At 33.3% G+C, this 72,089-nt stretch overlaps 5 protein-coding genes and 1 non-coding gene across 8 annotated transcripts in view; 2 read left to right on the forward strand and 4 right to left on the reverse strand.

The window, feature by feature from the left end:
- LOC147406970 (P-loop containing nucleoside triphosphate hydrolases superfamily protein) overlaps window positions 1-585 on the reverse strand; it is a 15,090-nt gene extending 14,505 nt beyond the window's left edge. The window contains exons 1-3 of the mRNA XM_086435337.1: window positions 433-585; window positions 113-289; window positions 1-18 (exon numbers count right to left, since the gene is read on the reverse strand). The exon at window positions 1-18 is cut by the window's left edge and continues 141 nt beyond it. Coding sequence (XP_086291463.1) covers window positions 1-18; window positions 113-289; window positions 433-555 — 318 coding nt within the window. The 5' untranslated portion in view covers window positions 556-585. The remainder of the gene's footprint in view (window positions 19-112; window positions 290-432) is intronic.
- Window positions 586-9,150: 8,565 nt separating this feature from the next.
- Window positions 9,151-12,659, forward strand: LOC147406971 (putative xyloglucan glycosyltransferase 12). The gene is made up of 5 exons (XM_086435338.1): window positions 9,151-10,427; window positions 10,557-10,865; window positions 10,966-11,256; window positions 11,352-11,465; window positions 11,571-12,659. Exons 1-5 carry the CDS (start codon window positions 9,666-9,668, stop codon window positions 12,180-12,182), a joined length of 2,088 nt encoding a protein of 695 aa, XP_086291464.1. The 5' UTR covers window positions 9,151-9,665; the 3' UTR covers window positions 12,183-12,659.
- A 335-nt stretch (window positions 12,660-12,994) lies between these two features.
- On the reverse strand, window positions 12,995-23,886 carry PIP (proline iminopeptidase). The gene is given in 12 exon segments (XM_086435339.1): window positions 12,995-13,381; window positions 14,121-14,195; window positions 16,690-16,803; window positions 18,207-18,308; window positions 20,081-20,178; window positions 21,071-21,088; window positions 21,091-21,163; window positions 21,862-21,924; window positions 22,004-22,114; window positions 22,209-22,307; window positions 23,185-23,381; window positions 23,723-23,886. Coding segments are annotated over 12 exon segments (1,182 nt in total). The 5' UTR covers window positions 23,850-23,886; the 3' UTR covers window positions 12,995-13,276.
- An 8,159-nt stretch (window positions 23,887-32,045) lies between these two features.
- Window positions 32,046-33,807, reverse strand: RLP44 (receptor like protein 44). Its single transcript, XM_086435340.1, has one exon. The coding sequence runs from the start codon at window positions 33,629-33,631 to the stop codon at window positions 32,816-32,818; it is 816 nt and encodes a 271-aa protein (XP_086291466.1). The 5' UTR covers window positions 33,632-33,807; the 3' UTR covers window positions 32,046-32,815.
- Window positions 33,808-37,815: 4,008 nt separating this feature from the next.
- LOC147406974 (small nucleolar RNA snoR99) lies at window positions 37,816-37,912 on the forward strand. Its single transcript, XR_015177130.1, has one exon. It is a non-coding gene; the product is annotated as a small nucleolar RNA snoR99 (small nucleolar RNA).
- A 6,597-nt stretch (window positions 37,913-44,509) lies between these two features.
- Window positions 44,510-49,082, reverse strand: LOC147406975 (transcription factor bHLH74-like). 3 transcript variants are annotated; one of them, XM_086435343.1, is made up of 7 exons: window positions 47,351-49,082; window positions 47,025-47,222; window positions 46,878-46,943; window positions 46,716-46,784; window positions 45,344-45,421; window positions 45,019-45,250; window positions 44,510-44,938 (listed from the first exon to the last, which is right to left on the reverse strand). In XM_086435343.1, the coding sequence occupies exons 1-7, from the start codon at window positions 47,831-47,833 to the stop codon at window positions 44,916-44,918; spliced, it is 1,149 nt and encodes a 382-aa protein (XP_086291469.1). In that variant the 5' UTR covers window positions 47,834-49,082; the 3' UTR covers window positions 44,510-44,915. The 3 variants fall into 3 exon arrangements, with proteins under 3 accessions (XP_086291469.1, XP_086291467.1, XP_086291468.1); XM_086435341.1 differs by having other exon boundaries at window positions 47,025-47,258; window positions 47,351-49,065; XM_086435342.1 differs by having other exon boundaries at window positions 45,350-45,421; window positions 47,025-47,258; window positions 47,351-49,054.
- Window positions 49,083-72,089: the final 23,007 nt, after the last annotated feature.

Raw genomic sequence — 72,089 nt, forward strand, 5'->3', positions numbered from 1 at the left:
GACAACGTCCTTCCCTTCCTATATAGAGGTGAATGAAGTTATAAAATCAAAATTATGCAACTTTTCCACACACACAAAAAAAAAAAAAAACAAAACATTTTAAATAGCTAACCAGAATCAATGGGATCGCGACTCGTTGAATTGGTGTTGGTTTAGAGACATCCTTCTTAGTGAGAGCGCGAATCAGGCGAGGATCTAACCCAAGTTCTTCGAAGGTCTGCTCCTCTTCCTCCTCTTCTTCTTCTTGCTTCACGTTCGATGAGTTTTCTGTGGAATTATCCATGGAGCCCTAGATTTCACAGAACCAGGTTTTTAAATGTAATTAGAAGTAAACATCTAGAGATTTACAGATTGGAGTTTCTATGAACCGAGAATTGTCAAAACTTGGATTAAACGAACAAGTTGGAGTAGAGAAATTAGGGTTTTAATTACCGGTTGACGAACAGTTTTCTTTGTTCCTGCGTAGAGAGATATAGAACCAGAGAAGTGAGGAGGCGCGAAAAAATACAGTCGAATTAGGTATTTTTTGGGGTTAGATGCCTCTCGTGTGCCCATCCAACGGCCGAGACGGACATAGAAATACAGGTTTCCTAGAGATCAGATACGAAGTTTAAGAGAGATCTTCCCATCTCAGCCGTTGGGTGTCAATAGAGCCCATTTCCAGCTAACCAGGGCGGTCCAAAAAGACCTCTATTGAGTCAGAGCATGCAAAGGTTTTTAGTTTCGGATTAAGAAAATTTTCAATCCGTTAAATATGGGCCGTCATAAGGCCTAACAATGTTCAACCCAGCCCATTAGTAGATTTTATATGTTTATAAGAGAACTTCTATTGCCACACCAACTTTGCTAACGTCACACCAAGATGTGTGCAGATTCTTTGGTGACTGATATATGAATTGGGGTGATGTTCAAAAAAGTTTGTGTGGCAATAGAATCTAACTTATGGGTCAGGTTCAAGGCCATATGAGAAAACATATGTAAAAACTTTCGTTTTTAATAAAATTTTAAAATATGGGTTAGAAATTTTGGATTGAGCTGATTTTTTGTGAGGATGATCTCTATGATGGGAAGATCATCCAAAAAAAAAAAAAATCAGCCCAATCTGAAACTTCTAACCCCATTAAAAGTGATTTAGAATGTGGACCGTCGATTTTTTACCAAATTTTATCACTAATTTGTAAATCACTTTTGATGGATTTAGAAGTTTCTGATTGAGCTGATTTTTTGTGAGGATGATCTTTTCATCATAGTGACCATTCTTGCAAAAAATCAGCTCAATCCAAAACCTCTAACTCTTATTTTGAAAGACGAAAGTTTTTTCATATGTTTTCTCATATGGCCCTTGAACCGCCCCCCTAACTTATATATTATAGATAGATATGCTTGAGAGATGGGGAGTGAGCAGACCATATTCTTCTTTGTTGTAGTTTCACTTCGGAGATTTGGTCTCATTATTTTAGATTGTTCAGTGTCTCAACATGCATGCCAGGAACGGTTAGAGATCTTTTTGCTTCTTGGCTTTTCTTTCTTAGGTGTGAAACGGCTGTTGTGGAGCATCATCCTGTTTGCTATTTGTTGGAGTGTTAGGAAATAGTCGAATAATCGCACTTTCAATGGAATAGGGAAAGACTAAAGATATTATCTTGAACATTTTGGGTCTTGTTTTCTTTTGGTCCAAGGTCTTGAAGGAGTTTCGAGGAGTTTTCTTGAAGACTTCATAGAAATTGGGAAAAGGGTGTGTGGTATAGTCATTAAGTAGACTTCTTTGTATTGGTCCTCGCTTGGTTGGTCATTTGGGTTGTCCTTGTTTCTTATTAATGAAATTTCTACTTATCCAAAAAAAAAAAATATTTAATGTTTACTTTCATCTCAATTCATTTTTTTTTTTTCTTCAATTAGGATAGAAATAGGAAACTGAATATTTACGATGAAAACAACATTACCAAATGGTTAAAAAATGCATGATTTTAACTTTAATTAAACCCATAAATCAAAATTTAGGCTGGGGTTAATATATAAGTAATTTAGGCCCGATAGAAGTATAGAGCTTGTCAATGTATAGCTCAATTCTTGGGGGGCAGGTTAGGGCTTAACAGTCCAAGTTACACCTTCTTTATATGACACCAAGAGATCCAAAATTGGCAGATTACACATTATTTTGAACCCACTTACTTGATCAGGGATTTACACATGAGAAGTATTGGTTCGATGATAAGTTATAGCCGTTGGATTAAGAAATTCCTTAAGATATTTACACACATGATCCATGTCAATGTTTAGGGTGTAGGATAGGATGAGTTTAGCATATGGATATGCAATTTGATCTTGACGCCAAGTGATCTTCTTTTAGAATAGTAGGCTAATATTCTTGATCTTTATAGCCTTGGATTGTTGTGTTTTTTAAGAGGCCAATATGGTAGATTATATCGGTTCGTCTAGATCAAATTCCTTTTAATGGTAAATATTCCTTTCATTTAGTCCTTATTGTTCTAATTTCATGCTTTGGTCCGAGATAACTTTATTTAATCATTCTTAATATAGGTGAGCCCACATCACTTGTTAGTAATTATGGTCTAAATGGTGGGGAGGAGGATGATAAAATGGATTGCAATCACAAAGGATATCTAAATTATTTATGTTATGCACACGGATGTATATTTTGATAATCACATCAAACTCGAGTTATCCTAATGGAAATGAATGCAATGAATGGCTAGGTAGGTGTCAATGGGTCGGTTCTAGTTCAGGTCCTAAGGCACTTAGAATCACAACCATTATATTTTTTCGGTTTTGATTCTTGTTAGTTCTGATTAAAAAATAATTGGAATTAGACCATAATCACCCAAAAATGTGTCTATCGGTTCCGATTCTCAAGAATCGAATAAGAAAAAAAGTATTTTAATAAAATTTTATATTCTTTACAAGTAACAAATTTTTAAAAGAGATGTTCATTTTAAGCTCCAATCCATAGTTCATATGAAAAATTGAAAATATTATTAACATGCATTAATTTTGAAATAAAAAAGAATACCTTAAATCATCTATAGCATAAAAAAAATGATAAAATAAAGCGATTCAGAGTACCCGTCGGATAGGTTCTAGGTCCCATCGGTTTGACTCTAATCGATTTCAATAAAAAAGATATCAAATCGAGGTTTTTTATTTTGATTTCGATTTCATTTATATAGGTACCCATTGACACCCCTAGCTAGGCTAGCTAGTACGTGTTTACTAGACTTCGAAGTGCCATCTCATTTTGTTGATAGGGTGGAACTACCATGCGTGTTTGTTTAAACATGATCACTCGAGCAAATTTGTCAGTTTATCAATTATATACTACATTAGATGGTCCACTAACAGTGTCATCTCCTGCATTGTACGATTGGCCTTTAAATCCTTGAATCTGACTTACCTTAAGAAATGAGTGATTCCTATTAATTTTACAAGAATAACATTGAAGTGGGCTCAAGATTAGACCTCACATCGCACAACTTACATGAAAGTATATGGGAACCATAGATATTTCATCGAGATACAAGTGAACAAAAACATCTATAGTTCTTATCCACTTTCACGTCAAGATGTACGATATGAGATTCAATCTTGTGGTCACTCCAGCACGACTCAGTTTACAAACATATATTGTCCAAAGTGCTGGCATATGGTACATGACCGGTGTTCATTTGGCATCATCCTAGCATACAAACGATAAATGTACCTATGAGACCTAATGCTTAACATATATGAACACTTGTATGGATTGCAACAGTGAAATACATGGTAAATTGGCAATTGTCATCTAAATACAAATTACATGTTGTATTATGCATATAGAGCTTTGTTACAATTGGTTTGAGTAGTTTTGGTTGGAAAAACACCAATTTACAATCTTAGATTTACGAAATTAATTGAAAATACTGACAAGAAATCAATCACAACATGGATTTATGTGAAATATCCTAAATTAGAAAAGTCATTGTACCACACGAATTTCACCATGCTCAATTGGCCAAAAAAGAGTTACAAATTTTTTCCTAAAATGTAATAATTGTAAAAATCCTTCATGAATTAAATTTAGCATCCCAACAACACAAAATCTAGTTTCCCTTTGAGAAGTACAGCTCAACTAGCATAAGTCGTGGTTTGATTAACAGTACCTCTTTGTATATTAGTGCTAGTAGTTTTCATAAAATATATGTCTTATACATGGAACAAACTAAACTTATTAAAGAGTCATATTAAAATGTCTCAAAAAATGGACATTTCTGACACAAAATGTGCATAAAACTATCTATAATTTTCTCGAAATATACAAGGAAAATATATGGTTTTGTGCAAATTCAACGTTATTTGAGTGTTTTTTTTGGTGAATTTAATATTATTACTTATTAAATTATCCTCCGTTAAATTGCAAACCTACCTTAAAAAAAAATGTAATACTTGTTATATACTTTAGAAATTCTACATTCATCTACAACAATTTATGAACAAGGGTGTCACGCATGTTTCAATTTTGGGTACTCATCAAGATTTAGTTAAGATGATAAGAATGACTGAGTCTATCCCCTAGATTATATCTTTAAATCTCTATATGTCCCTTCACATAAAAGCGATTACTTACATGTTGTCACGTGATAAGGTGGGATGGTGTTTATGGCCCACCAAGCAACAAAAAAAAAATTATTTTAATTTTGGACAAGATATGGTGCTTTAAGAACCAATTGCCTCATATTTATTAGTCTGAACCTCATCACGAAATGTATATCAAATCTATAGTTGTAAGTTTATGATTCAAAGTTTAAATATAAATCAGAAGAACGTAACACTTGATGCAAAATTAAACACAATCCGAATGCATGTTTAATGTGCCAATAATTTGCATGTTTTCGACACACGTCCAAGTAAAAAGCTTAATATAAGTAGTTTCCTAAGAGTGACGTAGGTGTTAGTAACGGTAGAACGGTTGAATCCATCAATTATCAGGGCTATATTCGTAAAATTATCGAAGTAAAAAAAAAAAGAGTAAAGAACACAGCCGTTCGGTCGCCACACACTCAAGCGAATAAAGATAAAATCCGAAGTTTAAAAGCGTACTTGGCTCCTTAGTTCACGCTGTTCAAGAAATCCACGAAAAAGAAACAAATATAAAGTGGAAATCTGGTCAAATACAACGAATACAGTTGCGTTTGTGCCATACAGGCTGGGAGCTATCAGACCTCCATTAAAGATAGATATGAGTCCAAGAATTGCGTGGATTACGGAAATTAACATCTCTGTGGCTACCTATATCACATGTTACGAGCCACCATTATTGATGTCAACGCCATCTTAAATTTAATTTAAAGTTTTTGAATTAAATTTTTTTTTTTTCTCGTGAGTCCTTATTGGGATGAACTTAAAAGGTGCACCTTTTCTTAGTTTCACTCTTATGGATTTATAGTTATAAAAACTGTGATTTTTATTTTTTTTTTTAATTGCAATTATATCACTATTTTAAATATGGACGATTAAATCATGATTTTTTCAAAAAATCATAAAAAATTTAAAAGAAATTTTGATTTTTCAAAAAATTACGATTTTTGTTTTTTAATCAATGATTTAAAAACAAACGAACAACATATTAGTTTTGGATTTTATAATTAAAAAAATTTATTATTAAATGTATTCCATGTTTTTCTGACTTTATCAACCGTCTCTTTTCAAAGTTTTCTATTGCCAATTTATTCTTGTACTCCAACTTTGTCACTATGATGAGATACAAAGGCTTAGGTCCCACTTAGGTTTGTTAAAAAGAAAAAATATTTTTGAGTTCAATGGTTACTAATAATCAATTGAGTAAACTTATTCAACTTCATTGGTGGTGGATTAGTTTTTTTTTTTTTTCACTCTCGAAAGTTGCGAGAGATGCTAATTAAAGATTAAAACACACGAATGTTACAAAAATTTGATTCAAATTATTATCTCGACATTAAAAAGTATTATAACACAATCAAATAACTTTAGCAGTTGTTTGCCATTATGTTCATATAAATTCCTAAATCATACAAATTGAAAATATAAACCAAAACAGAAAATTAGAAAAAAGCGAGATGGAGTTTCTATTAGCACCTCAACTTTTACTTATTCTAAACTATCGACTTAATATTTTTATTTTAAGTTAGGGTGCCAATGGCAACTCTCTTATCATTTCTAGATAGATAATGGTGTCATGACGACACAATAATGTAGTAAGACAACGAAAATTTATGGATTGCCCTCATCATTTTGAAAGTACATTAGAGGCAACATTATCCCCCAAAGTATGGGAAACCACTATTTTGGCTTTACAAAGGTTAAAATGATTTTCTTAATCGAATTAGGATCGGGTAAAACGTCCTAATCCTATTGGGCGTCGACGTGATATGTTTTGGTTGGAAGTTACGAAGGTTCTTAGCCAGGTCTTTTTCTACACTGCAAAAATTGTAAAGCATTTGCTCTCTAACCACAATGTGCCGTGTAGACACTATACTTATAAAATAGGAACGAGACACCATTCTAGATTGTGACTCCTCTTAATTTCGAAAAATATATGTGAAGCTCAAGATAGATTGTTTATAATGCAATATAAAATACATTTGAGTTTATTTTTATCTTGTACACTTCCTTTACTCTTTAGGTGTTTGCAAATAAAAATACTCTGATACTAATTCACTCAACACAATGTTAGGTGCCATTGGTTCATGAGTGTCAAGTATAGCATATTCTTGTCACAATCTTTGGAGTTGGGTTGTGTATGTCTTATCGCATGTTCGACTTAGAGCAACTCTAACCAGTCTTCATATCTCTAAACATGGAGATAAAGACTTTTAAATCAAATTTCAATTACTCTCCATGTTTTAAGATACCCCCATTATTTCATTATCCACGTCTAACATAGAGGGTGGAGAGAAATTTTGTCAGGGTCTCTAAATCATTATTCACCATTTCAAATATCTATTATGTCCACTTCTAGACAATAAAACATCTCCATAAACCTACTTTTTTAACGGACAAACTTTCATCCAATTAAGACCAACATCACATCCAATTATAATTTTAGTAAGGTTCACTTTATTGTTTTCTCTCTTTTCTTTTTCTATTTTTACTATATTTTATTTTTTATTCCTTTAACTTATTATATTATTTTTATTTTTTACCTCTTATTCTTATATTTTTAATAGTACCCCCTCACTTTATTTTTATCCTGCTTTTACTCTCTTAATCCAAAGAAATACTATGTCATTGGCACGGGTGAACTCTAGTTTTTTGTGAATATTATTTTTTTTCTCAAATAATTTAATTTTTTTAAGAGAATGAATAGTGATTAAAAAAAAAAACTAGTTGGAGTCTCAAGAGGATTGGAGGGGATTCCATCTTTAAATTTGAAGAAGATGTCAATTTGAAAGAAATATTTGGAGTATAGTTGAGTTGCTCTCAAGAGGCTTCAATACTAGAATACTAAGTAGCCTCGAGATCCCATCTACTTGTCTCGTATTCAAAGATTAACATGTCACATCTTTTTGGAGGTGAATCCTAATTCATAGAAAATGCTTTATACTTATTGGACAAGTAATTTTTCATTATTAATAAATTTATAGATAATTTACCAAATTAATTAAATAAATTTAATGTCCAGCTTGAAAGCACACTTCTTATCCAGCTTGAAAGCGTACTTTCTAGACGATTCTTTATTATTAAATGGACCAAATGAAAGCATCCAAGCTGTTTATCCCGATTCTCTACTTATTAAGATCTTGAAAATATGTTCTACCCAACTTACTTGGACACACTTTTAGATGAACCCTAGTTTCAAAATTTCTAAATTGGACGATGGATCGACTAAAAGGTGCAAAAGCTCCAAAAGTTATTATCATTTGAAAACTTTTTAACTTTAATTCTTATTTTCTATAAATTTATCACAAATGTTAAAAGCAGAAAATTAGTTTAGATAATTCCTTGCTTCTCAATCTATATATATATCCTCACCTTCGGTGAGACTAGTGTACTTGGGGTGGACGTTCCAACCAAACCCGTCACATGTTATAATAAGTATATTGAGACTAGAAGGCACATGTCTTTGAAGGGGTATATTGAGACTCGACGGCACAACCAGAGAGCACACTTAATCGCGTCTTATCATCTTAGTGAACCTCTAATTGAGACTGATGTATTATTATTATTTTGAGATTTGACCAATACTTTTTTGAACATCAAAACACTACTAATCATTTCAAAATGTCACGTAAAAAATTTGGTTGATGACATTTTAATGTCATATATTGTGACACTCTTGGATTAACGATCCCATCCAAAATAACATTGACCTTATCAATTAATTAAATTTTTTTTTTTTTTTTTTTTTGGTGTATTTATATATTAGAGATTATTTTTATAAGTGATTTTTATAATTAAGATTCAGATCATCTTTTTTTTTTAGAGCTCCTATTGGTACAATAACTTTCACTAACGGCACCCAAAGATATGGTGATTTACACATGAATTGGAGTGGCATTAGCAAAATTTGTGTGGCAATAAAATCTCTCCATATTTTTTTAAAATAAACTACATCCAACCATTGAAAAGTTGTTTGAAAAAAAAATGCTTAAATCTATGGTTAGAAATTACCAATCAGACTGATTTACTTTTGGGTAGGCCCATCTAGTGTACTCCCAAAATTCACGTAGACTGGAAAGAAAATCCGTACAGGACATTAGTAATAATAATAAGTGGACGTCATACCTGTCCAAAATAATAAAATACCTAAAATACCATCTTGACTTTTCACTAATGTCAAACATTATAGTTATAAATCAAAACATTTGCAAGGTCAATTTGGACAATATAATCCAAAAGGATTACAGACTTGGTCTTCTCTTTCCCATAGAAATGCTACGGCCATGGATTCTTGTTGAAGCTTTCTCTCTTTCCTTTCAACAAAAAAACAAAATGAAGAAAAATGTGATTTTACGCGCAAAGAGAAATCTTAACGATCCTTAATTTAACAAACAAGATAAAAAATCAAATCTTTTTTTACCTTAAAAAAAAAAAAAAAACTTTGCGGGAAAAAAAGGATCTTTGTCGGCATCGCGTGATTTTTGCTGGATTTCTTTCTAATTTAATGAAGTTTGATGAAATAGATAGATTGTTAATGAAATTTATGTGTTTGGTTTTGGTATCAATTTTGATTCGTTTGGGTAAAAAAGATCGTTTTCAGAAAATTTACTGACTTAGGGATCTTCAACTGTTTTTAAATCCAAATCGAAGGCGTGTTGAGCTGTTAATATCTTTGTCTCTCTCTCTCTCATTAAGTTGAGATTGCAAGCTGTAATCGAATGAGATCGGGTTTTGGACTCTTCCCCAGCCCCCACCTCCCTCCCTCTCTCTCTTATAAACGCATGTCGCCATGAATGAGAGACGCCTAGCTTAGATTCTTCTTCCACGCGTCCCATTTTCTCTGTTCATTTCATCTTTCATTTGTTCTTCTCTGAAAATGAGGTCAAGCATCTTCTAAATTATTACATTACGTAGGTTCTGAAAATTTCAACCATATTTTTTTTTTTTGGGGAAGGTAAAATTTCAACCATTTGAACCATAAAATCGACTAAAAATTCGATTTTGCTTCGCAAATCTTCTCTAATTCGAACAAAATGGCACCGTCGTTCCAATGGTGGGCGAAGGAGAACCACAGAGGAACGCCGGTTGTTGTCAAAATGGAAAACCCGAATTGGTCCATGCTTGAATTAGAGAGCCCAACTGAAGAAGATTTCCTTCCCAAAGGAGGAATTCGAACAAAAGGTAGAGAGAGAGGGAAGAACGCGAAGCAACTCACATGGGTTCTTCTTCTCAAAGCTCACAAAGCTGCTGGATTCTTCACCTCAATCGGTTCAACAATGTTGAACCTTGCATCTGCTGTTCGTCGAAGGTTGGCTTCTGGAAGAACAGATTCAGAGAGCGGAAATGAGATTGAGATCGAGAATCCAACCATAAAGAGCAGATTCTACTCTTGCATCAAGGTTTTCTTATGGTTGTCGGTGTTGTTGTTAGGGTTTGAGATTGCTGCCTACTTCAAAGGGTGGCATTATGGGGCTCCTCACTTGCAATTGCAGTATCTCTTGACTACCCAATTTGGGGTTCGTGGTATCTTTGATTCTCTGTATTCTGGTTGGGTTCTGATAAGGGTAGAATACCTCGCTCCACCTCTCGAATTCCTCGCAAATGTATGTATTGTTCTGTTCATGATTCAGAGCATCGACAGGTTAATTTTGTGCTTGGGTTGTTTCTGGATTCGAATGAAGAAGATCAAACCAGTCCCGAAACAAGCTGTTCGAGATATCGAATCCGGAGAAGGAAATGCAGACAATTATTTCCCTATGGTTCTTGTTCAGATCCCCATGTGCAATGAAAAGGAGGTAACTTCGAATCCCAATTTCATTTTTTTTTAGTCAAAATTGGATTTTTCGGTAATTTTTCGTAGATAGTCTCAGCATTTTAGTTCTTCAATTAGAGATTTTAGTCTAATTATACAACCCACAAATCAGGTTTATCAGCAATCCATTGCTGCTGTCTGTAAATTAGACTGGCCGAAATCTAACATGCTCATTCAAGTCCTTGATGATTCGGATGATCCAACAACCCAATTGTTAATCAAAGAAGAGGTTCATAAATGGCAACAAGAGGGTGCCAACATTGTTTACAGGCATCGAGTTATCAGAGACGGGTATAAAGCGGGCAATCTCAAGTCTGCGATGAATTGCAGTTATGTTAAGGAGTATGAATTTGTTGCCATCTTTGATGCCGATTTCCAACCCACAGAGGATTTTCTAAAAAGAACAGTTCCTCATTTCAAGGTATTACTTTGATCTTTTCTTGTTCACAAGGAATTGCAAGTTTCTTCGCTTTGATTGTTTTTATCCTAATTATACTAATACCCACTTTGTTGCATTATAGGATAACGAGGAATTAGCGTTGGTTCAAGCGAGGTGGTCATTTGTGAATAAAGATGAAAACTTGCTGACTAGATTGCAAAATGTGAACTTGTCATTCCATTTCGAGGTGGAGCAACAAGTGAATGGGATATTCATCAATTTCTTTGGGTTCAATGGAACAGCCGGTGTTTGGAGAATAAAGGCTTTGGAGGATTCTGGTGGATGGATGGAGAGGACAACCGTCGAGGACATGGACATAGCTGTCCGTGCTCATCTCCACGGTTGGAAGTTTGTCTTCCTTAATGATGTCGAGGTATAATTAATGGCGCATTACTACACTTCGCATAGCACCTTAATTCAGTGATTCTTGTGGGTTTCGTCTTAAATAGTGTTTTATTCCCTTTTCAGTGTCAATGTGAACTACCCGAATCCTATGAAGCTTATAGAAAACAGCAACATCGGTGGCATTCTGGTCCCATGCAATTGTTTCGCCTATGTTTGCCTGACATCATCCGTTCCAAGGTAACCCAGTTGTTATAATCATAATTAGATCAACCTTGTATGGTTTTGGAGGATTTTTTATTATTATAGTAAATGCTAATGGTTTCCATTTGGGCTGTGATGCAGATAAGTGTGTGGAAGAAAGCCAATCTGATATTCCTTTTCTTTCTCCTTAGAAAACTTATACTTCCCTTCTATTCATTCACACTCTTCTGCATAATTCTCCCCATGACAATGTTTGTCCCGGAGGCTGAGCTACCAATTTGGGTCGTTTGCTACATTCCAGTCACCATGTCGTTCCTCAACGTTCTCCCATCACCAAGATCATTCCCCTTTATCGTCCCCTACCTCCTCTTTGAGAACACTATGTCGGTGACAAAGTTCAATGCCATGATCTCAGGTCTCTTCCAGCTTGGGAGTGCCTACGAGTGGGTAGTCACCAAGAAGTCTGGTCGCTCCTCTGAGGGTGATCTTGTCAAACTAGTCGAGAAAGATCCAAAGCAGCAACGGGGCACATCGGTGCCCAATCTCGATGCCATGCAGGTTGAGGAATCTCGAAAGGATCGGAAGAAGCACAATAGAATGTATACAAAGGAGCTGGCACTTGCCTTCCTTCTATTGACAGCCTCAGCCAGGAGTTTGTTGTCTGCACAGGGTGTACATTTCTACTTCCTCCTCTTTCAGGGGATTTCGTTCTTGTTGGTGGGTCTTGACCTGATTGGCGAACAGGTTGAGTGAGTGAAACAGATTAAATATAGGAGAAATGGAAAGGTGATATATATATCAGTCAGATAAAAAGCCGAGCACAGCTAGTCAAAGAGAACAGCTTGGTGTATAGAATAGATGGTGAGGGTGGTGTCCTTCACCCTTCAACCTTGTCCATAGAGGGGAAGAGACTGTCAAAAAGAATAAAAAAGTATACTCTTTGTAGAGAGGGTGTAGATAATGGTGCTGCACTTGGATATGTAAGTTGGTTTGTTATTCTTTTGTTTTTGGATTCCAATTCTTCATGTATGAAAGTTTTGTTATTTTAAACACGTATATTAGTTACAGCACTAGAGTGGGAGAAGCTTGAGCTACAAAGCTTGTATTTTTTTATTTTTCTTTTAAACTTTTTTTCCCAATGTTAAGAAGATCTAGTGTCATATGGATGACAACAGCTTCTTGTATCCATTCCTTCAAATAATCGATATATTCAGCACAGTTTTATTTTTCTTTCGTTGATCTCCCTTTCTTATTTAGAACCCACTTGCATGGCTTGAATGATTTTTACAGGCAAACTTTGTCTGATAGAAAGAGCTACTGCAAATGTCCCCATCAAATTCGGTGATCTGTCTATAAAATTGATGCAATAATTGGCCTGGCCTACCTTAGTTACCCACCAAACCATCCAAAACCATATAATATATAAAAACTTCTCTAGGGATGACAGTTGGGGACAGTCCCGTTCACACAAAAGTTCAGAGATTGTTCGGTTTGACCTGAAGTCAATATTTATCTGTGGTCCATCAATTGTTGGAATATATAATGGTCCATTTCTGCATTGTACCTTGGACGCCAGTAACTAACAGCTATAAATTTAGATGGCAACTTGTCAAAGGAAAATGCAAAATTACAATAAAGAACCACACACAGCACGCCATTTCTCTATTATTGGCAAACATTCTATGAAGAAAAAGATGAGCTTATCTTAAGATGAATTACTAGAAATGTTCCATGAAAAAGCTCGTTTTAGATTTTATTATTTTTCCTGGGTTCTTGTGGATGGAATTGTTGCAGAGGTATTGTGAATTGCCTCTCGCATGAAACACCATACTAGTTTTCTTTTTTTTCTAAGCCCCGTTTGACTTCAGAATGTTCTTCAGCTTTTCATTTGCAACCACAAGTTCAGCAGCTATTCCTGGTTCATTGGCAGAATGTCCTGCATCTGGGACAACCTGCAACACAATAGAAAATTCCATCAATCATCAATACATTAGATCCTCACCTTTGACAAATACTTGAGATAGTTGAGCACCTCTTTTAAGACTATTATAGTCAATTTCTTTTCCCTTCGTAAAGCTAGTGGTGGATCTGTCCAACACCACTTATTATTCATTCATCAGTGCTTTCTTGTCTCATTTTTTTTAAAAACTTCCTTGGCCTTAATTGGGTTCCTTCCCAACTCTGTGCTTTCCCTTTTCCGAAGTTGGCTTTCCATGACATGTAAAGTGAAAAAGAGAATATGTGGGGTTTGTTGGAGGCCTTTGGCAGAAAAGAAACATGAGGATATCTCAGGGTATAGAGTTGTCAGATCTTGATAGATAACACCATCATATTTTAGACACCCCCCCACCCTTTTTTCTTTAGTGTAACTCGTCAAAAAATTTCAGGCCTTAAATTTTGAAGACTGCTTGTTGATGAATTATGTATATGAGGAAGATGATTATCTTAGTTGTTTCTCCTTTTTTTTTCCTTTTGTAGAAGTTAGGTCAGGTCTTCTCGACCTCCTTTCCATGTTCTCTTGTTGTATTTCAATCTCAAGGAAAGCTCAAGTCAAACTAATTTGATTAACAGCAGTGGATATTCAACTTGTACCGAACCTAGAAATTGGTAACAGTAAGCTAATAGAGACTAGGCAGCTTGTATTTCAACTAGCAGTGTAATGGAATTAATATGATACATCATTTGTCTCACCTTAAATTCGGCTTCCGGCCATGCTCTATGAAGATCCCATGCTGACATCATCGGGCAGCAAACATCATATCTTCCCTGCGAAATTATTCAAGATATCAAACAAGCTGCAATAAAAAATTATACTTAAATTTCTTCAGCATGTCATAAAATGCTACAGGCAGGTATATTATAAATGTGAACTTCCTACTTAACCACAATGGATGAAAAAAGAGAGATTTCTTATACGACAGTAGCGTGCAACTTGATAGATGACGAATGTAAATTAACAAAATCACTAATCACACAGTAAAAAAGTTATACAACAGGAACCAAAATGTAAAATTTCGATGGAATGATTGAAGATAAAATCACTGGAGACAGATATAAACAATGAATTCATGCAGGGAATAAAGCAACCCTAAATTTTTGGGACAAGGTTTTCATGACAATGATGAAGATGATTCATGCAGGGTGTCACAATAGAATGTGTTGCAAACCACTTCACACGTTTGCCTAATCAATCTTAGCATTTAAAGAGCTTCATCCCAATTCTGAACTATTAAGGGTTGGTTGCATGAATCTTCTTCCACATTCCATTATCTAAAGCCATATCAACGGTCAAAGTATATGCTTCTTCCAACATTTTTTCACTATCTTCACCCATGTCCTTTTTGGCTTTCCTACCATCTTTCTAGAGCCTTCAAAAATGAATGACCACGCCTAAATGTTTCTCATCAATGCTGCTGAAGGTCTTCATTGAACATGACCTCACCATCTAATAGGTTCTCTCTTATTGAAGGTACTCCTAATTACCCTTGGAATTGCCTATTTCTAGTTTGTTCTTCCTCCCATTGCCACTCATCCATCTCAACACAAGGTTGTAAATCTTGTCTGAGACCGAGATGATTGTTTATTGTAATTTGAAATTTACTACTACGTTTTCATGCTTGCATTGTTGTTTTCTATAAAGTACCAATATTTTTTTTCATAATTTTTACAATATTTCCGTCATTACCAAAAAAGGAATTATTTCCACACTGATTCTCAAACCTTCCCACCCCTGCATTGTTGTTTTCTATAAAGTACCAATATTTTTTTTTCATAATTTTTACAATATTTCCGTCATTACCAAAAAAGGAATTATTTCCACACTGATTCTCAAACCTTCCCACCCCAAAAGGTTGAAATATACCTAGGCATCAAAATTTAATACATTGCCTAGTGCTAAAATTTCCCACATAAACTTCAACTGAAAAAATTCTGAATTAATCCAACTTTCCTTAATTTCATCGTGCATTACGAACACTCTAACTGATGCATTTGATGCATCTAACATCATCTGTCTTTATTTATCATATTCCTCATTCTTGCAAGGCTATAGATCTCTTAACACCCTTTTCAGCCCACCTTTTCTGTACAAGTCACCATATACATTTCAAAGTTTCCCTTATTGGTAATCTCATGTCAAACAAGACCTTTTACAAATGGGTTTTTGAGTTCAACATTTCACTACTGAAAAAATTTCCATGCAAGGGATTCTTTTTCCCCTTAAGACATCCCTAATAAACGTTTTTGCTATTCTTTTGATGAAATTGACCATCTGATTTCACATCAAATTAGTTTTGAATTCTAAATTCCATTTCCTTTCTCTGCCAAATTTATCTATAAAAGTCAATACTTTTCCCCTTTAGACTCCACCTTATTCTTGGGCATTTTGTATTTCTCTTTCATTCCACCCCTTAATGCAAACATCCAAGACTATAGATATGACAGACCTAGTGTTTGTATATTGGTTGTGCTTCTCTTCAAAAATCATATAGCGAAAATAACCACTACATAATTCACTCTTAGAAGTCACCAAGTGCCAGAGTTCTTGAAGTAACTTTCTGATATTAAAATATCATAGGCTTCAGAAATTAAACGATTGAATTCCCTATTTCATTTCCTTCTCAAAACTAATGTCTTCTTGTACTCCACAAACCTCATATCTTCCAATGTGTCCTCCCCTATGTTAAAATTTAAATCCCTCGTAAGAATATCATATGCCTATCTAGATTTTTGTGTGTTAATCCATACATATCTTTGAGAAACTGCCTCTTATCACTTTCCTCCCATCCAACTTGTGCGATCTAGTTGGGGTAATGTAGTTAAAATTTTCAAATGAGAAATTTAATCTTGATCATTAAATTGGCCAGACATAACCAAGCACAAGCATCCACCATGATTAAATATAACAGGTTCCATAAATTGAGACTAGTAAAAAATACAACGGGATGATGCTTAAGCATATGAGACCATAAATATGGTGAAATTATGGGATAATAAGAATAAATGAACATTTAAATAATCACATAACTCTCCAAAATAACAGCACTATAAAACTAGTCATTCCTGCCAGTGTGTCAGGTATGATAAAAGCAACAGGCATCCACCATAGTTTAGTGCTTGAAGAACACAATATCCATGATATATTCATGTGTAGGTACAATACAAGCATATATCTAGACAACGAGATATATGTAAATTACATGCTACCGAGATAAATTGCATGCTTGTCCATAGGATCCAGGTGAATATATAACCAACTTACCTGTACAATTGTAGTTTTAATATGCCTTATCTTTTCAATATTATCCAACAGGAATGAATCTGAAGAGAAAAAGCCCTTGTTCACAAAGTAATGATTTTCTATCCTTGCGAATGCCTGCATGTTGTAGAAGAGACATAAAAGTTCTTATACGTTTAATTCAAGGCTAGATCACCACATAGATGAATCAAACCAAATGCCATGAAATGCCCAAAACAAATGATGCATGCCTCTAAAGTAAAGTTATAAATATCCAAATAATTAGGCATCTAATCAGAATCTTTGAACATCTACAAGTGAAGATTGTCTCTACTTTATGGAGCAGAAAAACCACAGAAGTAGACCTGATAGATAATAAAATAAGACACTTAACTGAGGTGATATGGTCATTCACTACAAAGACCGATGGCAGAACCAATGAGAAGGAACATTTATGTGGAAAGTTCTAAAAGGGAGATAGGAAAAATGAAAAAGGTGTGGGCTGTAGTAGCAAATAGTGCTTGAAGACACTTTCACCAATGAAAGACATGGTTTCTTATTACTGAACCTATATAGTTGGGAAGGGCTTATGATGATAATAACGAAATCTTAGGACATCTCTGATTCTGTATGTAAGTCTTGATAATTTGTCTTACTCCTGCATCCATTGGTACGAGCGTGATGGGAAGACTAAAATGGATATGGACTGCGGAAATGACTGGAGATTAGAAGACGCATGCCCCAATGAAAGCTAAAGCTTTTGATTGTTGATCCAACATAGCTGGGATAAGACTTATGATGATAATGATTAGTCTTTGGACATCTGCATCACATCAATGGATAATGGTCTTTGAAAATCAAACATAAAATAAAGATATCAGTGAAAGCAAAAAAATTCTCAGTACAATGGGTGATGTATAAAGATCCTAACTTTACTGAAAATAGCATACAGAATTAAATTCTCTATGCAGGAACAATTAAACCCCAACTTCCTTTTTATGGGCTTTTATTATAAACATTAAATTCATATTAGTAAATAAAATATGCATAGATTTTAAAATAGAGGTTGGGCTCAGGTTGGACTGCGCTGCCTGATGCCTCAACCAAGCCCAAGCCGTCTCTGGTCAGGTCTAGAAATTTAATCCATGCCCGACCTGAGATCAAAGAAAGCAAATCCAAGCCTGGCCCAAGGTTGGGCCACCAAGTTGCATCAATAGCCTTCACATGATCTTAGAATTAATGAAACTTGTACCATCTTGCACTCTATAAGATGGTTTCCAACATGCACTCTATAATCATTGGAAAGAGTAAATAAAAAACTACGAGTTCAAAAATAATGAATGATCAAACAAAGTTTAGGTAACACTGTATGTCTGCATTCTATAAGAATCCGGCAACGAATGGCAATTGGTATGATAACAGTTACATAATATAGTATATATGAGTCACTGTCAACCGAGCATGTTTCAGAATGCATTATTGTTATTTTCCAAACAAGAGTTTAAGGAATATCTGAAAATTCAGCACGAAGAACAGCTTACCAATGAAAATTTATCATCATCCCCTTTCTTGATGTTCTCCTCATTTGGAAGAAGATGGGCAGTCATCATCTCCCATTTGGTCCATGCCCTAGCAGCCTCATACTAGCAAACAAAACAGTCAAGCAAAACAAAAACTACTTAAATGTTAAATTCTACATAACGGGAAAATGGGAGCACCTTCTTTTTCACTATTAGACATAGAATGCTCCACAGCACTAGTAAAGGATGCAATGGATGCAGAGGTAAGACAAAGGGAAGACCTTCTATTGGTAACTGGGGATGGAGATAATTGTTCTCTTATTGATTCACATAATGAAAACCTACAATTATGTCAAAATAGTTTGGACACTTCCAGGAAATCCTTTCTATAAAACGATTAGGTGATAACCACGTCTGCCCTGATCAAAGGATGAGAATATTAATATTTCATAAATACGTCTTTGTTTCTTAAAACTGACAACTATTTAATAAGGGTTTAGGATTCAAAAAAAAAGAAAAAAAGAAATTAATAATGTTCCTCTAGATATGTTTGTAAGTTCAAAACATGGTTGAGTTTTCATCCTCACAAAAAGTTATCCCTTGAGCCATCTCCATGCAGGCCCTATGAGCCAAAAATAGCCTCTCCTCAGCCCCATGGACCCATGAATTTTTGTCCCACCCTTGGTGGACTCCACACTGAAAAATAGACTGATTGATGATTTCTTGTTGTTTGTCTGAGCATTTTTCATTGTAGACCAGAACCATGGGTAGACCATGTGGGTTTCAAGCCTTTGACGAAAAATGCTCAAATCCAATCGCTATGTATCTGTGTAAAATAAAGGGAAGTCAATCGAATTATTTGATTCGTCTATAACAAAGATCAATGATTGATTTAGTTATAAGAAGAACTTTTGGGGCACTTTGAGGGATCTAAACAGCAAGAGGATAGCTGAAATGCATGTGGAAGAAATAAGCCTTAGCCCTTAGTAAAGATAGAATTAAATGGTGGAAAAATTGTTCAAGATAGATAGCCAGGAAATTTGATTTCTGCCATCGCAATCACTTTCCTCATCCAATCTTGAACAGTCCTCACATTCCACTTTCAGTCTAAGGCTTATCACAACCTGAAATGAATTTGTTGAAATCTAGTAATTGATCATTTTTATTTCCAATGCAAGGAAAACATATCTTCCGATTGTAGATTGCAACCATTCATTAATTTCATAACCCTTTCTAGAGGTTATGCTAGAGGTTATGAATTAATAAATAGAAAAGGGCTTCTAGGAATCTTAATATGTCTCATTAGTCAAAGCCATAGCATACTTGTGTCAAGAGGGCACTCTTAAGTTATCATTGAATGGGAGTGAAAAATAGGTCTCAAACTACTGTTTTCCAACAGTTTGTTTGAGGCCTCTTATAGAACTTTGGGATTGGAGAAGCTACATGCATGCATAGAGAGCTAGTCTCTATGCACACTAATATACGGTATTGTTTTTCATGACCTAATATACTTTTGCATAGTAGTAAATGAGGAGACTGTAACCTAATATACTTTTTGCACAGTAGTAAATGAAACTGTAATAAACATTTTGCAAAGAATATAGCGTAGCCAGCAGTCCCCTTAAGCATGAGAGAGACTGTAACTCTCTTTTTTTAAGTTTTTCTTTACTACCCTCATTTCCTTAAAAGTTGAATTACAAAATTAGAAAAACACATACATTGATTCTGTTGGAACTTATAAGATTTTCTTGATAAATAACTTTTACAAATTATAGTCAAGAATAAACATATTCCCACCTGAAATAAACTGTCAATGATGGATACAGTTTGTTCACTGTAAGCAGTTTTGGCACATAAGAACTTCAGCAAAACCCAAAGCCACATGGAAATCTTACTTGTGTTTCAAGATCCTTGGAGTTCAGCCTCTTGCCGTAGGCACTAATAAAACAATTCCTCTCATTTTCAGGGATCAAGTCTCTAAAGGGCTCCCAAGCTGAAAATTGAGACAATAAAAAAAAATACAAAATGAGACACATATCGAGCAAATCAAAACCAAAAAAGAAAAAGAAAAAAAAACTCAATTAACCCAATCAACACAAGAAGCACATTAGCAAATGATTACAAGAGAATAAGCATAATCAGCTAAGGGTTAAAGGCTACCTATCCTCGAGCTATCATGTAATCATTCAGATTTCCATTTTGATGTTCTCCCATATGTTTTTTGATGGGTCACATTAAAGTTTTCTCCCATATTTATTTAATCTGTTCATACAGTAACAGATTTCATGCTGCACTGAATACATGGCACACTATAGAGTGAAGAAGAATGCTTAGTTACAACTGCAGGTATAAACATCTCTGCAAGCCACCCTCCCCATCATCGCCAAATAAAATAAGATAGTAAAACATTTCTATGCAGTTTCAGATATGTTAGTGGGAAACTCCCAACTTTTACTCTGGTGTAAGCTAAAGATCCTTTTCTGCAAATTTTCTGAACCAGGTTCACAGTGACCAGTTTTACTACATCTAGCAAATGAGCTTGTAAGATGATGTGTAATTGTAAAATTAGAGAAGTCACTGTATATAAATATTGACTAATCTACAACTCCAAAAAATTAATCCACATTCCAAATGATCCAAGACAACTGAACTTGTGATATCCTATACAAGATGTTTGTTGCATATAACTTGCATAATTTTGATGTCTTGTGTCAGTATAATTAGTTCACTGTAAAATTATTGTAATGATGCACAATGTGAAGAGAAGTTCATTGATAAACTTAAAACATTTTCAAACACAAGATTAGAAGCTTGATCGCTGTGATCTACTCCCTATAACCTACACTTTTCATTTTAATCATTAAAAAAAAATGTAGGAAACATACCATCAGGAAATATGGCGCAGCACCACCTTCATAAAACCAATCAAGCTCCTTCTTCCTTAACAGAAAAATGCCTCTGAGGACCATGCCAGTAACCTTATGATAAAATTGAAGGAAAAAACGTCAAGGGTCCAATGGACTAACCTATATGTGAGAGGGATTTCTCAAAGGCACGAATGATAGGATTTTGCCTCTTCAGCAAAAAATGTATTTAAAAGAAACAAATATAATAGAGTCATGATATTACTACACCATAACATATGAATAATTCCCATAGTTTTATTTCTTTTGCTCATCGTGGGTATCTCCATACTAATCTCATGGTCACACGCACTGCCCCCTCAGAAAGTCCTACATGCAACGGACTAGAGGGTGGCCCCAAGGAATTCATTGTTTTGTGGGGTTTTGAACACATGACCCACCCTTCCTGAGGAGCTTATCAAGGTTCATGATAAAATCATACCATAAGTGAATGGATGTCACAAAATCCCATTCACTTATGGTGTGATTTCATAAATAAATAAAAAACCACTTACGGAGTTGAATATTACTTTTATATGCAGTAATATCACAACCCTAATAATCTACCACCCAAACCCTCACCTGACATACCCACACGCCTTTTGCTTGACACAGATACACACCCACAGCACACACGCCGAGAAACACCCCCCAACCCCAACACACACAGCATGTGCACCTTGGGGGTTGGATGATATGCTTTAAACCCTCTAACAGAAAGGCATCTAAAAGAAACAAACAATAATGTACCACATACAAATAAAAATGCACACCTTTTCAGGATGTGATTGGCTATATGCAAGGGCCAGTGTGCTTCCCCATGACCCACCAAACACCTACATGATTTGTCTGAAGAGAGAGTGAGAATATTATCATCTAAGAATCTCTTTTGAAGCAATGCACAAAAATTTTAACCTGCCATTCTGGGATTCCGAAGAGTTCTCTTAGCTGTTCAATGTCATTAATAAGGTCCCATGTTGTGTTTTCTTCCAAGCAAGCATGGGGAGTACTTTTACCTGCACCTCGCTGGAAAAAGACCCTCTTATAATAATCTGTTTTAAGGATAACTAAGCACATAGTGAACAGTTTATCAGTTATCATGTATGGTCTAAATAAAAACCTGATCAAACAGAATAATGCGGTAGAATTCAGGGTCAAAGAATCTTCTGTTACTGGGTGATGTTCCTCCTCCTGGACCCCCATGGATAAACAAGACTGGCTGCCAAAACACCAAATTAAGAAGTTAACTTCTTGTAGCAATGTAAAATATGTCATCTACACAAGTGAATGTTTCACAATTCATATGAGAAAATACAACACTTTAGAGCATATTCAGGGATGCCTGTATAAAACAATATATCTAGCTATACATTAACCCCTACAGGTGCTAAACAGTTTCTGCCAAGGTTAAAAATAACGGAAATATCAGGTCAAATTATGGTAGACAGTTGTAATTCACTGTTGTAAAGATAGTTTCTTTTTCCAACTTTTTACCACACCATTCAATACTTCATTACTAAATCTGATGTACTTAATTTTACTTCTAATCCAATATTTAAAATAATATTGAAAAATATTATTAACACCCCAAATTAATGAGGTAATAGCCATAGCACACACAGACTTCAACATCTCAAGGTGCATATGATGCTTTTTGATTCCATGAAGTGAGATGTAAGCCTTTATTTATTTATTTTATTTTTTCTTTTTAAAAAGATCATTCAATATATGGAACAACTACATAATTAAAGATAGAAATGAGAAAAGAAAAGTTAAGATCTCTTCATTATAGGATTTACAGTTAAATAAAAATAATATGAAAAATATTATTTTTAATTTGATTTCTAAATTCAATAAAATATCTTGTTCCTAGTTAAAAGATAAAATGAAACTTGTACAACAGAGATAAAACAGTAGAAGATTCTTACTCCATCACAGTGAGAGATGAAAATTAAAGTAACAAAAGGGCTTCTAACTTATAACAATTTATTCAATGGCGGCTCAACAAAGAAGATATTTAGAGCATTTAAAACAAAGAAGAAATTAAATAATTCAAATTACAAGTTAAATATAGTGGGTTCATAATGCTTGCTCACATGCCCACTAGGATTCCCAGACTGCTCCCAATAGATGGTGTGGAGATCCGAAACCTTTAGAAAACCGCAGCTATACGGTTCTATATCGGGATAAAGCTTCCCATTTAACTCTGGAGCCAAATCCATCGACACGAAATTGGATTGTAATTCACTCGAATAATCAAGATTGCGAGCTCCAACTATCAATTTCTTTCTCCCTAAACAACCAAATCAGCACTAACAAGTTCACAGATACGAAATTTCTGATCATAAAAACCAGAAAAATAAAATGAAATAATGAGGAAACAAAGAGAAATAGACAAATTCTGAAGGAGATTGGATTGTGTACTAAAGAAAACTTTATGTGTTCTTATCAAATGAATCATCCAACAAAATACTTCAGACAATATAGCTAGAACCCTAGAGAAAAGATTGATCGAGAATAATTAAATCTTTCAGTAAAAACCACACACACACACACACATCCAAGAAAAAAAAAATGCAATTTTCAGGTTTTCTTTTAGAGAGAAAAAAAGATGAAATTAGGGATTTTAATTACCTGAGAGGAGGTCGTGGGATGTGAAACGTAGAAGAGTGGAGAGAGCGATATGGGGGATAAGAGAAAGAGAAGAAGGGATCTTTTTTATGGGAAGAGGCTGGAGGATGAGATTAACGCTACAACTCATCGTTGAGTTGACGCTATCTTCCACTTAACTGTATAATCTATCTATAAAGTGTTATTTAGATATACACCACTGAGTTTTGGTGAATATGTTAAATACCCCTTATCATAACAATACTCCCTGACCTCAGTCTTCTCTGAGAGATTAAGGCTATGTTTAGTAACAATTCTGATTTCTGAAGTCTAGGAATTAAAAATCAGACTTCAGAAGTTTTATCGAACGCCCTTTATTGCTGGTTTAAAATTTTTGAATTTGAATTTTAAAGTCTGAAGTCTGAAACGAAACAAACAGAAATAAAATTATTGAAGTTTGATTTTTTAAAATGGATCACCCCCATTCAAACTTTCATAAGTGCTATCAAACACACGTTAATTTAAATTTTCATTAGAATTCAATTTCCTCGAGAGAATAATATTGAAAAAATGCAACTTGTGAAAAATTGAATTCCACTATTTGATTACACTTGGTATCGAAACAGCTCCGAGTCTCAATTCGAAAATAATCCAAATACGTACTTGGTGATTAATTTTGATTAATTGGTATTATATCGATAGAGAAGATGTCTAAAGGTATGTGTACCAATGCCTTTGTTGAACGTCCTGTTGCAATAAATTATGCATGACATGCATTATTTTCAATCTATAGAGCCCATTTTTTGTGTCAATAAGTCTAATGCTAGTTCATTGATCGGTACTTTTCATAATGGCCTATCCGTTTTTAAACCATAATTACCAGGTAGGCTTCATGCTTTCCTTTAGTTTTGCCATGTGGTCCTTAAGGTCTTGTTTGGTGATGAATGCCTTCCCTGGAAGTGATTCTATTTAGTTGTTTGGCAACTATGCCCAAGTTGCTTTTTTTGGGTCTAGAAGCAGGATTAATTGAAGGGAAGTTACATTGACACGATGCAATATTTAAGGGCCCTCCAAAATTTTGTCTTTTTTTAAAAAATAAAATAAAAAAACACGAACTCACCCCTCTCTGCATTATCTCCTCTGACAGCGACAAAGTTACATAGGGACCAGTGGGGGCTATGCCCCCACTGAACTTTTATAAAAAAAATTGTGGCGTAGCTAGGAAGAATTCTAAAGTAGTCGTGGACTCAAAACTAAAGCTAGCCCACATTGAACTCTTATAAAAAAAAGTTTTATTTAGCTGGGCAACATTTTTAGATGAGTATTGGGCATACCTATGTGTGGCAAAATTATTACAAAAACTCTCTTACTTTACATTTTTTTTTGTTGAACGAACCTTACTATATGAATCAGGTTAGCATGACTAATTTGGTAAGATTTCAAGTCTTACTAAGGGTCATGGGTCCACGTGGTTCATCAAATTGACAATCCAACACCACAGACTTCTAGATTTTGTGAAAAATTCCTAATTAAAAGAAAATAAATAAATAATAAAAAAATCCTTTTTTTACTTGATCGAAGGTCTTAAAGATGAATGACTACCGAACTCCCAAATTTAAAACTAAAATTTAATGGTGAAAATTAATATTATTTTTCAAAATTCTTAGAATTTTGTCTTTATAATCTTGTGGCATCAAATCATATTTTTGGATGCCACAAATTGATACAGTTAAGATCCACTCCAAGTACGTTAAGTAACAAATTAATCGTCTTAATTTGAATTTTATGATGTTGATCCCCACTCCAAGGTTTGTTGGATAACAATCTTGAACAAGTAAGGTTTGGTGGGTAACAAACTTCATAGAGTAGGATTCCCTTGAAGTTGTTAGAACTCCAAGTGAGATTTTGTAATAAAAAATACAATAGTTATGTCTGTATGGTAAATCTCTTTTCAGATGGTTGTGGACCCAAAATTGAAGCAAAACAAAAACCCCATTCTCTTTTTTGGTAAGTCTTTTCTTCTCTCCAAATCCTCTTTTCTCTCTCAATTTCAAAGCTCTTTCTCAAAATCCTCTCTACTCCCTCTCTTAAAATCCCTATTCTACTAGTGCTACTCGTCAAGTCATCACCCACCATTGTCCATTTGAGTTCATCCCACACCCTCATCTTTCAATCTGAAATGTTATGTTCTCTCTAAAAAAAACATCCATTAATTAGATACTTTCTATTAGAGCTGATTGAAATCAATAGAAAACAATACAATTGCTAAGATTATTGGTCAATCATCATTTGTCGTAACAAGCCGAAGATGGCATTGAAGAAAATTAGGATTATCGATCGATAATCATCAACACTTACCTCCCATTGACCAAATATTCTTGGCTTTGCCCTTAGAACCAACATGCCGAGAATTTCAGGACTCTACACTAGTTACTATACTGGTAATCGAACTGGAATCTTATCTTAAAATTCTACATTTTACATAAATATGAAAATATCGATGAATCCTTGGTGCTAAAACATTGAAATGAGATGGTAAATATGATGTAATGTTAGAGTATTTAATGATTATAAACTTAATGCATTGAAATGAGATGCATACAACCCTTTTTTTTTTGTAAATGAATACAAGGATGCAACCCATTTTGCTTCATTTGTAATCTATGTCTAATACATACTCTTGACATAGGCTTTACAATATCAGATGTGAATACTTGACATAATTTTAAGCATGTCAGATGTGTTAGAACTATATAACATGTAGTTCATTGACCTCATGATTTTTAGTTGTTTAATTGCACTAGGATTCTATACATAAAAGATATCGATATTTAAGGAATCCCAATATCGTTAGAATTATAAATATTATTTAAGGTAAGTAAGAAACCTTAATAAATATGAAGCTTACCAAATGAATAACTCTAAGTCCTCAACCTTTATCTATAAAAGGGATAGACGATCCCATATTGAAATATACGAATAGAAAAACTAAGTGTGAAAACGCATAAAGTAAAGAGTTCTAAAAGAGTGATATCCATCAATTATTGAATACTAGTCGATCCACATAGAGAGAAGGAAGAAGGTGAGTTTAGAAGAAAGGATTAATTTGATTGGGTTTTGAAAGTTTGAGGAACATGTGGATTGCAAGGCACATCTCCAACGATTTTGAATCAACGACTTTATGATGGCACAAGTTAAGTACCATCTTCTTGTTTTAATAATTGAATGAATAGTATATTTGAGGTATGCAACAAATTAGATCCTATTGGAAAATCATAGTTTATTAAAGTTATGTTTAAGATTTTGAATGCGTAAAAATCTAAGATATCCATTATTAACACAGTGAATAAAAATTGGGCATAATCTGTGTCAATCTGCAATCTTGAAATGAGTTTTACAATATCGGATGTGAGCCCTTGACATGACCTTAAGCACGTAGGATGTTCACTCTTGATACATTGGTATTTGCTATTACAATCTCTAATCTTGGAAAGAAAATCACAAATTAAAGAAAATTGCTTACTATTGTGAAGATTTGATGGCTATATTCGTTGTGAATGAAACTTGATAATCTCTACGTCCAAACGAAGAATCTGTGAGTAGAAAAACTAAAATTCTTACACATTTTCAAAATGTGCTCAACCAAATGTGTAGATATCTTTGTGAAAAAATAGTAGAAGAATCGTTGGATTCAATGTTCATGATGAGGGCTTCAAAAATCGTTAAGAACACGACAAATTTGATTTTTGTTGAAATCATCAGATTCAATCGAGACAGAGTTGTAAGAATCACCGAAGCTATTTCAAATGAGAAGATGACAACAATTCAGGATCATAATTTTTAAAGTAAAAAGAGGTTCCCTTAGAAATGGAGAGCCGTAAAAAAATAAACTACCCTTAGAGTGTTTTGGCATGTACATAAAATTTCCCTTAATTGTTTAAAAGAAACAATTTATGCATCCTAGATTGTGTTAAAATGATTATAACATCTCTTCAATTCGAATTTTAGCATTTGACAGAAATTTTGATATTATAGACAAACAAATAAGGAACAAGAAGAGGGGAATGAGGTGAGACTAATAACTATAAAGTTTGAAAGAAAATTTTGTCATTTTTTGAAAGAAAAAATGAGGGAATAAGGAATTTGGGAACATATTCCATGAAAATTGTACTATTTAATTCCAAAAATAAATTGCACTTCTCTTTTTTTAACAGAGATATCGAAGCCCCTTAGAGTAATTTCAACGAGTCTCTAAAACACTAAATTTAGAGATAGAAATGTTTAAACCTAACTCCAATTGGTTTCTATTTTAAAGAAACCCATCTAAATCACTGTTCACATCTCCAAATATAGAGATTATTGTTCACATTTCTAAATCACTATTTACCTTATTTTAATATCTATTTATCATTTGTTTCCATAAAATATCGATTTTGCCCTTCTCTTATCATAGAACATGTTTTAAATATCACTATTTAGAGCAGATAATAAAATCAGAGAAATGCCAATTTGGAGGAAAATTTTAGAGCATTGATCGTAGTTGCTCTTAGAGCACTTGAGTACTCCTTGGGGCATGTGCAGTCCACTTTCCCCATATGCACCAGGTAATTTTTGGGACAAGATAAATCTACGAGGGTGGCTCCTATTGTGGGATTCGAATTCAAGACCTCTTGGCTATCTCACCAACCTTTTATGGTTCAAAATTGCACTTTTAAACATTACAAAATGGTAATATTTTGTTTTTTCTTAGAATAAACAACAAATGGAACAACTTCTTCTCTTCTTTTTTTTCATCAAAACCTGTTAAAATGATTGAAGGATTTATGATTGTGTGCAAAATAAATGAAAAAAAAAGGTAATTTACCAAAACATGCACCAAAAATTAAAAATTTACCAAAAACAATGCATTATTCATCTTATTTTCAAAAATAATAATTTATTGTTTTCGAAAATAAGTTATTTTATCAAAACGGTAAAATTGGATATGAACGGTATTTTAATACCGAAAAATGCCCTTTTAACATCTTCTCATAAAACTGTATGCACATCCTTGTTGAAGTAAACAAGTAGAAATATGACTGTTTTAATATAATGGGTCCTCTCATGTTTTTGTTTAATATAACATTTGACAGCCTTGATATAGATCTACAATACCTTAACATTAAGGGACATGATGATTTTTGGATTTTCAGATCACTGCTAACGTCGGAGATTGCCTACAAGGTCAGTAAGTGCTAAAATAAATTAAATCTTAAAAGGAAACACCAATTGTATTAAAACAATTATATTTCTATCTGTTTACTTAAACAGGGGAAATGAAACTACTTAAAAAAAAAAAAAATGCTAAAAGGGCCTTTTTGGTATCAAAACTCCATTCATTCCAAATTACATAACTTATTTTAGAAAACAATAAGTTACCGTTTGCAGAATTAAGATGATTAGTGCATCGTTTTGATAATTTTTCAATTTCATGTACCACTTTGATAATTTTATCATGAAAAGAAAAAAAAAATTATTAATAAAAATTAATTTCGCACCAAGGTGAAAAAAGATTCGCCAGATCATCTCCTTAAGAGAATAGAACACCAAAAAACATCTCCTCATGAATTTTTTATTTTCGAGAAACATTTTTCTCAAGGATCATACACATCCTAATCATGGTTTTAAAACTGAGTATTACGTCTCATCTCGTCCCCATTGATACCAAATTCATTCAAGTCAGGTCATCTCAAATGAGATAAACCGTTTAACTTGCTTTACAATTATTTAATAACATGTTTATGTACAAACAATTATATTTAATAATAATAATAATAAAAAGATGTTATATCATATTTTATTTAAAAGATAAATATTTTAACGAATAAATAAAAAAATCAAATTGCTCAGTTGAGATTTTCAAAATATCACACCAAAATCATATTAGTTGTCAAATGAGACATCGTGCAGGATGATTCATATAGAATATCTCACTTGTTCTTAATGATACCGAGATGTTTTGGACTAGCCATCTTGGTCTCGGGATGATATTTGAAATCATGATCCTAAATCCTAAGATGTACAAATTGTTCTTTTAACAAGCCAAACAATGAAGGTAAATGGTAGAATCTTGTAATATAATAAATAAATAAAAGTAGCAAATATGCTTAGGCGCTGCCGCGCTGGTCGCTAGCAGAGGAATTATAAATTTGAATAATAAATACTTCACACGCAAATAAAAATTATGGAATCACAGATGATGCCTATGGATCCAACGGTATACAAGGATTCTTTTCAAACTGATACCAATGATGAACCATGGATAGTAATCCATTTGTTTTCCCTAAACAGGACCTATGATGCCTAGACCAGGTTGACTCGGTTGAATCATCTGAGTTTTAGAGCATGGTTTCAAAACTTGTCTGAGATTGAGACGTATCATCTGAGTAGTCTCGAAATCAGGCATGGACAAGACGGATGGACAAGTCAATTTTTTGGACGAGATATAAAGTCTCATGTTCATTTTTCATTTTTTTAATGAGAAATCTCAAACGTATTGGAAAACTCATCCAAAACAACTCGGTATCTAGCATGGACAAGAGAGTTGTAAAAACCATGTCGTGGAGGCATCTAAGGAGATATTCCTTAGGAATTGCTCATCTCATTGACTCAATCCGAGAGTTGCTTTCTCGTTGACTTGTCCAAAATTCCAGTCACATATGATATAAAATTTCCAAAATCCCGACCAAGTCATCTTAACCTTGTTCAAGAATTTTCAAAAATCCAAAACTTGCACTTTAAATGATCCTTAATTCCTTATAAAGAAATGAACCACCCTCTGTGATTTTATATGAAAAATTATAATAAGAAAAAAATCATATCTAACTTTAATTTTCTTAACTTAGAAAGTCTTAATTGATAATATTAACTTTTTAACTGTCTAATAATACTAAGAGTCCAACTAGCCTTACTATGATATCGAGGAAAAAAGGCCTTATTAAGCCTTAACCACTATAAAAAAGACATCGAGATTCACAAACAAGACATCGAATTCATAACAAACCTCGAGGTATTGTTTTAAACATTTCAATATCTATTTTACAGTGGATAAGGCATAGTAACACTTTTTCCCTCACTATCATAATAAGGAAAGGGATACTATATAATATTACATCATATACCATGTGGGGTTTTTTTTAGTCCTTTCACTCCTTGAGATATATCTTGATGATGATGAAATTGATTTGGAAATTTTACTTTTGAGTTTCCTTGACTTTTGCAAGACAGATTGAGATGAAGGAGAAAGGATTGAGGCCTCGGTGTGGTGCTTGCCAACGGACAACGATCCTCTGAAGGTTTAGTTAGTATTCAGAGAAAAGATGATAAATGGAGAGGAATGTAATCAGTAAAGTTGCAAAGTGCTTATCTTTAATCTAATCTTCACTCCCCTCCCCCCCCCCCCCCGTTGTCCCCATTTTTTTTCTAACAGTTTTCCTATTTTGATTACCATTTTATAGCCAAGGCTTCAGGACATGTGCTGCCACCCGACTTCCCTAAGTTGGACGCCACCTAAGACAATAGTTGGATGGGAGTTGGTTGGTCTTCTTTGGGATTCGTGTCCATGTCTTTATTATTGCTCCTATAGAATTTGATTAATAATGTCTCAGACCATTAATGTTAAGTTGGCATAATTCATTGTTTTGATGTAGGTAAGTTAAAGAATATCTTGCCCACCTCTACTCTTGACAAGTACTCTAAACTCTTGCATTTATTGAAGAGATTTTCGAAAGAAAAGGTTCAAATCACATTTTATTCCTTGACTTAATAGGGTGTAGACTCTGAGTTCAAGCTGATATCTTACTGATCTGAGAGGCATTAAACGGGGACAACTTACTTTCTGAACCTTGCGTCTAACCCCCAATTCTCACCTCGGTATGTATTTATTAAGTAGCATAGATTGTTCATCTCGATATAGGAATACTACTTTATTGTTCTCTTATAGCATTTAGGGAATGGGCCAACTATGCTTAAGGTGCTTAACTCATACCTTACTTTGTGTTCTCATGCTCGGGGATATGTCCTCACCTCTTTCTTGTTGCAACCATTCAACTTGGGTCAAAGAGCTCAATATTCCTCCTATTCACCGATTAGACTTGACTCTTACCCAACGATTCCTAATGGACCGCTTACTCTTCTATGATACGTGTTCCAATTGCGTGGCATGACCAAAATGATTCCCACATACTCCATTTTAATAGTTTGACAACACTTTTTTTTTCTTCTATTTTTTCCATGAATTAAGGTCAATGACCATTCTTTTTAATCTCCTTTTACCACATTTCACACCTCACATTTGTCAATTGATCGATAGTTCCATGCCATAATACATATATTACTATTTTACAATAAATCCAATGATTCAAGCTTTGAATCAATACAATAAAAGGATGATACTTGACTTTGCTGAAAAATGAATTTAACTTCTAAGTAAGAGATATTAATTCATTTTCTTCCTCAAATCCTTCGAATTTTAGACTTTCCTTTCTCACAGTTTTTACTGTCTGAGAGCTAAATGAAGCTTTGAGACTCTAATTACTCATTTAGAAAAACAACTTAACCAAACCAAAAATTAACGTGTGCCACTACACCAGCCTTAAGTTGCTTGAGATCCCGTTGTAATAAGGATAAAGGATCTCCCTCCACCAGCTCACATTAGCAAATCCAAGAAATTAATGCGCATTATTTGGACACACATTAGAGACAAAATTCCTGGCAGCTGTGTTTTAAAGTTCAAACTGTCTCCATCTTTGCCATCCAAACTTCCAATAAAAACCGACAAAGACAAGCTCAAACACAATGAAAACAACAGCAGAGTACAGGGAGATGTGTAGATTTGTTAGACACTAGTTAGTATTTCATTAAAAACCCATATCTGAAATTAGTTTACATGGTTGGGAAAAATAAAATTAAGAGAAGAAAAATAAAAAAAAAAACGATGAAAAGATCAGTAAACCCAGATGTCAAAAACCCATCAAAGTAGAAAGAAAATGAAGGAAAAGAAGAGTTACCCACACTTCATCTCACCTCAAATTCATCTGAGGTTCACTGATTTAATATCAATCTTCACCAATTAAAGCTTCAATAATCAGGCATAAGTTGACTGATCTTCCCTTCCTCAGAAGACATCCCATGTTCTGTAGCCCTCAACCAAATACAAACAGCAGTAAAACTAAGAACCAAACTCAACAACCCACTCCCCAAACCAATCCCAACTATCACCATAACTGACAACCCTTTATTTTTAAGTGGCGGCAATGGGTTCCCATAAAGATCTTTGTTACCCTCAAAAGAACTCGCATTGAACTTGGGCAAATTCCCACTCCTGTTCCCCAGAGATAGAGGGATTGAACCCGAAAGCCTATTATTCGAAACATCGAAAGCCGAAAGCCTCACAAGAAGCCCTAATTGTTGAGGAATCTGTCCAGTAAGCAAATTGTTGTGTAGATCTATGACGTTGAGGTAAGCACAGAGTGCAATCTGTGGGGGTATTGGGCCTGTGAGACGATTAAAGGAGAGATTGAGAACAGCGAGATTGAGGAGAAATTGAAGATCAGGAGGAATGGGTCCTGTGATGGTGTTGGAGGAGAGATCAAGAGATTGGAGATTGGTGCAGTTGGAGAGATAAGGAGAGATGGATCCTCGAAGAGAGAGGTTTGGAAGCGAGAGTTTGTAGATTCGACCGTTGTTACATGTGGCGCCTTGGAGGTAAGATGTGAAACCGCTACATGGGTTAGCGAAGGTGGTTTTGGTCCAGTTTTTGAGACTGTGTGTTGGGTCTTCGAAGGATTGTTTTAGGTTTTTAAGGCAAGCTTCGTCGTCTGGATCTGATGTCGATGGTGGGACGTAGGCGCATGTTAGCAGGAGGGTGACATAGATGAGAATCGAAGTACCCATGCCAGGGTTTCTTCTTGTATTAATTGTTTGATCTTCTTCTCTGTTCTGTACTTGAAATTTTGAGAGAAAGGCGCACGTTAGGGGGAACAGAAGAGAGAGAGACAGTTTGTTATGGGTGGTGTGATGAGAAAGAAAGGGGGAGAGTGGGGAGCACTAAGTTGGGTGTGTTGGGGTAGCTTAATGCGCATGAGGCGTAAGATAGTGACAGCTGGTATGTGTTTGTAGGAGACTGATAGTGGTCATCTCAGGAGAGGGGCATTTGTTGTCGATAGCGAGATTGTTTGACGGCTCCTACTTTAGTTTTTGGGGGAATAGATTCTATTGTCACACCAACTTTTTCTAACGCGACCCTAATTCATATGTAAATCACCAAAGAATTAACCGTTAGCACACTTATTGGGATGGCATTAGCAAAAGCTAGTGTGATGATAGAAGCTACAGCTGTGAATAAGACCAAATCCTAAGTCCAGTAAATTGTTCATTTTAATTCTCAAAACATGATTTTACTAGTGATTTTGCAATAAACGTGCGATCTCACTTATAATTTAATAAGAAATTTGTTAATTATAAAATTGATGAATTTACTAGAAAAACATATTTTGCAAATTAAAAGACAGTATACCAATATCGAAAATTTGTCATAAGGTGCGCATGTTTTGATTAATATCTTCTTCTTTTTTTCCTAATATTTTTTTTATTGTCATGTCAACTTTTTAGTATCACACACCATCTATAAAGATCATGAGATTGTTGTAAGATGATGAAAAAAGGTGCATCCGATAATTATTAGATTAGATTGCATTATAGAGTAAGTCTAGCCTTACTTGGTAAGTTTTGAAATCTTACTCAATGTTGTTGAGTTCACCTTGTGGCATCAACGTAATCCGAAGCCACATGGATGTAGAGGACAAAATTGTATGATTTTTTTAAAAATAACTTAAGAAAGTTATTTTTCATCTTTAAATTTTAATTTTAAATTTGGGAATTCCGTGGGAGTTGAAAAGCCGTCCATTGTCAAAACCTTAGATCAAGTCCAAAAGAAATTATTTTTTTTTAATAAGTTTTTTCGTGAAATCTTGATGGTTGTGATGTTGGATTTGCTAATTTGGTTATCCATTTAACTTAACGAGTCTTGGTAAGATTTGAAATCTTACTTAGCAAGGCAAATGTTTTTTTGCATTATATCACATTAGATTTCTTTTGATAAAGTTATTTTTATGATTTTCTTTATTTTATATATAAACCCTACCAACAAGGATTTTTGCAATTAATATTAGGTAGTAATTACTTATATATAAACTACAATTAGTTGCAACCTGACACTTTAAAAATTCTTTTTGCACTAAAAAAAAATTCATTCGTACGTTCCTAATTAAAAAAAAAAAAAAATAGAGAGAGATAGAGTAGCTTAAGGGTATGTTTGATAATACTTCTTAAGTTTGAAGTCTAATTTCTATTTTTTGAAATCCGGCTCTGGAAAAATTGTTTATATGTCATTTTTAAAAGTTCCTAGTTACAAATATAATTTTAAAACATAATGGTTATTTTGACAATATTACTCTTTTGTAATTTTAATAAATTGTTAACTGAAAAATATAACATATTATGCATAATGAAATCATCCACACATTTAATTTCGATTTCTAATAAATCAAACACCCCAAAAGTATTATTTTTAAATTGAATTCATACTTAATAAATTATATTCCAATAATGTAATAATCAAATAATAAATAATCATGCATTTTCTAGTTAAATAATCTTCCATATTGAGCCTTCTTGTAAACGTAAGCATAGATGATTAATGATGAGTACAGAAATCTAGATTTTTTTATGAGAAAATTTCATTGAAGCAATAAAGAAAGGAGGTTGAAATGAACAACTACGAACAAACAAAGATTCAAACGTCAAAAAATACCCCAATAACTAAGCATTTGAAATGCTACACACCTAACCACCTTCTTCAAAAGTCAAAAAAATAACTTCTAAACTCCTTGAAAAAATTTCATCAAAAAAGAGAAAATCCATACAATCCTAATTATCCTACCAAACCACTTGCTTGCCTATAGTCAAAATATAAACGACATTCAAAAATAGTTTTTGATGTGTAAACACTACTTAATCATCTCTTAATCATCCATGAAATAGATAATTCTGAGCTATTTCTAAAATAGACACTAGTATCTTATGATTTTAAAAATTGTTCAAGACCAAGATGACTACCTTAATAATCTCAATCGTTTTTTCTTGAAACATTAAAATTAGCAAAACTTAAACCCTATACACTCAAAATTTTTTAGAGATTCTTAAATTACAAGCATATGATCAAAATTGCATACATGAAACATATAATATTAGAAGAAAAAGAAATGTTCATTAATGAATGAAAATAATAGATCAAAGATAGAGAGAGATTTTACTGTGTTAATTTTGGAATGAAAAATATAAGGTTTTCAAACACAAAACGAGATAAATGAGAAAGACCTTGACAACATTGTTGTAGAGGAATGAAAGGTAGAAAAGTTAAATATAAGGATTTTAGGATATGTATAAATAATGGATAAGTGATAAAAATCAATGTTTTGATGAGGGTATTTTAGGAATAAAAAATAAATTCAAAATTTCACATAGCATCCCCCCATTGCTAAGCCAAAACTTTTGAATTTTGGTTCTTAATTATGAAATCCGAATCGAAACAAATGACAATAGAGCTTTTGAAGTTTGAATTTTAAAATTGAACCACCTCCATTCAAACTTCAGAAGTGTTACCAAATATACACTAAGTCATTTTTTTTTCTTTAAAAAAGAAGAAGAAATAACAACTAAGATGAGAGAGAGGGGATAACTGAGTTCTAAAAGAGAGAGTGGAGATGAGAGTGAGAGAAAGGAAGGGCTGAGATGAGAGAGAAAGAGAGAGAAGGTAGAAGTTAAAATGATAGGAAGATATGCGTGTGTGATATATGAGAGTGAGATAGGGAGGGTTGAGATGAGGAGAGAGAGAGAGATGAGATTGAAATAACAAGAAGAGATGTGTGTGAGAGATGAGAGTGAGAAAGCGGGAGGTTCCAGTCGCAACCTTGTAGTACACTTTCAATTGTTGAAAGAACGCCACATCAACGATAAAATTAGATCTTGTAGCTTAAAATATAGGGAGTTTAGTAGCCCTTCATTTTTAAAGAGATGGATTTGCATAAAAGAACTTATTTTTTGGTTTTGTTTTTGTTTTATCATATCTAAGTCATGATCACAAGAAGATGAGATGTTAATTTTTTTTTTAAATACCTCTCTCATCTTTTGAAAGTGTACTACAGAGTTGCTATAGAACCATATGCTACAGAGGATCTGCTTTCGAGAAGGGGACTGTTGAGATGAGAATGAGAGATGCGTGTGTGCCTACGCAATCAATAGAGATTTTGGAAAGGCTAACTTTTACAACCTACAAGTTTTGATATACAAGTATTTTTTCCCTTAATACTAAGATAATTAATAGAATTTTGAATTCCCATGTCGTATTGAGTGGGTCACACTGCTTTTTTTGACACCAGTGGTAGTGCTACGATCTATTAATGGATCATTACTTGTTAATTAGGAAAAAAAATAAAAATAAAAAGTTGTGCTGAGGTGACACAAATGTGACAAAATGATGTGGTGTAGTGCACATTACCGTAGATGCTTTTCTGCGAGATACGAGTAAAAAGCATCTATAGTTACGTGCATGCCACCACATCATTTTTATCACCTTTGTGTCTCCATTTGTGTCATTCAGCATTTTTCACCAAAAAATAAAAAAAGCAACCTCTGTTAACCATTTCGTCAAATAACTCATATACAAAAATCTATCTTTGGTAAATTCTGGGAATTTTATGATATTATACTGCTCTTTCTTCTCCACTAAATCATTGTAAGAGCAATTCCTTTCATCCATTGAAAATAGAAGGAACTAGACCAAAGAGCACTTTATCCACTTGGATTCTTCAACACGACTTTCATCAACAACGTAGATTTTAAATTATTATTATCTTATAATACAAAGACAATAGATTTCAAGGATTTAGATTTCATCAATCTCACGTCAACCATTAATCAATATGAGTTTGTGGGAGAGTATTAGATAATAAAATACATTGTAATAAGGTGCAATATGATACATCCAATTGCAGTCTTTCCCTTTGGCTTGCTTTTGCATGCTATTGGTGTGAATGGGTCCTAGATATTTAAACATTGTCCATCCACATCACTTTGTTGGTAATCTTCTTGTTGATCATTTGGGACGGAATATCTTTTGCTTATTTACTAAATGAAAAAAGGTGTCATCTTGCTAAGTTGGTTAAAATTTTGTAAGTATTGATACCACAACCTAGGTTCAAAACTTGCCATTCTTTTGATAAAATTTGCTTTTATTTAATATTCTTTTTTATAAGCCTTATCCATGTTCCTATAATTAAATCAAGAGACTCAATAGAATTTCAGATTTCTACAACGGTTACATCGATTTTTATTAAGGCTACATTCATCTTCTACTCATTTTTTTTTTGGGAATCAAGGTATCTAGGCCTCTTAAAGTACCTGACTAATCCTTGGGGCACATGTAGCCCTTGCAAGTACCAAGTAATTTCTAGGATAACTCCTTGAGGGTGGCCCTTAAGGTGAGATTCGAACTCAATAGAACTTCTTGAGGTGCGGTCTTGATGCTCGCTGTGTATTGTTGATGAAGATATGAGATGGAAGAGCAAATAAAATTTACCTTAAGTGCTTGGTAAGTAAGGGTCAAATCCACTGAGACAGTGAGAAAATCTCTAAATATCAAAAGAAATTAAAATGTATGGATCAGAAGAAAGATCATTGAGGAACAAGATAAAGAGCAAAAGTCGTGAATCCTCCCTTAGATCGCTCAACTCTCAATGATTAGATATCTAACTTAAGCATGAATTAACTTGAATTTATTTAAGATTAATTCATCTAGGTTGACACATTAAGTAGTAAGAAAAAATTAAGCAAGTTTAAAAAAGAAACAATTAGAAAAATTAAAATAATTAATATGTAATTAAGTAAATTGAGATTAAACATTAAAACATTCTTACTCTTGACTTCAACAATCTCTCTAATGGAGGGAGTTAGCCACTTTTCAATTTAAAATAAAAGGGATAAAAAAATAAGAGACAAGTAAAAAAATAGTTTTCTTTAATGACGTAACTTCAAGTACACTTATCTAACCTAATCTAAAATACAAGAAAATTATAAGTATGCGAAGCTTTTAAACTAAGGCCTACGAGTCTATTTAAAGGCTTTTGCAAAACATTTGTGGCTTGTACACATGTGAGCTCAGCTGATGTGGTTATCAACATGTGAGAGCCAATCACAAGAAGTAGGATGACCCAACTTGATTCACTAGTTGCGCCACCTAGAAACAAGGTTGTGTCAGGATGGTTTTGACTTGGATTTCCCCCATCTTTTGATGGTTGATCCCTTATGATGCCTAGAGTGTAATGGGACTCCTAATTTGATCATTTGGATCTTCCAAATGATTGAATTGGTTTCGAGACACCTAAAACATAATTCGTACATAAAACTATAATTTTCAAAATAATATATCATTTGGATATAACGATAGGTCAAAGGACATCAACTCATATCCGACTTATTTTTTTATTTGAATATACTTGAAGAAATCAAACCCGTTAAATTTGAGTTAAGATAACTTGATTTAGGATAAGATCGAGACATGTTTTATGTCCTAACCTCAAGTCCCCTCCCTTTTTGGCAGGGGCAAAGCTAGTAAGGAGTTGGTGGGGGCAATTGCCCCTCACAGAACTTTGAGACACCTCTTCATTTTCAATTAATTACATGCCCCATTTGTTCTCACTCCCTCACCTTTCTTTCCCTATTTGCCCCCACCCCTCACCTCCTTCCAATTTTTTGTTGTTGACATTGCCTCTTGACCAGGCCTTCTCATATATTAATTGGAAATGACCTAAATATCATTTTTTTCAATTTCTAACCAAAACCTTTGGATTTCTTTATAAAATCATTCATCTTCAAGGTCTTCAACTATACAACAAATCATAATTTGCCCTCATTATAAAAGAAATCCTGACTCCACCCCTGGTTTTTGTTCTAGTGCACGCATATTCTTAAAAAAGCCGTCCGCGTGCTTATGTTATTAACGTAACCTTTTGAGTTACGTTTGTTTGTTGCTTTGAATTTAATTTAATTTAAGGAATAAAAAAGAATAAAAAGAAAAGTAGGAGACAGAGTTAGTGGGGTTTATCCTAAATTCCTAATTCTTTTCATTCCATTTGCTTACTTTTTTTTTCTTTTAATTTTATTAGTCAAACTGTTATTCCTTTGGTTGACCCAAACTCATTCCCCGAAAAAGTGAAAAAGCGTTTGGAGGTCCATTTCTTTTTAGATATATTAGGTGAACAATAGTGATCTTTACTTGTATAATAAACAAAACAGGGACAGATGTTCGATCATGATCGAATGTGTTCTAAATTCTAATAGGCCCACCACCTGGCCATGACATTTTATCATGATGTCCATTTCTCACTATCAAGTGTTCTAGATAATAAGCACTTTCATTCTACCAAGAATCGTGATAATCTGACTATCCCACATGGCAAACTCAATTGACAAGATTGGGAACCGTAGATCTGCACTCCTGGCGATGCATGACTGCACTTTCCCATAAAAAAAAATATATCTCGAGGAATTCATGTATCTCGAAAAATATAAATTTACTGTTCCAAACTTATCACATCAGATAATCATTTGAGTATGCCACATAGGTAGTCAGATTCTCACGACTCTTCTACCAAATTGTCTTTGTTACAAAAATACAAAAAACCCTATCATGATTAAGCACTATAACACACAAGAAAAATAAATATATTATAAATTTACATGTGATTCAACAACATACAATGATTATGTTCGCTGAGGGATCGAAGAATTTCTATTATGAGAAATTGTTAAGAACAAAGAAAAGGAAGAAAGTCTTGATTTTAAATCCAAAATTTCACTCACAAAATCTTCACACACTAACAATAGTGAGAAAAAAAAACATGGTTGTTTATAGAAGAGAAATGTACTTTGTTTGTACATTAAGAACACATAAATCTTTACTATTATAATGAGACAAGACGGAGTACAAGTGGTTTGACATCAAAATTTGGATCTCACAAATGTCTCCATCTTTAAATTTAAATTTAGAGATAATTACTAAAAGAGGGCTAGACATTTGCATGTTTACAAAAAAAAATCTATTTTTTCAAAAATTATCAAAAATGAAGTATCTCGTCAGACTGTCCAGCATTTTAAATGAAAGTTAATTGTTAGAGTGCAAAATCAAGCTATTAAAACAATGAATAATCTAGTGTTTTAATCATTTGGGGGGTATTTTTGGTAAATCAATGTATTTTAACACTTTAAAACTCCGGACAGTCCAACAAATTACTAAAACATTGGATTGTCCAGCTACTTAATTGGTTTTTGAAAAAAAGTTTTTTTTTATTATTGTAAATATTAAAATGTTTAGCCATTTTCTAGTAATTTTTCCAAAAGCTTAATAAATTTCTGGTTAAAAACCAATAAAATTTCTAATAAACGTTGCTTGTATTTTGAAATTACAAAAATACCATTTTTATCATGTAATGTTAAAAAAAAATATTCTTTAATTAATATTTTAAATTACAAATAAGGCTTTTTGATAAATGTGGGTTTGAACATTCCACCTCTATTAACAAATAATCTAATTTTGTTTTTGAACTTTTTCAATTTTATTCCAACCATCCCAATCCATACGTATTTCAAAAGATTCATCCAAAGAAAAATGTCACAAACTATACTTGGAAGGAAAGAGTCAAAGTGCTTTGGGTATCATAATCCAATTCAAAACGATATTGATTTGAAAAGTTTGTATCTGACCTAATCTGCCATCTAATGAGGAGATGGTTGTGTGCAGGAATCAGGATGGGTTGCAAGATGTAGCTGTGGTGAGGAAGTGTGTGTGACACATCCAAACTGCAAATGACCCACAAGGTTCTATGGTTTGTTGGGGATTCAGGTTTCAAGTTTCCATAACTTTTATGTTCACATGAGGGATTTTTTTTTTTTGGGTAACAAGAGTTCCAGATCCGTAGGACTAACTAGCAGGGCGGGGTAACTAGCCTCTTAGAACACCATATATCACCCAAATCCCCTGTGTACATGCAATGCCCTTCAAACCACATATACTAGGTAATAGGTCTGCAACTTGGGTAGATAAAATCCGAACCCAATGGGTTGAACCCGAACTTGGGTCATGCCTGAGCATAGTTAGCTGTGGTTTGGCCTCGGGTTTGGGCAAAAAAAAAAAAAAAAATGCCCAACTCAAATCTAGTTGGGTGTGGGCATAGATATCGGCCAACCCGATTTGTCCAAACCCAAACTTAATATGATTATAATTTACAAAAAATTCTTAACTTAGTTTCTTTCACACTCATAATTCATATTTCAATATCTATGCTTTTGTTTATCTATATATCTAAATTAATGTGTGATTATTTTCATTAGTTAAATGTTATCTTTGTTATTAATGCTTTGCTTGAAATGTTATTCTATATTGTCATACAATGATTATATTACAACTTTACATATTTTTCTTTTCTTGAAAATTGTGATTATTAATAAAAATGATTATTTTAATTAATCTTATTATTATTTTTCACTCTTTAAATTTGCTTATAATTTATGTATATAAACTTTCGAAACATATTTTTAAGGAATTTTTTTAAAAACTTTTCAGTTCTTTTACACACCACTTATCTTTATATAAACCTTTACTAATACTAAATTACCTAGTATTAATGAGGAATGTATTAATCCAACCAATCCAACTTGGGTAGGGTTTGGGTTGAGCATTTTCATGCTCGAGGTAGGATTGGGCAAGGGTGTGGGTTGGTGTTTGTCAAGTTTGGGTTGGGCGCGGGTTGATCTCCAACCCGTCCCAACCCGCCCGAGTTGCAATGGCAGGTAAGCAAGGATAAATCCTTGAGGGTGGCCAATGAGGGGATCACATGAGGGACTAGTCGCTTAGTCGCCCTGTACGATGATTACTAGTTAATTCTAGTTAAGTCTATCCTCATAACATGTATTAATAAAAATGCTTATTGTAGTTAATCTTGTTTTTTTGGGGTAGATATTGAGTTTGAAAATGGAAGGTCACTAAACCTCAAGATTTAAAATTTAAATCTAAGGGTGAAAAAATCTCTTCATTTTTTTTTTTTTTTTTTGAAAGTTCATCAAATTTCATGCTCTACATACATGTGGCACCTGATGGTGGTTTTGGGCGCCACGTTGGCTTGTGATCCATAGAGATAGATGGTCCTTCGGTCCATATAACCACATCTCTATATATAGGATTAGGATCAAGTTACAATCCATGTTAACAATCCTTCATCTTATAGGATTAGAAGTTTTGAAATGTGCTGGATTTTTGTGAGAATGATCTCTATGGTAAGAAGTTCATCCTCACAATAAATCAACCCATATATATATATGTGTGTGTGTGTGTGCGTGCATGTGTGGGGGCGTTCGACAGCCAATGTTGGCTGAATGGGTTTTGACCAATGATCCAAATGCATCCGCTTAGAGAACCTTTGAAGTCTGTTCCTTTACTGTCTCTGTATTATGTACTTAACATTTTCTTCTAGATACGTAGACAATTATGCACTTATGTAGTAAATTTGATCGTAGAGAGCAAAACCCCTACAGTGAGTGTTCTTAGGAGCTAAGTCCATGGGATAAGACCTTTACCAATCTGTCAACCGAATAATTAAAAACAAATAAAACGATTTTTTTTGTTGAGAAAATGATTTTTTAATTAATATCGTAATATTCGACAAAAAAAGTGACATTGACCCAAGTTACCGACGAAGCTCCAGTCTCCTCCATTTGTTGGACTTCTCAATTTCTCCATTGTCTCCACTCTCCAGCAGCCCATCCAGACAGGTCTCTCTATCTCACATAATTGAAAAGTTCATAACTTGAAATCCATTAGATTATGATAATTATATTACTATATAGGTTGTCTCTCTGTCAAAGTATACCAAATTATTTGTTTCCGAACTTTTGATGTGTGGCATATTAAAAGCATATGCCCTGTATTTTCCTCTTAGCGAACGTTTTACGGAATTTTTGCAACCCAAAATCGAATAAAACTCGAATTTTCGCCTTGCTAACAAGCGATAGGACTATCAATGTGCTGCATCTTAAAAACGACCTCAAAATCCAAGTCCAAACCCAACCAGATTGGATTCCCGTATTGCTATTGCTAAAGCCCTCTCATTGGGTTGGGCTGAATAACAAAATGACTAGGTCCACATATATTTGGGAATACTTACGGGCTGGATTGCCAATGAGTCAGCTCTCAAGGACAGCCGTAAACATGAATTGGGCCACATACCTAAATGGGTCTTGATGCTACCAAAATTGGCCCATTGACAGCCCTACCTAGCAAGAATTGAAATCATCAATCTGGATTGTATTGGACCCTTGTCGGATCAGGTTTTTATTGGATCTAAATCTAGTCCTAACCAAAATTGGGCCATAAGTTGCTAAGAGTATGAGATTGTAATAGAGCTGAAAATCATTATAAGAGAATCATACAGGAAAGAAGAGCTGAACTTGTATGTTTTGTGGACAAATTGCACATTAAGCCAACTTATGAATCAGACCACTGTGTTGATGATCTCTAGAAGGGTTGTCACCTTAATCTTTCTTGTGAAACACCATCTCTTTACTATAGTGGTTTAAAAATATAAAACATTTTCACTCAAAAACAAATCTCATCCAACAATCAATGAAAATTTGCCAACAAATCAAAGACTTAATCACCAATTCAGAGAGAGACCCAACTTCACTTTTATTGTGATATAATGGAGCTTAGCTTTGAAGACATGAAATGTAACTCAACCCCAACTCAATAACTCCATGCACACTGACTATTACAGTCAACCAAGAACTCTCACAAAGCTTCTCACATACACCAAATCTATTCTATAACACCCATGAACACAATCCTTTCTCTCAAACTATTCTATCTGACTATACACACTTTGCATCGATGAAGTCACTATCTTCTTCTAAAATTCGAAGAACAAACTGTTAGGAGCTGTGAACTATACAACTCTGAATAAAATTCTTTCTTTCTTTCTTTTTTTGGTAAAAAAATTTAGCAATCAACCAATCGCTTGTTGAATGCTTCGTGTTAGAAGGGTTAAACCCTTTTCTTCCCACCAAAAATCTATAGCTCCACTTTCATGTGACCTGAAAATTGGGGACAATTTTTCGTGATTATTAACCAATCAAGCTTATAGTGATCTAAATTTGATAACTTCAAAATTTACCGGTCAATCCCAGATTGCCATGGGCTGGATTAGACATGAATCCCATCTGAATAACGTTTTGAAGCTCATCATCCCATACACTTGGCATCTGAGGCATAGAGGGTAACTGTGACTCCGTACATTGGAGAGCTCGCACTGTACCATGTGGGGTGATATGTGGATGAGGATGAGAGGAACTCATTCCTGGACCAAATCTGAGAATATCAGAACCACCCACTCGTGCATGAAGAATCTACATTGGAGTTAACTCTGATTAAACTCATGGCAATTACTAAAAGAAACTGTAATTCATTCAGACTTATAGTTCGTGCACTAAATTGCTCACTCTTACATCTTTGGACAGAACTCGTTCTATATCAATGTGGAGCTCTGGATTGACAGTAGCAAGTTTCATCGACAAAAACTGAGAAAGCAAAACAATATTTTCTTAATCATCAAAAACTAGAATTTGGTAAGACAAACGGCCTCAATCAACCAATTTTTTTTTTTTTTTTTGAAAGGTAATCAACTCACTAAATTGTTTAGAAATAAATAAATAATCATTAACCAAATATTCGTAAGTACTTAATTTTGGTTCTGGTGCCTATTTCGATCAACATGAAAATGGAAATATTAATAATTGTAAAAATTGATACAAATCTTATGCAATTAATGAAAATATTGAGGAATTTTTCATTGACATTGTAGAAAATAATGAATAAGAAAAGACGCATATCTCATCAAACTATATAAACAGCAATAAGACATGTGGAAATGAAGATTGATGGAGCAGCACTAGCATTGAACGTTGTCTGAGAGCCCAACAGAAACAATTAATTATATTCTACTTGGAAATGATAATAATTATGTCAAATTAACTATATAGTGAAAGCCTAATATATCCAACCAATTAGAACATGGGTGATTGTACCTACGTGCTTATATGAACATACTAATATGCCTAGAATACATCAAAATAAGATGATATATAAATACTTAGATTATCATAATTCATTTTTTCTAACGAAAGAACGTATGCAATTAACAAGCCTTTTTACAAGCAATTTATAAACTTTGTCAATAGTTTTATAATGATTTTTCAAAAAAGAATGTTTTAAGTTGTATTTCATGGCTTATCAGAATATTTCTAGCGAAAAATTGCATTTTATACTTGAATTTTGATTATTTCAGTTAGGATTTACTCTTCACTGAAAAATTTTCTCAAATAAAAAGTGATTTCCACTATAAATATACACAAACTGGTTAAATTTGATGTCGAGCCATGTGGAAATAAATTATTTCCTAAATTTCGTAGAAATAATTAGGTTGTACCATGATTGGTTCTATGAATCAGAATATCACTTATAAATAGCTTTTATTTTTTCTCCCAACAGTACCAAATAGTTTATATAAGGCTTAGTTGATTGATGACTTACAAAAATAAAAGAATAAATGTATTGTAAACAAGAATTCCATCATTCTCGATGAACCCCACTAGAGCTACCTGATATCCTTGATTGGGGCAAAGCCTTAGATCTAAAATTTTGATCGCTAAGAGAATAAAGTTGGCTGTTTGAAAAGTTTGGTTCAATAAGCCATGTGTGGATGTATAAGGTGATCAAGCTTTATGGGAATAGATTTGAAGAGGTTAAAGACTTTCATCACATATTTTCTCAAATAAGGCCGGATGCACTCTTCTATGTTTTCGAATAGCATACCTCGACCTGCCTTTGCAATGATTGCACATAGTTGATAATCTCATCAAGCATTAAGGCCTTCCCAGTAATCTACAATAGTTAATACCATCAATCCTATTAGAACTCAGTATAAATATAAAATTTAATGTATAAAAAATTAATCTTTCTTATTTCTTATGTTACCTTATTGCATCCCGGAACGAGATCTTGAAGAAACCTCATCCGCTGGCTAATCTTTTCTCTTCTCACCTACAAGTCAATAAGATTTCTAGGTTCACAATCGATATAAAACATCAAAACTTTGTGATAAAGACGAGTAAAACTACTTACCCTTTCGGCGAGACTATGACTATTGGTAGCCTGACCTCGTCTGGCTCTCACATGAATGTAATCTTCTTTTGAAGTTTGCCCATTTTGGGAGCTATCTTTAGCTTGTTTACCAGATAGCTTACCACGCACATTTGAGCCCGAGTTCTTATCTGTTTTTTGTTTCTTCTCGTCCTGCTCTCTCCAATCGTCAAGGGTCTCCTGTGAAACATCGTTTTGTTGCTCCATCTCCGTAATCTATTATTGGAAATGGAATTACAATTACATGTCTCGTGCATTATCTTTGGAATCTAGTGATTAAACATCATAAAAAATGTAACTAAGGTTACCTGAATGGAATCGATTTGAGTTTGTGCGACTCCGGAATGAAATTCAGTCCCCATTTTTCTTTTCTTTCCTTTAGGTGAAACTCCACCAACCCCCTCATTGGAATTAGCAATTTGGTTGCATCCGGGCAGACCAAAGGGACTAACCATCTCTGAAAAGCTTCCACCACCAAAGCATGGAAGCCTCGACGCTAACTCAATGAGAGTAGGATCGGATGGATACGGAACAAGGTGGGAGGTGCTACCATTAACATGATTTTCCAAATTACCAATTGTGTAGGGAGAAACAGCAATCGAATGGCTAGAACCCATCGAAGAAGAATTTTTAAATTCCACATTCTCAGCTAGTGAAACAAGGGGATCCCAACCAGTACCGTAGAACGAATCAACCCCATTCGAAGATTTCGTAACTCCAACCTTTTGAAAACCCAAAAGGCTCTCATCTCCCTCTTGAAAACCCAAATCACCATTTTCACCGGCACCCATTTTCCGTAAAATGAAACTGACCACCCCACCAAAACTTTTGATTTCGAGCTACTTATTAACTGAAAACAACCCAAATTCACAAGTCCCAAACCAGGTATGCTAGTGAAATAGCTTGATAATATAAAGGAGAAAGTTCAATAACTCAATCTAATGGGGTTTTTTTTTAATACTAAAAATAGCTGTTAATTTCTTGCAAGACTGAACAAGGAACAAGTAAACATTGGCAGCTTTATACAGCCAAGAGAGGAACTAAAGCAAAAGAAACTGGCCAAGTAGTAGCATCTCATACACTGAAAGAAAAAGAAGAAATCCAATGTACCAAGCACATAATCTACCCTCCACCAGCCAACACTTACCTCTACTTTCTAAAACCCTAAGATCAAGTCTACACTAATTATAAAAATAAAAATAAAAATAAAAAACAAAGCCCCACAGACAAGAAAGTGGACCTTTCAGAGCATAAAGGGTGCAAAGAAGTAAGGAATGACATTAGTAAACAGCTCACCAAAACTAAACATAAAAGAAAGCAGATTCCCTTTTGTTTTCCAAAGAAACAATAATAATCTTCTCATTTAACCATTAATTTTAACTTAAAAAATCTTGCATTTTTCAATGATTCAAACCCAAATGAGGATCGATAGCAGAGAGAACAACAAACACAATGGTGTACAGATAAAACCCCAATAAAAGCGACAGAATTGTTGAAGCTTCAAATTGAATACCCCTAACTCCTTCCCAAATCAAGATAAAAGGGCAGTAGCATAACCCCTTTAGAGATTTCCTCAAATGGGTATCCACAAAAACCCTAACAGAATGTAATTCCTCTTGAATTATAGAGTAACTAAAATGGGTAAAGGTCCTAGCACTAGAAAAACAATGCTTCCCTAATGGTTGTTGGTAGAACCCTTAGAGCATCAAATGCTGGTTTAAATCAGGTAAAACTCATAAAAACATCACTCACAAGTTTTTGCAGAAAGAGTAAAAGAGGCATCAAATTCCCACTTTTAGTGATCAAAGATTAATGGAGAGACTCTAAAGGGTTTGTTAAGCAGAATAGACAGAGAGAGAGAGAGAGAGAGAGAGAGAGAGGGAACTTTGCTGATCTGCCCAAGTTATAGGTGAAATGTGTGATTTTTAAAAGACATTCTAACTACTGCCAACTGCTCTTGCAGGTAAATTATTTTCAAATTAGTCCTTGTAAATTATCTGAATTATTTATCTTATTTTATTATGGAGAGGTTCTTCTCTTCAAGCCCAAGCTTGCTTGATATCTTTCGTTTTTACTGACACATTTGCCAACTATCCTAACAAATGTCTTTGCTGTTCTACACTCATATTTCTCACTACCAACTAACCCTCTCTCATAGTCTCATTTCTTTTGAGAAAACTTATGATGGAAATAACCTTCATCACCCTCAATACATGTGTCCCACCAAATCATTAACTTGGTTTTTTAGTATTTTAATAATATGTGGGTTACCTTTTCAGATGAACTAAAACAGGATCTTTTCCTTATAATCCACACTGATTATAAATATTAAGGGAATCTATTTTGGGCTTGGACCCATAAAAAAGATGGCCCAACAATCAGTGGACCATATAGATTAGTCAGTGGGCCATATTTACTAATCTCAGGACAGAATTTAATGGGGATGACTTTCTTTTTCAGGGTAATTTAGACATCACCCCTTCAAGGTAAAAAAGATGTTAGAAATCTTAAAAAATATATAAAAAGGTTAACATAGTTTATTAATATAATTACTTGGAGGAGATTGGTTTTCATGCATCTTGCTTCCTCAAATGACAAAATTTCTTCATAGACTTTTCTAATAATTTTTCATCTCCCCAAATCACCAAACTCTTAATTTCAAATCTAAATCTTAAATACTAAATTAGATTTTTAATAAAATTTAGATCAAGGAATTATGAATAACAAATGGATGAGTGTTTTAAGATATTAAATCAATAACAAATAGCTACGTATCACTCGCAAGATAACATTCAATATGTTTAATTGCCAACCCACGTCTTTCCACGTTTTTCTTTCATATCTTAGACAAATACATTAATGTTCATTTAATAGTTTGACGCCCCCTTATCAATGATAAATTTACCACTAATGCTGGAGTGACATTCAATTTATTGTGAATTTTACATTTCTGACGTGGAGGTGTGCATATAATCATAAATGTGTTTATTTGTATCGTGAGAAGACAACATCTACGATTATGTGCATACCTCCACATCAGAAATGTAAAAACTGCAATAAATGCAATGTCACCCAGCATGACTCTAAGATTCTCTCTCCTTCAAATTTCAAATCTTAAGAACTAGATGGAACTCATGAGGAGGTTGAAGGATCAAAGTAAAATCATTGATCAGAGTTGAAAAAAGTTATCCTAAAAATGATCCAACAATGGATTTTCAAAAGAAAAGTAAAAGTATTAAGCAAAAATTTGAAGACAAATACATTAAGTATATAACCAACTTAGAAACCTCAAAAATGACACTTAGACTATTGATGGAATCTGCATAAGCAAAGTATTTCAATTTCGTTTATTTTTTTTAGTCTCTTATAGAAAACCTTGGTCAAAGGATTATGTCATCAATTTCTTTGAATTATTTCGATAATTCTAGCAAATTAATTAGAGTCATGATTTTTTGACTCAAAAATTTTCACTCGGTCTGTACGCAACTAACGTGACAAGGGCACAAAAAATCATAGTTCATTTTCTTCAAGATATACAAGGAAAACGAACGGTCTTGTGCCTTTGCCACATCAGCTGAATACAGATTGAGTGAAAATTTTCGAGTTAGAAAATCATTAGCAAATTAATTAAGATGGTTATCAAAATCGTTCATTTATAATTTTACTCATTTTGAATGATAAAATATTGATAATAAGTATTAGTCTACTCTAAATATGTCATGTGGCATTTTTAAAATTCCAATTTTGGTGTCAACAACCCATACAGTCCTTCTCTAATTAGATATTGTAATAATAGTAAACATAAGGTGGAGTGGTTTTACTTAAATGACCCATTTTTCCCTTGTTTTTTTAAGTTTTTAACCCTCTCTTTTGCTTTGCTTTGCTTTATTTGTTGTGGTGTGTGGGAGAGCACAAACAAATGGAATCTTATCTATCCTTTTTTACCTTCTTGTCCTTGTACGGTTTCCAGCTGTTGATGTTGCTTCATCACAAATGCTATAACAAATTAGTCAAACTAACGTTTCGGTCAATTTCTCGTAAGGTTCTGATCTGCAAATCCTCCGGATTTAACGGCTGATTCGCATTGGACTTGGAGGGATGATTCAGTATAGGACTGTATACTGAAAATTGCTTCTATAATCTTTATTTTCACTGTGCAATGATCAAATGCTAAGCACTGCATCGGTTTTATGATGTATAATACTCACATTTGAATTGATGAGCAATCATGGTGATGAAGTGATCAATGAACTAATCAGCTCTAAACTTGGTTGAATCAAATCGGCTTTGATTAGATCAAATCTCCAAAGGAACTCTCTTTATTTTCAATCTTGAAAAGGATCAATTCATCGAACCTACTCCAAAACTCACTAAATTGAGTTAAAATTGTGGCTCTAATTCTGCAAGTTGTTTATTTATTTATTATATTTTCTTCTTAATAAAATATAAATTTGATTTAAGAGTCGTGTTGGAGTGACCTTATATTACACATCCTGATGTGAAAGTGTGTAGGAAGTACATATATCTGTTGACTTGTATCTCAATGAAAAGTATCTATGGTTCCTACACACTTTCACGTCACGATGTGTGATATGAGGTACGATCTTGAGGTCACTTCAATATTACTCTAAATTAAAATACAATTGACTTAAATCATGTAAAGCAAAGTCATTACAATCTTAGTGAAAAAGAACATTTGAACTCGAGGTTCTATAAAATTAGTGGAGAAAAAAAAACCTGAAAAGAACATATACCAAAATAATTAGAACAATTAACATACTTTATATAAGACATAACTTTAGACAAAATTAAATAGTAAAATAAGAAATCAATATGCTAAAATTAGCTAAAAACACCACAAGAGTGGCTCAATGACAATTTTGGATCCAATAAGTGGTGGTAAGAGTCTATAAGTTGTGTGTTCAACACCCAATATAAGCAATATTTCCTTAGGGCATCCAATGCTCCCTCACTTACCTGGTGCGTGTGATGTGTGGGGCGTTGCACGTACCCAAGTGAGGGACCCATAGGACTTGGCTCCGACCTTGACTCATTTGGTCCCTTGTAAGATTTAAGTCCGGACACCACATTATCAAAAAAATAATACATATATATATATATATATATATATATATATATATATATATATATATATATATATATATATATATATATATATATATATATAGGGTCACGTTATTACGACCCCCTTTGCGACCCCCTTTGCGACACACCTTTTTGTCTTATATGGGAAAAAATATTTGGAATGGGCTGATTTTTTGTGAGGATGATCTCTATGGTGAGGGGATCATCCTGGCAAAAAATCATCACATTCCAAAACTTCTAACCCCATCAAAATTGATTTACAAAAATTGGACGGTCTATAATTTTTCAACAAAAATCGGACGGTCTAGAAGTTTTGGAATGGGCTGATTTTTTGCCAGGATGATCCCCTCACCATAGAGATCATCCTCACAAAAAATCAGCCCATTCCAAACATTTTTTCCCATATAAGACAAAAAGGTGTGTCGCAAAGGGGGTCGCAAAGGGGGTCGTAATAACGCTGTTCATATATATATATATATATATATATATATATATATATATATATATATATAAGCTAAAGACACGACTTTAAACAAAATCGAATGGAAGAAAAATAAAATTTTCATTCCACCTCAAAAATCTTGACGAGGGTAGTCACATCCGACAATTGTCGTGAGAATGATTATAATTGAAGAATTTGATAATTAGTTTGAATGAGGGCTTGTAATTTGAATGAATCTTTTTGACTTTATGTTGGATTGTATGGCTGGAAACAACGCTTTTTTCTCTGTTGTTGGTAGGATTTGTGTTTTTAGTTTGGGACCAAATCTAATAAGTGACTAAGCAAATCTGATAATATTGTCAAAAACTATTGCTAACTTTGACTTAGAGAATGTGTTTAGTGCTGTTTACTAATAATGTGGTGCATATCACCATCATCATCTGATTAAAAATATTTATTACGTATTTGGTTACGTGCCGAAAAATCAAATTATGGATGACAAAGATGACACTAATAATATTATGTTACATGGACTCTTATAAAAAGTTCAAGTGCAGCTATCGATGACCGACATTTTAACAACTTTAATGCAATATTTTCTTCTTCGACTTTTCTTTCTTTTATTATTTTAAGACATTGAGTACAATATATCAATAACTATGGTTCTCATCTTAACCAATTGAAAGTTTTTCTTACAAAATATATAATTATAAATGTCTCTATTCTTTATAGACCAATATATGATTCTACAGTAAGAGATCACAACATATATTATTAAACAAAATAAATGGTTTTTTAAATTAGTAAATGTAATTTTGGGTCCACAATTTTTTTTTAATCTTTTTATTTTATTTATATTTTATGATTTGCAATCCAACCCTTCATATTCATGTCAGATTCTGTCACATGTGCTATTGTAATGTAAGTTGGGGTAGGACTTTGACAATGGATGGGATCAGATCCAAAATCCAATCCGTTAACTTTGGATCTGGATTGAGGATTTGGGTTCCAACTCGATTCGATTGTTATCAGATTATTGCATTTGGATCTTAAATTTTTAGATCTGATAAACAAAACCATAAGGGCTCGATTCAATTCTTATTGCATTGATACTAAATCAATCCATCCAATCTAAAAGGGAGAAAACATAGAAAAGAAAAAGAAAAGAAAAAAAAAAAGATAGAGAAGGGCCAGTAAAAGAAAAGTAGCCGGGCCTGATCATGGGCCTAACCTTTGTGTTCGATTCATGGTCCAGTAGGCCCAAGCCAAAGCTAAATATCTGCGGGGTGCAATCTGGGCCCATCTCCAAGTAAAATTAAGATTGACCACCATAACTATATTCTGTCCATACACGTGGAGCCCATGCCAAGCTGTTGAGTGGACCCACCACTGCATGGAGATCTGGCTCAACTTATTAATTTGTAGACACTTTTAAGGACAGCTTCATGTCTTCCTACCATCAATGTTGTGAAGGTGCAAGTTAGTTGAAAGGCTATTAAGCAACATTTCATGGGCCCTACAAATGGTTCTTGGCATACAATAGCTAGGACTATCAATGGATCAGGCGACCCAAAATCCAATCCATTCCGCTCTGACAACTTTGGATATGGATTGATGGTTTGGATTCTGATAAGAATTCGACCTGATAAGGTTTTGATCCAATAACTTATAGATTAGTCATGAATCAACAATGTCCCAATTCGATAGGCCCTAATCCCATTATGTTTATTATATCAAGTATGTTTAGATTTTGTATAACAAATCAAGTTAAATGCAATCTAGACCCTAACTATCCGATTGTTATTGGATCGGGTTTAGATCATTCATTATATTAAGAATCAATTAAAATGAATTGGATTAGGTGACACAATTGCACGTGTGAAACATCGATGATCCCATCGAGTCCATGATGGCCAAGAACCACACGCGCAATGGCATGCATTGGGACGCATGGTGGGCCTCTTATTAAAGAAAACAGTGGTCCTAACTCAACTCATTAATGATGAGTGATACCTAAAAGAGAAGAATCTCAGAAAATATTGCTTCAGAGAGCACTCTTCCAACACACATTTTCTCCACATACAAATGATTATAAGTTTGCTTCTTTTAATTAAGTTATTGCTTACAGCCCATGCATCAGAATGTTTTGGGGAGATTTAAAGTTTTAAAGAAGCTTTTCTCTTTCTCAAAAGGTGCTCCCCTCTCTCCCTTACCCTTTTTGAGTCACATTCAACACTACCAACCTTATAGATAGCAAATGATACCCTAAGCTTTTCGATTATATTAATTTTGTGGATTCCATCTAATCAAATATTAAGTCATTTGGATTTAATTAAATAAAGATTATAATTACTAAAGTCAAATCATTGAAGGGATTAAAGTGATAAAAGCAAAAATAAAGAATCCTAACTCCCCCATATCATCCAATCACGTCTACGACGCGTGACCTGACGAGAAATATATAATCATCATTTTATTCTTTAAATTAAGTATCAAAGCTGTTATAGAAACTGAAAGCATGATGCTTGTTATTGATGTAATTCCTCCAAGATGGATATGAGCTGCAATCCTTAGAGGGCATTGTTGTCTGCACATATTAAAAATAAAAATTTGTTACTATCATAAGTCCAATCTAAGATGATCTTATTGTGCTAAGATCTGTGGTTGGAGTTCGATACGGGGGGTTTTGCTATTGTTTGGATGACCATATCCCAAGTTTACACAACTCCAATTAATGGATTAATTTTAGAAAGCATTGTAGCCAAATGAGATTCTGGATTATGAAATCAGTTCTTATACTCCAATTCTAACATTCCAAAATCAGAATCTGACATTGAAATCTAGCAAATAAATTCACGTATATGATCTTGCTTCCCATGCATAATTAATATTGACTTGATTAATAGGACGGCTTATATAGTTACCATATCCTACTCAAAAACAATTTTACAACTTGGGATAGGCTTCTTATGTCTCACTAGGCACAATTACAAAGTACTTGCTTCAATATTCTTCAATCAAAATATACAATTGTATCACAATATTGAATCTTTTTTTTTTTTTTGCTAGGCAAGCAACGTGTTTATGAGACTTTTTTTTTTTAAATGGGTTTTTTGGTTACTATGTTTATTAGGACGATTGGGTTGTATTTGAGAATTAGATTATGATCCATTGTAATACACCATATCCTATTTCATGAATATTAGTATAAATCATAACAGGATTAAATTAGCCTATTTTCTCTCATATTAACTGGATTTAAAAAAAAACAATTATATTTAGAAACAACTGTATATAGAGACCTACTAGCTAATACAAGTAAACCTAATCTAATCTTAATCTTCATAAAATGTGTTTTCTTTTCCCTAGGCAAGCAAGGGTTAGTGGTCAGCATGGAAGGTAGGTTCAAAACATTGTGAACTAAACACGACCATCGTGAGATTTTAACACTCCACACACCTTACCAACTTAGCCAAGTTCGCTCTTTCTCAAAACATTAGATATGTTGTATCACAATACACGTTATTAAATGTATCATAATCTAATAGATTGAAATATTCTAAATGTCCTATCTGAAACACAACGTACTATGGTACCCCATTGGTGGCATTAGGTTATTGTTGTTCTTGAAGGTGCCAACTTAGCTAAGTTGGTAAAGGCATGTGTAGTGTTGATCCCACGACCTGGGTTGAAATCTTGTTGAACCCACTTTTACATTAACTACTAACCACCCTTGCTTGCCTAGCAGGGGAAAAAAAAGAAAAAAGGTCAGTGTTGTTCTCGATCATTGCACCTACCATAGCTTGATGGGGGACTCTAACATTGCATCAACACTACCACTCAAATACAATTGAGCGACGAGGTTCCATGTCCGAATATCGGTAGTGATAGCCACATAGGGTGCTAGATCAGATGCATAGTGATGGACATTTGTAGAAATCTCAGCAGTTAGTGCATCGGGATCACATCCACGTGTCACTCGTTTTTGCACAATCCACAAGTTCACAGCTAAATCAATGAAAACTATTTCATCTAGATGTATTGGGCCTGGTCCTGACAAAGTTCAGACTATGACCAATACAAACACAAGCCTTGACTGATCTTGGATCTGAAGCTGATCCAGAGCCCAACCCACCCGATCCAACTTACTCTTACCCAAACCAAATGTCCAACTACTAGCACATTTGATTTTGGGCCAAACTTCCTGGCCTTGATATGGACCATTTATGCTGTAAACCTTACGATTATATTGGGCCCCCTATCTGTGATATGGGTCGAAATTGTGGGTCCAAAACCCGGCACAGATGAGGCATAGCCTCAAAATCCTGTTGGCTGGTAGTCATGCATTGCCTAAAACTTTCAGTGATTTTATTTTAGATGTATTTTCATTTAGGGCACTTATTTCCCTTAAATAACACTTAACAACAAGAACAAAATAAATACCCAATCATTTATTCAAATTGTAGAGATCTAAAGCACAACAAAGACGAAACTCTTAAATAAAATATCCTGACCACAAAATCAAAGAAATTACTTTTCACCTTCATCCCATCGTGGTTTTAAATCTCACCCGAGTCATCTTGGTATCATCCATGAATGAGACGGACAGACATGGCATCTCAACTGTGTTATATCTCGCGAGATAAACAACATAGCTCATATGTTCAAATCAGTAGAACTCAATCTAGTCAACTGGGATTTTGTATATTTTATTTAACGTAATTTTTTTTTTTAGATTTTAAATTTATATTATCTAAATAAAATATGATTTTGTAACTAAACATCTTTTAATCTAATTTATTTTATAAAAAAAATTATAATTATTTTCATATAAATATATACAATAAGTAATTGTAAAGCAAGAATTCACCTCGAGGAGGAGGCTCAATTGCAATTTCAGATCCAATAAGCAGTGAGAGTTTGTAGGTTGTGAATTCGATACCCATTATGAGTAGTATTTCCTCAGGGCCACCCGTGAGGGCACACCTTCACTTATTTGATGCGTGTGTTGTGCGGGCGTTACACGTGCCTAGGGAAGGGACCCATATGGCTTGGCTTGTCCAGTCTCCCTAGTCAGACGTAAATTCAGACACCCCCATCATAAAATAAAAAAGAAAAGTTACATGGGATATCTTGACCAAGATGAGTTGACTTGTCCAAGATAACTCAATCTCGTCAATGAACTAGATGAGACGTCAAACCGAGTTTTGAAACCATGCATCATCCCATAAAAGGACCTTGTAATAAAAAAAATAAAAAATAAGAATAATAATTAAATAAACTTTTAGAAAAGATAAAAAGTGCAACATAATAATCGAACTTTTGATAATTATTTTTTGTTTTATTTAGTGATCTATTTAAGTCCTATGACTAGCGCTTTACTTGAAATACAATATGAGTTGAAAATCAACCTCTCTTTCTCTATTAAATAGGTTTGAATGAATTTTTGGGAAAAAATACAAGATTTTTTGCAAGGATGAAGCTATTTTGGTTATTTGGACTCTTGTACTTTATCAATTATAATTATGCTTAGATAGGATGATGTAGATCCTTAATGAGCTCTGTGACCCATTAAGATCGAGTGCCACATATCCATGAGTCATTAAGAATGGTTTCTCTATTTATTATCTTGGGAGTAAAAGATGTTTGACAAAAGTCAAGTTCAAATTTCTATCAATATATCAAGATATAATGGATTGATCATTGATCCCCATCACACTCTTCTCTCTTATCACCCTTATCACAAGCAATTTGCTTTCTTATATTAATTTTAGAGAGACCAATTCTCATTTGATAAGAAATAACTCTCATCTCATAGAAGTTGCCAACTTAGCTAAGTTGGTAAATTTTTGTGGACCATTGATCTCACAAGCTAAGTTCAAATCTCGTCAAATTCATCTTTGTATTCGTTACTAACCACTTTACTTGACTATTAAAGAGAGAGAGAGAGAGAATTTCCAACAGATCTCTAAAACTCTAAAATTAGAGGGAGGAGATGTCCTAACCTAACTTGAATCGATCTCTATGTTAGAGAAACCCCCCTTATACTATTCATGTCTCCACACATAAAGATCTTGACATTTTTTTAGTGTCGTGATAATCGGACTCCCCCCATGTGACATGCTTAAATACTCTCCTAACATTGTTTGTGTCAGAACCATAGATTTTAGCCTTGGGATACACATTTCACATCTCCATAAATATTTGTAATTGTCTATCAGGAGGTAACAAGATCTATGATCTATGCTCTATGCTTCTAGCACATGTCAAACCAGGAGAGTATTTTGAGTATGCCACGTGGGGCAGTTCGAAAATCATTACTCATTTTCTTAAGGGCCTATCAAAATCACTATTCACATTTTTAAATGTTATTTTTGACATTCTCTTTTTGTAAAATATTTTTTAAATATCATTTTTATCCCCCTCTTTTCTACTTTTTATTTTTTATTTTTTTCCAAGAGAATGAATAATATTAAAAGAAAGGCTGATTGGAGTGTTGGACTACAAATTAGTTTAGAGTGGATCTCAATCTTTAATTTGAAGAGATGTGAATTTGAAGAAAAAATTTAGAAATATGGATCGGAGATGCTCTGAAAGATTTGGAGAGTTCAAACTCTAAAGTTGAATGTGCCAAACATTTACCAGGTATGATAACTTTTAAATAGGCCTTGAGTTCTTGTTAATAATACTTTGTCAACCAAATCTAGACATTTGAGAAACATTAGAGTCCTAACCCACGTTAAAACAAAATTATTTCCACCATTATGGAAGTGAGGTTGGGGGTATTAGGGTAATTTTGTTGAGATGTAAAATGCATTGTTGGAATAGTGTGCAACGATATCTAATCAGGGTTCAAAGAAATATAGAATAGAGAGATTTATTCGGCAAACCTATCAAATTATTAATCTAACACCACTTTCTTTGTTGATTTCCTAAAAAATTCAGATTCAAAATAATAAAAAATTAGAATAAATTATTTTTAAATTTTATATTAGGAGTTGAAAATGAATTACTAGAGAACTCCCAAATTTAAAATACAATTTAATAATGAAAATTCATTTTTTTTTTCTTCAAATTTTTTAAAATTTCATCTTTTTTTAACCTAATGTTATCAGATCATGTTTTTGGGTCCCACAAATTAATTTGATTCGAAACATTCCAACAAATGTTAAGTAACAAATTAACAAGATCTCACTCAAAGGATGGCTGGTTAACAAATTTGATAAAATGAGATTTGGTGGGTAATAGATTTCATAAAGTAAGGTTTCCTTCCAGTTGTCAGAACCACAAGGGAGTTTTTTTAATAAAAATGCAACAGTTATATCTATCGGGTAAAATAAAGAGTCAATAAAAGCGTGACTTATCATCAGTGGGGTCCACACTCCACAGTAAAGGAATCATGATTAGATAGATCATTTGCTGGATACGGAGTAGCTGTCAAAGGCTAAACTAAAGTAGTCAACGACCATAGACTTGGAAATACCTACTATCATCCAATCAGGAACGTTGGCTTAGATCGTGAGAAAGATTTGCGACGCAGACAAGTCCCATCTCCTTTATACCCTACGAATCTTAGGGCTGCGGCTACGCTTTAAGAATAAATGAAGGTGTTATTTTATTTAATCAATAGAAAAATGCCACGTAAACATTAAGAAAATGTACATAGCACGTGTCAGATTTCTCTGAATTTACAGCTTAACAATATCTTCTGTGGAGCAGTAAATCCTCACTTGCCGTAGGGAAGTCTTGTGAAGTTTTGTCCGGGTTAAGGGCGACATCCACGCGTATCATAAATCGGCTTTAACGTAAATTGGTTGTATCAATCCAGACAGGCCCGTCTTTTCTTTCCATTCCTTCTCTTTTTGTTTTTGTTTTTATTTACTTGTGATTCTAGAGCTACACTCCAGGATTTCTTCTCTATTGTGATTGGTGTGGAAGGGTTTGCCATTTTTGTTATGTTTTTAAAAAAAAATTAGTAAGAGTAACTTACCATTTTGTCATGATTAACGCTGGAATGACCCGCCCGACATCTTGGCGTGGTGATACGTGCATGTTCGTAGATATTTTTTTTAATATATAAGTAAAATACATCTATGAACATGCGAGCCATCACGTTAAGATGTTCTCCTGTGTTCCCTACTAAAATCTCTCTAACATGACTCTTTTGTTATTTATGTATTTTATTTTACTAGTTGAGATCCCTTGACTTTTAAGAATCACTTATGAAAAAAAAAAACACATGATCTCAATCTTTTGAATATAAAATTTAATGATTAAGATTTATGATTAGGATAAGTATCTTCCAGATTTGAGTACACTCTTGAATATCACATTTGAGATTATATTTGCTTACACTTCTCGTAAAGTTCAAATAAAAGATGATACTTTTCTTTTTTAATTATGAAAAAATAAAAATTATATTAAAAGTTTAGGTTTTATTATAATTTGAAAATAAGGTTGTAAAGATAAATTCAACTAAATAAATATTCTTTAAAAAAAAATTTATAAGTTGGCAAATTGCACATGTATTACAAAAGTTAGGATTTATAGACGATTAATATATATTTTTTAATTATTTTTCATTTCTTAAAAAGATAATCTAATTTTATATTGTAGTTTGTTATTTAATATATTATAATAGTCTTGTTATTTTTGTAATTTTATGAACCTAAAAGAGGAATTGTAATTCTATTTGTTTTAATGAAAATGACTTTCATAATAATAAGATTAAATTTAAAAGTGAGGGTAATTTTGGTCTTGGTCTCAACAAACATCTATTTATTCTGTCTTTTCTCATTTTAACATTAAAAATAAATTCATTTGAATGAATTTAAAAAATAAGATTTAATGATAAATTAAATTACATGGCAGTGCAGTGCAGTGCATAAAAAAAATCGTAATAATCTTATATTTCTTAAAAATTACAAATAACCCATCGTTTCATAATAAACAACAAAAAGGTCTCTAAAATCTAATAATGGACCTTACTCCTCCAATTTAGACTCATTTATTGTAAAAATAGCCTTTTATGATTTGAACTTGGATAAAATCCAATTTTCCTATTGTTTTCAAGTAATAGATAACAGGTCTTGGATCCGCACACCCATAAGTCGGGTTAATCCATTATTAAACCATCAAAACCCACCAAATGGCTTTATCCAATTACTAAACAACTTGATCATGGGCCATACAATAAAAAAGATAGCCCAAATCCATTTAAACGTCTCTAAAACAACCTAATTTGGAAGGAGATAATTTTAAAAAGTTGAGGATATAATTTGAAAATCACTCTTACATAATTCTATAAAGGCCAAAGGATATATCATTTTCTCATAAAGAAGATAAACATATCATTTTCTTTTAAAAGAGAAGCTCCCTCTCTAGAGTAGAAGAAATTCAGAAGTCCTCTTCTAGAGAAACAACAAAGATCTACAACAACCACACTTTGACTTTAGTTTTCAGAGAAGATCAAACTTGAAGTCCTTCTCTAAAGAGAAAATAATCATTTTCAACTGATGAAATGCAGAAGTTAGATGAGAAGAAAATCACACGTCATCCCTTTTAAACATCTGACTATTAAGTAAAAGAGGACGTTCCATCTAATGAGTATACTAAGAATCGTATCACCATCATTTTTATAAAAAAAAAAATATCAATCTACTCGTTTTTCATTTCTTACTTTGCGTATTATGATGAAGTGTCATGAAATTTTTTGTCTACTTTTGATTAATGTAAAAATTATATTTGTGTCATATTTTGGTGATAAAAAAAAACATTGTGTTGATAAAAATATATAAATACCAAAATTGTTATATATGACTCTTTTGATAAATATTTCAAAAATGTGTTTGAGTTAGCCACTTAGGCAAAGCATAAGAATATGGAGGAGCGGTCGAGGTTTTGCCATATAAAACAAAGTTTTCACCGTACATATGAAAGTTAAGGTATTTTTGAAAAAATAAAAAGATTTTGGCGTAAAATTGAAGATGGGGATATTTTGATTGTTTTCTCCTAATCTCTGTAGGAATTTGGTCAAGAGTGATGTTTCCCCTGAAGACCCGAGGCATCTCAATTATACATCAAAACCTAGTGGGATTTTTCAGAATTAACAATTTTTAAATTATACACATCTGCTATGAGTCCAGGTTGTGTACACCCAACGTGGATGATTGAAACCCTCCTCCCACACCTCAATACATGCCAGGCAGCTACAATTCAAGGAAATTATGAAAAATTTGGGGTGCTAATAGCAGCTCTCTTAATTTTTTAGATTGTAGCTTCCTTGGGATTTATTGTGGCATTTAGTGAGTAGAAAGATTGGAAAAGATATTAAAAAGGAAGACATTCAATAAAATATAAGAACGACTCCAACAAATGATAAAATTAATAGAAAGTCGGTTGAGATGGTTTGATCGTGTTTAATGAAGGATGAAGTTATTAAAAGAACAAGAAAAAGATCCAAAAGAATGTGGATGAAACATTAAAATTGTAGTAAACTCACTCTCTACAAGAAATCTTTTAAGAGAACTGGGTTCCCATCAAAGTGAGTCTCAAACTTATTCTCTGCTCGAAAAACATATGTTCCTAGCAAATTATTTTCACGACCAATAACGAAGTAAATGAGGACGACTTGCCTTTCTGGCTTTATCGTGTTGAGGTATTTAATTAACTGTGTGTGTGTTACCCATATTTTCAATATTATTAATACAATTTGATTATTGTATCTCAATCAATTTGAAAAATGACAATGATTATAAATTGTATAGTAAAATAAAACATATAGTATGTAAAATACATAGTACATGTTGGTGGATCTACCAAATTTGTAAAGGCATTAGCCTGGGTCCGGCCAAATTTTGGTGCTCAAAGTCTCAACAAAAGTCCACCCAAGCCTGGTCTGAGGCCGAGCCCATCCGAGTTGGGTTCGACCCACCCAATTTTCATTTATACTATTGCCTGTGTAATTATCATTCAAAGTTTCATATCGTTTCAAAATTCTTTAACAAAACATTCCAATTTCTGAGTCTGGAATGAAATATTAAATGTTTTAGATTATCTAAAAATGTTTTGATCAAAATACACATATTTTTCTCCTCGTCGAAAAATTATATCGAAACAAGCTTGTAAATCTTGCATAAAAATTATTTAGTTAATCATAACTTAATCCAAGAATTGACTTATGGTGGTAATCATCATAACATCACCAACATGAAAGGCTTATATTAAATATTTAAGGTCGGCAAAACGAAGACACTTTGGAATGACAGTGAATCATCCTAAGTTATACAAATTTATTCATAATAATAATAATAATGATGAAGGATTTATTTTGAGAATTATAAAAATGACTTTGTTTTAGAGTAATCTTTTCAAGGGCCATTGCGCCTAGGTGGTGGGGATGCAATTTTCTGTGTCCACCTTGAGATCCCAATCCCAATCAAGTCTCACTTACAAATTATAAAAATGGTACAAAAAAAAAGGAGAGAAAAAAAGAGAAAATAAGAGATTTTTATGTGGTTCGATAGAAGTGCCTACATGTACACGTTCTAAGAACCATTCTATTCTAATCAATATTAAGTTATTGAATCCAATATTACATGATAGTCTTAGATTTCCCCCTATTTCGATTCTTTCACCTAGCTTTCAAGCATACCTAAGACCACAAGAGCTGAAAATCCGAAGTCATCAAAATGAATCTCAAGGTAATACAAGTTTTTTGCATCTACATGTGAAAGTATCCAATTATATATAATTCTATTTTCTGTTTAACTTCTCATATTAGTGCAACACAACTATTTTAAGAGTTGCGATAAACTGACACTCTTGTTGTGGCTATGCACAAAATCATAGATCTTTTTCTTTTGAATACAAAACGAAAAAAGATCTATGGTTTTGTGCACATGCCATGTCAAGAACGTCAATTTATTGTTAGTGTATTTTATTAATTATCCACTTGTACCTTTTCTTTCTTTTTTTTTTTTCTCTAAATATTTCATAATGGAGAAAAATCTCTAGTCAAAAAGTGCAGCACCTGATCTCTCTACTTTAAATATAGCACGCACTCTTTGTTGTGAGTCGTGACCACATAACTCTTTGTGACCACAACAGATTTTGGTTTCTTTCCACCAAAAAGAGTAATTAAAAAGCGATTCTCATGTGGTTGCAATCGGTTAGGCAATCCGATTACTTGAGCAATACACCAATTCTTGCTAATAAGCTATGAATGGATACATTTGATTTGAACTCTTACAGTACATGTCAACATGATTTTTATGTGCTTGGTCTTTCTCTCCCCCGCTATTAATGGAAGGAATAGCACATGTGATTCTTATGTGGTGTGCGAAAAGCAAAAGGGAATAATTTGAATGCAATTGATTACGGATGATGATGAATTGGGCACAATACAACTTGAGAATTAACTTTGATGAGAGTTTTTCACATAATCATAAATGCTTTTCACTCGTATCTAAATGAAAAGAATATATTATTCTGTACGTACATCCTCATCATCAATGTGAGAATCGAAGTCAATTTTAATGTTACTTCAATATTTTTCAAGGAAATATGTTATGTGAAGCACACTAAGGTAAAGATGTCATCCAAGGTCCTAGTGTCAAAACAAAATGTTTTATGCTCTTTTCGTTGAAAAACTTTAGACATAGTGCATTTATTTGGACTCACTAGTTATTTGATTATATTCAAATCATCTCTTGTTAGATTTACGAAAAAAGGGTTTGGCATATATTAGATTTGAGTAATAAAATAGCGATGACGAAATCAATGATTAATAATTAAACATGAAAAATTATCTAATCAAATCACCAGTCAATTTGAATGTTTAAGGATAAATCTACCAAATATCATATATAGGGTTAGTAGGCCCAAAATTATTCCACAAGACGTTACTGCATCAAGCTTTTTTGTGTGAAAGAATAAGTAAAAGTGCGTCATTAATGATGTGATGGTCTCTAGGAATTTCTTGTTTGCATCCAACCAGGACTAATATAAAGCTATTTGCCTAAATTTACATAATTTTGGGACTCTCTTAGACTAGGTATGTAAATAAAAAAAAGCAGGTTGCATGAATGGTCCATATAAACAACCTAGAGTATGCGCATGCCGCAAGGGCATCTTCTTAGGGGTTGAGGGGGTAGAAGAGGAAATGTCATAAAATTATATGGGTATTAGTGAGAAAAATATTATTAAAGGAAAGACAATAAAATTAGAGAGTTATTTTGAAAAGCGAGATAAAAGAGAAAATAAAATAAAGTTTGGTAGGTTATTCTTTGACGAAGAGAAGAGGAAAGAGACTTTGGTAAAAAAATATCTCCGAGATTTGCAATGAGACTAAATCACAAGTTCACAATTCTCTTTTTTGTGAAGAATAAATGGAGTGGAGTCCACCGTTATGTTTTATTGTATAGATAACTTAATGTTATGAGTTGATTTAGATTTGTTTTGACCTTTTAATACTTCTGTTTTGGGGTCTCTATTACTAGAATGCTTTAGTTTATTAGTCTATGTTGTGAGATGTTTAATATTCCCAAGTTGGGGGTTTAAGAGGCTAAATCACAAGAAAAGGGCAATAGTATTTATATGTATTTTTTGGATAGGGTTTTGTATGAAAATTTTACTATTATTTTTTATTATCTTGTTGGTTTCTGACGACTGAGAGAGTTGCAAGGGTTTGAAAGCTTGTAATTAATCATTATCATTGATGATAGATGATCTCCATTTTGCTCGTGGATGTAGGCTATTAATTTGCTTAACCACTCGAATCCATCAATTCGATTGGGTCAAATTTGGATTAAGTAAAATCTAAATGATTTGTAAGATCTGAGTTAACTTTGGATAGAGAGTAGGATCCAACTAAAAGAATTCGGATCTGGATATGGATATAATCAAATCTGAGCCGAATTTATACCCTAGTGAGTAGTGCATAGGCCATGGAGAAGATTATTAAAATAGGAAACTTGATGTTAGTGACTTGTTAACATAACAAAAAGAGTTATTCTAGGGTGACACAAGATTTACAGTGACTCACAATTCTGACGTGGACATGCATACATAACTGTAGATGACTTTTACTCGTATTGCGAGGAAACACATCTATGGTTATGTGCACATCCTACGTTAGCCTTGTGAGAGTTGAAGTAAATACTTTATGTCATTTCAGCATTTTCCTAATTAAAAGAGTCCTAATGACATGACTCGACAAGTGGCATATTCAAATGACTCCATGACGTGGACAAGTTCAGGAATCATAGATCTGTACGTTTTGAAATACACAATTCCCTTGCGACACATTTTTTATGGGGAAGTGGAATCATGTATCCCGCGACATACATATCTATAGTACCTGAACTTGTCACATCGTAGAGTCATTTGAATATGCCACCTGGCGAGTCATATTTTCACGACTCTAAACGGTGTGTGTGTGGGGGAGGGGTATCCATGAATGGTGGGTGAGAGAGTAGGAGAGGCGCATTGAAAGCCAACAGTTCCCCAGCAGGAAACACCTTCCTATTAATTCTTCTCTTTCCTGAGTTGTATAAAACTATCTCATCCACCTGTCAAATGATGGATTCCTAGCCACCAGTTGCCCGCATGTCACGGATGTACCAGATTGAGCTAAAAAAAACACAGATTCCATCACTGGGACCACAGCTACGCCTCATTGGGGGGAAGGACAATAGAAAAATTATAGTTTTATATGTAAAGTGGTTTTAGGTAATCGATTTCTTTATTTCTTTCTTCCTTTCTTATTATTATTTATTTCAAAATTTTGGCGTATTGGTAAATATCAGGACTGTTAATCTCAATACGATTCAAAAGCGACACGAATTTAATGGGTTTAGGTCATAATAGTGTCAATCCGTCTAATATGATTATTAAATGAGTTGGATTTGGATTTTGGGTGTCAACCCGTCTAATCCATTTAGACACGTTTAGTTATTTTGTTATTAACGTGTAACTCTAAATATATAAATAACTATTTAAAAATTTTTTAATTTTTTCTAGAATTTCCTAAAAAATTTTCACAATACATTTTTATTATTATCAAATTCTCTAAATTATCAAACATGTTTTAAGATATTTTTAAATTAATAATGGTTAAGCTTTAGTTTAGGAATGAAAAAATAATTTTCATAATAAGTTATTTATTCATATTTATATTTTTTTTACTCCATTCTTTTCATTAAAATCTAGTGGTATGTAGTGCTTGATTCATAATATTGCTAAATTGACCCTTAATAAGATTTAAGACTCATGTGATAATGAAATACACTTTGCTTAGATAATAATAATAATAATAATATTATTATTAATATTGAATAATACTTTTCTTCGAATTTTGATAAAGACATTCAAAAGAAAGTTATATTTCACCATTGAACTTAGTTTACGATCGTATGATTTTATTTTTAGTAATGATATTTTATTTTTGGTGGTGGAAATAAAATTTATTTTTTCCAATAAAGATTATAATTTTATTAAATAGGTTATATGTGGGTTGGATCAGGTATATTTATAAAGTTATCGACACGATTATTAAATGATTTTGGTTTGAGTTTAAGTTTTTGACACGATTATTAAATGGGTTGGGTTTGGATTTGGTAAATTTTCATAATACCCTTACCTCATCATGACGCGAACACAACTGACCCATTGCCACCCCTAATAAATATGGTAAAAGTATTGGTCACTTTGATCTCTAATATTTTAATATTTTAAAAATATTTTTAGATATTTTAATTATTAATTAAATAGATAATGGTAATATAATCTAAAAATAAGGTGACTTCTAGGTCGTCAAATTTGGAAGTGGATCCTTTGTAGCACATGAGTCCAACCCTGTAACACAATTTCAACAGATGGGAGAGGTATTCTAGAAAAAACTTAGGTCCAGTCTCTTGTGATCATTACTTAGATTTGATTTTAAAAAAATTAATAAATAAAAAAAAAAGTTTTTGATGTATATCCATGTCTTTAAAAATGACCGACTACTAAATTCTCTATATTTTAAGTGTCAGATATGGTTGTATTGCTGATGTGAAGCTCTTTGAACTGTTGAAGTTGTGCTATAGGAACCATATGCTACAAAGAATCTTCTTCCGTCAAATTTCTCAAAATGCCTAAAACAAATTTTAGCCACTTTGTGTTTTTGATCATTTTTTATTTCCTCTAAACAATTTTTACTAGAAAAAAATTAGGTCCTGCCTCTTGTGATCATTACTTAGATTTGATTTAAAAAAAATTAATAAAAAAAAAAAAGTTTTTTTTGATGTATATACATGTCTTTAAAAATGAACGACTATTAAATTCTCTATACTTTAAGTGTCAGATATGGTTGTATTGCTGATGTGAAGCTCTTTGAACCGTTGAAGTTGTGCTATAGGAACCATATGCTACAGAGAATCTTCTTCCGTCAAATTTCTCAAAATGCCTAAAACAAATTTTAGCCACTTTGTGTTTTTGATCATTTTTTATTTCCTCTAAATATCGAAAATGCTATAATTTTTACTAAGAATAATGATTTTCTGACGTCGCCCCCCTTCCCTCATAGAACCGTAGTTCATTTGCCTTAGGATATGCAAAATCAGAAACCTTTTTCTTGTGTATCCCAAGGCAAATGATCACGGTTACGTGATAGGGGTGTAGGGGGGGTGTCAGATTTTCACGACTCTTTTATTAAATGATATTTCTACTCTTAACCATACTCAAGCGTCAAAAATAAAATAAAAATGGGTTATGAAAACTTATTTTCTATCAAATACCAAATAACTTTTTGTTTGTGGCTAAGCAAGCAAAGAATTGAATAAAGAAACAGTGATTTACTGAGATCAGGGCTTTGGGGCATGCCTCCACAATAAATTTTGAGTTAATCAACTAAGTAGTTAAGAATGAATTCAGAATTTCAATTCAAATCGACTAATCTTGTATATTTTCCACATTCATAGAATAATTAAAGAACAACACTACTTTGATTATGGCAGGGTACGTAGATCGTCTTTTCAAGAGTAGAGAAATTCATTTTCTTATCCTAGATTTTGTGGATTCCTGATAACGTGCATAGTATCTAAATAGGATAAGTAGAGCATCTCCAATCCAAGTCTTCAAATTGACATCTTCTTCATTTTGAAGATTCCAAAGCCCTATCTTCAAATCACTATTTATTTTCTAAAATAATATTCACCGAATCAAAAATAAAATAAAATGGGAATATAATTGATTTAGAAGTCTCCATCTCTAAATGTATAAATATAGAGACTTTTGGTAGACGGACTTGACACACGCTGACGTGGAAGCACATCACTTATTAAAAAAAAAAAGAGAGAGAAACTAAAAAAAAAAGAGAGAAAGTTTCTCTCTCTTGCCCGTTCTCTACCCGCATATTTAATTTCTTAGAGATCATGATTTTGAATTTCACTTGATGATCAGATCTTAAAGTTTCTTTTTTTCACTATGGGCAAGAGAGAGAAATTCTTTTTTTCTCTTTTTATTTTTTATTTTTTTAATAAATTATGTGCATCAAGTCCGTCCACCAAAAGTCATCAGGACTCAAAAATAAAAACCAGATACAAAGGGAATAATAGGATCTATTCCATTTTCTGAAAAATAATGCAGATCCATTACTCGGCCCATTTTACTAAAAGACCCGAGCATGCAACGATGCTTAAATTTCATGGCATGTGTCACTTTAAATTAACCTTGCTTTTATGACTAATTTTTTAATAATAAAATTGAGTGCTGATTTTCTACTAGAAAGTCTTCACTTGATCAATACTCGACTAACTAGGCACATACATGGAACCATAGATCTTTTTCCTCGAGTATTATTGAGTGAAGACTTTTTAGTTAGAAAATCATTATTCAATAAAATATGAGAGTTTCTATTGCCACACCAACTTTTGCTAATGCTGCCCCAAGATGTGTGTTAATTTGGCGATTTGTATATGAATTGGGGTGTTGTTAGAAAAAGTTGGTGTGGCAATAAAATCTCTTAGGGCTGAGAAAAAAGAGGCTGACTAGCCTTACTAAGTTAGTAAGGAGTTCACCCTTATTAAGGGTCCTTGGGCTCACCTTTTAGCATCCAACTAAAACATAATTGGATGCTTCAGTATTGGAAAGGATAAAATTCTATGAACTTTGAAAAAAATAAATTATTTTTCACCATCGAGTTTCAATTATAAGTTTATGCCTTATATGGAAGTTAAGAAGCCATCCATTTTCAAAAACCTTGGATTAAGAAATTGTTTTTTTAATGAAACATAGAGGGTTGTGGTGTTGGATTGTTCATGTAGTAATTCAAAAGAGCAAACTTACCTTTAATAAGACTTAAATTTTTACTAAGTTAGTAAAGAAAATGTTTTTCTAAAAAAATAACTGAAAGCTACATGAGGGTTGGTAAAATATAGTTTTGTATTCATCATATTTTTATTTTTATTTTTTTTATGTATTCTTCATGTTAGTAGTAAGAAAAATAAGGAACTCATGTTTCTAAAGTGTATTGAAGAATAAATATAAACTACAAATCTATATTTAACTTAACAATCAAAAGTTCAAAATTTTTAATTAATCTAATGAGCACAAGTCTACACAGAAGCTATTTTCCAACAAATATATCCACTGGTTTTGTAAGTGCTTCTAAAGCCAGTGTTCTGAAAACCAGACCAACTCGGTGGTCCGACCAAGTTCGGTTGAATTTAATAACAAAATCGATTTAATTAATAAATCACCGGCACTCTTTTGTGAATGTTATTTTTAAATTAAAATAAAATAAGATAATTTAAGTAAAGTTAGACATATTTTCTAATAAATTTAAATTGTTCCGACCAAAATTCGACCAATTTGATAATTTTTCAATTCAACCATAATTATGTTTTTGAAACAAAGTCTAGATCCCAAAATAAATTTCTTTGACATTATAACCAAACAATTAACATAGCTATCGTGATTCTTATAGATAGTGATTCCAGACAGAGTTGCATCGATGGACACTGAGGCAATCAGTCAAACATATCAAGACTGTGAGAGGCCATGCAAATCCTATAATACTAAATATATTTGTTGACTAAAGAGGCTTATTAACTGTTGCAATAATAAGAATAATAATATTCTTTCACTTTGTAATCTTTTTCCACCAAAAAATGCAATCTTTTTGACCTTATAACAATTGCATCCATTGATCTGATTGTAGTAGTTGGAATTATATTCACCTTTATGGTATGGCCCCTTTTGTTTCAATTTGTCTAATCGAGGTTGAATTTCTTCAATCCTTTCACAACATGAACCCCTCGTGACCTCTCCAAGTTGTAGACCAGCTCACCTTCTCAATCATTATTTGGCCCACCGAAAAATTTCCCGCCATTTTCGCTTTATTACACCACATTGGACAAATCTCCTCTTAATCACAGTTTTTAATCTATAATTTTTGTTTAGAAAAATTTATTTTATTTTATTAATACTAAAAACTTTAGATAAAAATAGAGAGGACG

The sequence above is a fragment of the Akebia trifoliata genome, chromosome 3, assembly GCF_017979445.1.
Source record: "Akebia trifoliata isolate Shusen 1 chromosome 3, ASM1797944v1, whole genome shotgun sequence".
NCBI classification, from domain to species: domain Eukaryota; kingdom Viridiplantae; phylum Streptophyta; class Magnoliopsida; order Ranunculales; family Lardizabalaceae; genus Akebia; species Akebia trifoliata.

Coding starts and splice junctions, on each gene's coding strand:
- LOC147406971 (XM_086435338.1), top strand. CDS start 9,666: ATGGCACCGTCGTTCCAATGGTGGGCGAAGGAGAACCACAGAGGAACG. Junction 10,866..10,965: donor GAACAGTTCCTCATTTCAAG/GTATTACTTTGA, acceptor GTTGCATTATAG/GATAACGAGGAATTAGCGTT. Junction 11,466..11,570: donor CTGACATCATCCGTTCCAAG/GTAACCCAGTTG, acceptor GCTGTGATGCAG/ATAAGTGTGTGGAAGAAAGC.
- LOC147406975 (XM_086435341.1), bottom strand. CDS start 47,833: ATGGGTGCCGGTGAAAATGGTGATTTGGGTTTTCAAGAGGGAGATGAG. Junction 47,259..47,350: donor CTCAAATCGATTCCATTCAG/GTAACCTTAGTT, acceptor TTCCAATAATAG/ATTACGGAGATGGAGCAACA. Junction 44,939..45,018: donor TGGCAATCTGGGATTGACCG/GTAAATTTTGAA, acceptor CCCAATTTTCAG/GTCACATGAAAGTGGAGCTA.
- RLP44 (XM_086435340.1), bottom strand. CDS start 33,631: ATGGGTACTTCGATTCTCATCTATGTCACCCTCCTGCTAACATGCGCC.